Source organism: Heptranchias perlo, unplaced genomic scaffold, assembly GCF_035084215.1.
Source record: "Heptranchias perlo isolate sHepPer1 unplaced genomic scaffold, sHepPer1.hap1 HAP1_SCAFFOLD_56, whole genome shotgun sequence".
NCBI classification, from domain to species: domain Eukaryota; kingdom Metazoa; phylum Chordata; class Chondrichthyes; order Hexanchiformes; family Hexanchidae; genus Heptranchias; species Heptranchias perlo.
Genome location: NW_027139581.1, coordinates 1,583,792 through 1,655,880, shown reverse-complemented (window position 1 = coordinate 1,655,880; position 72,089 = coordinate 1,583,792). Strand labels below are relative to the sequence as shown.

At 48.1% G+C, this 72,089-nt stretch overlaps 1 pseudogene; it reads left to right on the top strand.

The window, feature by feature from the left end:
• Window positions 1-27,552: 27,552 nt before the first annotated feature.
• LOC137315734 (zinc finger protein 850-like) lies at window positions 27,553-56,923 on the top strand (annotated as a pseudogene).
• Window positions 56,924-72,089: the final 15,166 nt, after the last annotated feature.

Below are 72,089 nucleotides of genomic sequence, written 5' to 3'. Positions count from 1 at the left end.
GGGCAGTCGCATGATATAATGATAATGGAGTTGTTGACTAATCATGACAATCAATCTCTATCAATTAATCGACATCAGACCCAGGCATGAGGGGAGGGAAACCCCAGTGCTGGAAAGCTTTAGGAACCAAAGGTCCAAAGTCATCTGTTCCTCCCAACCATGTTACACTTACCACATGTCATGTCCCATATTACTCTTATACTGGATCCTATATTTACTGAAAGAAATCGATCCAACTTACAGTTGAATGAATCGATACCAACTGCTTCCACTGTCTCCCTTAGGGGAATCTGTTCTACACATTGGCCACTCGCTCACTGAAATATTGTTTCCGCAGATTAGTTTTGAATTTATCCCCTTCAAGTGCAGACCGTGTCCTCTGTTCCTACTGTTTTGGACAAGGTGGAATAGCTTGCCATTGGAATTTAAAATTAGGGTTGAACGAGGTTAGGACTCCTTGTGCCATTATCCTCTGACATCTAACCCCTCTTCACCCGACCACCCCTTACGAACAACGCCACGAGAGGTCGACCAGTCTGTAATAAAGATACAGTCGGACTGGTTCACTCGCTGTACATCAGTGGGCCAGTTGACATATTGGAACGTGAGATTAACCAAGGTGTTCTCCAGCTCACTTGTAAGCAGCACCAGTGGAGATCCTTAATCCCAATAATATACCGTTATTTAATGCTGCTGCCACTCTTTAACAGCCGCATATATTCGACATCAACAACAACTTGCATTTATACAGCTCCTTTAATGTAGTAAAACGTCCCAAGGTGCTTCACAGGAGCGATCATCAAACAAACATTGACACCGAGCAACATAAGGAGATATTAGGACACGTGACCAAACGTTTGGTCAAAGAGCGAGTTTGTTCGCATCGTCTTAAAGGAGGCGAGAGAGGTCGAGAGGCGGAAAGATTTAGAGAGGAAATTCCAGAACTTAGAGCCTCGGCAGCTGAAGGCACGGCCGCCAATGGTGATACTGGAAAAGTGAGCAGTTTTAGCAGAGGGGATCAGGACCCGATAGTGCTTTATGTGGTCCAGTCAGATATGGCGATGAATGGCTAAACCAGTTGTCCAGCATCGACTTTCCAGTCTGCGTCCCCTGGACTTAAGGGAGCGGAGAGAGAATAATGGTTTTAATGGGGACAAGGGCATGAAAGGTGGAGGTGAGGTTGTGACTGAGCAGATCAGTCGCCACAGAAATATCGTGGTGAATGGAGGGGCAAAGGCTAGACAGTTGTGAATATGAAATTGCCTTTATAAGTGATTTGGTGGAGAGTTTGTTCCAGGGACGAACACAGAAAGAAGTGCAGTTGGGAGGGGGTGTGGCGATACGGTTGGAGAGGGATACAACTTTGTGGTCAGAGATGGCCTTATCCGTGATTGACACGATAGGAGTAGAGAGGTCACGTGAGATGGCAAGGTCGAGGCGGTGGCTATGAATATGAATGGGGAATTCAAGTGGAGGGAGAGCGACCGGATGGTAAAGGATTGGTTAGCTAACAGGAAACAGAGAGCAGGCATAAATGGGTCATTTTCAGCTGAGCAAGTTGTAGGAAGTCGAGTGCCACAGCGATCAGTGCTTGGGTCTCAAATATTTACAATCTATATCAATGACTTGGATGAAGGGACCGAATGTGTCGTTGCTAAATTTGCTTATGACACAAAGGTAGGTAGGAAAGTAAGTTGTTATGGGGACATAAGGCGTCTACAAAGGGATATAAATCGGTTAAATAGGTTGAGTGGGCAATAATTTGGCAGATGGTGTATAATGTGGGAAAATGTGAACTTGTCCACTTTGGCAAGAGGAATAGAAAAGCAGTACATTATTTAAATGGAGAGAGATTGCAGAACTCTGAGGTACAGAGGGATCTAGGTGTCCTAGTACATGAATCACAAAAACTTCGTATGCAGGTACAGCAAGTGATTTGGAAGGCAAATGGAATGTTGTCATTTATTGCAAGGGGAATGGAATGTAAAAGTGGAGATGTTTTGCGACAGTTGCTCAGGCATTGGTGAGACGACATCTAGAATACTGTGTGCAGTTTTGTTCTCCTTATTTAAGAAAGGACATAATTACTTGGGAGGCGGTTCAGAGGAGGTTCACTCGACTGATTCCTGGATTGAGGGGGTTAACTTATGAGGAAAGGTTGGACACGTTGGGCTGGTATACACTGGAGTTTAGAAGACTGAGAGGTGATCTTATTGAAACATATCAGATCATGAGGGGACGAGAATGGGCAGCTGCAGAGAGGATGTTTCCCCTTGTGGGAGAGACTAGAGAGACAAGGGCCACAGTTTAAAAAACCAGGGGTCTCCCATTTTAGACGGAGATGAGGAGAATATTTTTCTCTCAGAGGGTCGTGAGTCTGTGGAACTCCCTTCCCCAGAGAGCGGTGGAGGCAGGGTCATTGAATATTTTTAAGGCTGAGTTAGATAGAATCCTGATTAACAAGGGAGTCAAATGTAATAGCAGGTAGACGGGCAAATTGGGTTGAGGTCATAATCAGATCAGCCATGATCTTATCAAATGGCAGAGCAGGCTCGAGGGGCCGAATGGCCTCATACGAGTGAGGAATATGCCGCGCCATGAGGTTACAGATTGTGCTGCGATACAATTCTGCTGCTGCTGCTGACGTCCCACAACACCCCCTGGATACCCAGTTCATATGTTCAGATGAGAGATTAAGGGAGGACAGGAGGGCAGTGAACTCAGAGGACAGAAAGAATGATGAGTTGAGATGGAGATTGAAATCACCCAGGATAAGAATTCGCTCGGTGCAGAGGTTGAGGGAAGGAAGCAGTGAAGATATCTCGGTGAGAAACGTGGCGTGGGATTTGGGTGGCTGCAGAGAACGAGGATTTTATCGGAGAGGTGAGAGGAGCGGAACAACGTGAGATGCTCAAAGGAGGAGAAGGTGCCAGAGGAGTACGGGGTCAGACATTGGTGTGATTTGGTGATAAGATGCACACCGCCACCGCGGCGGTCTGGGCGGGTGAAGTGACAGATATAACCAGGCGTCAGGCTCAATTAAGGGGGAAGGTATCATCACCCGTCAGCCAGGTTTCTGTCAAGGCCATGATATCGATGCAATCATCCACAGTAAGATCATGGATCGCAAGGGCTTTGATCACAAGTGAACGGACATTCTGGAGGGAGAAGCGGAGAGGGGCGGTGATAGCTGATCCGCTGGGAGAATCCACAGTGTCAGCGCTGGGAGGGGTGAGTGGGACAGGAAGGTTAGCCCGCAGCGGAGACGTTGGGTTGGAAGGTCGGTGAGAGAGTCGGAAGGGGCAGTTGGGGTTGCTGCTCATAAGGAGGGAGCGACGAGTGTCTCAATGGGCCCTTCAGAGGATGTCAAGAGAGGCACAGAGGGAAGCTGTGGGATTATCTAAGAGGGAGTCAAGCCTGGGATGGCGGTAGGAGAGTAGCAAGGTGGAGGAGTGCTGAAGGGTTGGGATAGGGATTGGGGGGCAGAGTACCCGAGAGGGCAGAAATGAAAGGAGGCATGACGACAGGAGGGAGGGGCCTAGGAGGGGTAAAGAGAAAAGAAGAAAAAAGGGGAAATAGAAGCGATGGGCTCGGGTCTGGAGCGGCAGCAAAAACACACACGTGAGTGGACACAGGGAAACTCAGGTTACATAGGCGCGGTTACAGAGCAAGATTGGGATAGAAATGTCCTGGTGATAAACAGGGAATCGAGAGAAGACAATAGGAGGGAGAACAAAGTTACAGTAAGAAGTCCCGTGGTGGGATAAAGATGACGTAGATAGGGTGGAGTCAGCTTGGAGCATCAACGAACTGATGTCCAGGTTCGGAGACAGGTGTGGAGGGAAAGAGAATCCAGAAGCTATTTGAAGTGTCAGAGAAGGCACTGCTGGAGGCATTTCCGTGAGAATGAAGAGCCCGGATGTGTGCAGAATCGATCGCGGGGCAGAAAAACGGTGGCGAAGTTGGAGGTCATTGTAAGATCCAGAAGCGGTGGAGAGATGGACTACGGCCCAGGAGAGTGAATTTCTGGCCAGGAATTCTCACTTCAGTAAAATAAAACTGAAAAACCCGTGGGACCAATGGGACAGTCATCAGCTCAGCAGGTAACAGCAGTGGTGGGGGTTGGGCTGTGGGCGAGACAAAGTTACCTTAAAACTTAAGCAACTGAACAGCAGATCAGAGTCACAGCAGCTGAGTCTTGCAGTGTAGTCCAGTGGAGCAGCGTCGTCTTGACGGCAGAGAAGGCCAGGAATTTGGAATCCAAATTTGAGCAAAGATCCAGCGCTCACTGATAAAAATAAAGAGCAGGCATGGTCGGGGGATGGGCAGTGGGCCCAGGTAACTTTAAACTTGCAGCTTGAACGTATAGTTCGGGCTAAAATGCACCCACTATTGGAGCCAGGGGAACATAAACAGTGGAAGAGGGGAGATTGAGGAGAAAGTCCAAAGGGTGGCAACGGATGGCCAAGGATAGAGTTACCGATTAAAGGAGCTCCCCAGGGAGCAGCCAAACCTGGGCAGGATCTCAGCATCAAGAATGTCCGGGTAATAGAGGAATAGGTGATCAATGCATCTTTACCCTACCCCCGGTGTTTGGCGAATGGTCCAGAAATGCAGGCACCACAGTCACAAGGATTTATCTGCAGTTTCAGACTTGCATCCCTTTGGTTTAAACATCTCATCGAGGCTGCTGCACGGAGTCACCTGACAATGCATCGCGCCTCTTTGTGGAAGGCGGCAGACACTTGTATTCCTGGTAAATGTGGAGGAAGATCATTTAAAATGGGATTAATCTGTCCGTCAGGCTCATCTTCGTGGACACAGGAGGGCGGCTGGTGGGCGGTGACCAATGATGGGAGAATAATGGGCGGTCAGTGTGTGTCCCATTTCAAAGACAATCGTTCGTTCAAGAGGGAAACCATTCACCAGGGTTAAAATAAGTTTCCATTGTTGGAAAATAACTGTGGTTCTATCTGGGTTTTAGCATTAAACAATGATAATATGGCTATTACAGGCTTCATGGGTAAGTGCAGTTAGCTTCGGAACATAGGAACATGAGGATGCCATTCAGCCCCTCGAGCCTGTCATTTTTTTTCTTTTCCAGTATTTATCCAATTCACTTTTGAGAGTTACTATTCAATCTGCTTTCACCATCCTTTCAGGCCGTGCATTCCACATTATGACAAATATCTGCATTGAAACAATGTTTCTTCATGTCGCCTCTGGCTCTTTTGCCAATCACCTTAAATCTGTGCCCTCTCGTTACCGACTCATCTGCCAATGGAAACAGTTTCTCCTTATTTACTCTATCAAAAGTGTTCATGATTTTGAACACCTCTATCAAATCTCCTCTTAACCTTCAAGGCTCTAAGTAGAATAATCCCGGCTTCTCCAGTCTTTCCACATAACTGAAGTCCCTCATCCCTGGTACCACTTTAGTAAATCTCTTCTGCACCCTCTCTAAGGCCTTCATATCCTTCCTCCTGTGTGGTGCACAGAATTGAACACAATTATCCAGCTGAGGCCAAACCAGTGTTTTATAAATGTTCAGCTTAATTCTTTGCTTTTGCACTCTATGCCTCTGTTAATAAAGCCCAGGATCCGATATGCTTTTTCAACAGCCTTCTCAACTTGTCCTGCCATCGTCAAAGATTTGTGTACATAATCCCCCAGGTCTGTCTGTTTCTGTACCCCCTTTAAAATTGTACCATTTAGATTATATTACCTCTCCTCATTCTTCCTAACAAAATGGATCACTTCAGATTCTCTGCATTAAATTTCATCTGCAATGTGTCTGCCCATTTTACCAGTCTGTCCATGTCCTCCTGAAGTCTGTTACTATCCTCCACATTGCTTATTGCATTCCTGAGTTACGTATCATCTGTAGTATTTGAAATTATACCCTGTGTATCCAAGTCCAGTCCATTTAAAGTAGATCTCATGGAGCAATGGTCCGAACACCAACCCCTGGGGAACACAACTGTATACTTCCTTCCGGTCTGTAAAACAACCGTTCACCACGACTCTCTGCTTTCTGACCCGAAGCCATAGAGTCATAGAGTCATAGAGTCATAGAGTTATACAGCACGGATCGAGGCCCTTCGGCCCATCGTGTCCGCGCCGGCCATCAAGCCCTGTCTACTCTAATCCCATATTCCAGCATTTGGTCCGTAGCCTTGTATGCTATGGCATTTCAAGTGCTCATCCAAATGCTTCTTGAATGTTGTGAGGGTTCCTGCCTCCATAACCCTTTCAGGCAGTGAGTTCCAGACTCCAACCACCCTCTGGGTGAAAAAGTTCTTTCTCAAATCCCCTCTAAACCTCCCGCCTTTTACCTTGAATCTATGTCCCCTTGTTATCGAACCCTCAACGAAGGGAAAAAGCTCCTTAGTATCCATCCTATCTGTGCCCCTCATAATTTTGTACACCTCAATCATGTCCCCCCTCAGCCTCCTCTGCTCCAAGGAAAACAAACCCAAACTTCCCAGTCTCTCTTCATAGCTGAAGCGCTCCAGCCCTGCTAACATCCTGGTGAATCTCCTCTGCACCCTCTCCAAAGCGATCTCATCCTTCCTGTAGTGTGGCGACCAGAACTGCACACAGTACTCCAGCTGTGGCCTAACCAGTGTTTTATACAGCTCCATCATAACCTCCTTGCTCTTATATTCTATGCCTCGGCTAATAAAGGCAAGTATCCCATATACCTTCTTTACCACCTTATGTACCTGTTCCGCCGCCTTCAGGGATCTGTGAACTTGCACACCAAGATCCCTCTGACCCTCTGTCTTGCCTATGGTCCTCCCATTCATTGTGTATTCCCTTCACTTGTTAGTCCCTCCAAAGTGCATCACCTCGCACTTTTCTGGGTTAAATTCCATTTGCCACTGTTCCGTCCATCTGACCAACCCATCTATATCGTCCTGCAGAATGAGGCTATCCTCCTCGCTATTTACCACCCTACCAATTTTTGTATCATCAGCGAACTTACTGATCATACCTTTTACATTCATATCCAAGTCGTTAATGTAGACTACAAACAGCCAATATTGTATCCACATTGCCACTGTCCCTTTAATCCCATATGCTTCAATTTTGTCCATTAAGTGGTACTTCATGAAAAGTCTTTTGAAAGTCCGTATACACAACATCTACCACACTGCCCTTATCAACCCTCTCCATTACTTCATCAAATAACTCAATCAAGTTAGTCAAACGCGATGTTCCGTTGACAAATGCGTGCTGACATTCACTTTTTAGCCTATTCTTTTCCAAGTGCAAATTAATTTTGTCCAGCATTAATGTCTCTAAAAGTTTCCCCACCACTGACATTAGGCTGATTGGCCTGTAATTGCCGGGTTTATCACTCGCCCCTTTATTAACATGGGTATAGCAATTGCGTTCCTCCAATAATCTGGCATTGCCCCGTATCTAAGGAGGATTGGAAGATTGTGGCCAGAGCCTCTGCAATTTCTACCCTTACTTCCCTCAGTCACATCGGATGGATTTGGTTCAGATCGGGTGATATTTCTATTTTGAGAGCTGCCAACCTTTCAAGTACCTCCTCTTTACCTATTTTTGCCCTATCTGATATCGCTACTACCTCCTCCTTTACTGTGACAGTGGCAGCATCCTCTTCTCTCTTGAAGACTGATGCGAAGCATTCATTTAGTACCTCAGCCATGCCCACTGCCTCCACAAGAAGATCTCCTTTTTTGTTCCAAATCATCTCACGCTTCCTTTGACAGCCCTTTTACTCATTGTTTTATCAGCCGCCGTGTGTCCTTACTGACCATTGTTTTATCAGCCCCCATATATCCTTACTGACAAGTGTATTATCAGCACTAATGTATCCATAGTGATCACTGAATTATCAGCCCCCATTTATCCGTACTTACCATTGTATCATCAGCACCATTTGCCCTTATTGACCATTATCTTATCAGGCAAATTTAAATGTGAGATAGATAGCTTTTTGGCAACCAAATGTATTAAGGGATATGGGCCAAAAGCAGATATATGGAGTTAGATCACAGATCAGCCATGATCTTATCAAATGGCGGAGCAGGCACGAGGGGCTGAATGGCCTACTCCTGTTCCTATGTTCCTATGACACCACGTACCCTTATTTTGCATTGTATTATCAGCACCCGTGAGCCCACACAGACCGTTGTATTATCAGTCCCCAGGTATCCTACCGGTCACTGTATTATCAGCCCCATGTCGCATTGCTGATCATTGTATTATCAGCCCCATTTGAACTTAATGACCATTGCATTATCAGCCCCATGTATCAACATTGGCCATTGTATGATTAGCTCCATATATCCTTAATGCAGATTGTTTTATCAGACCCCATGTATCCTTACTGACCATTATATTTTCAGCCCCACCTATCCTTACTGACCATTGCATTATCACCCCCATGTATCCTTACTGACCGTTGTATTATCAACCCCAGATATCCTTCCTGATCATTGTATTATCAGCCCCATCTATCCTTAATGACCATTGAATTACCTGCCCCATGTATCCTTATTGACCGTTGCATTATCAACCACAGATATCCTTCCTGATCATTGTATTATCAGCCCCATCTATCCTTAATGGCCATTGAATTACCTGCCCCATGTATCCTTACTGACCGTTGTATTATCAACCCCAGATATCCTTCCTGCCCATTGTATTATCAGCCCCCATGCATCCTTACTGGCCATTGCATTATCAGCCCCCATGTATCCTTACTGACCATTGTATTATCATCCTTCAGTATCCTTAGTTACCATTGTATTGTCATCCTCTTGTATCCTTACTCACCATTATATTATCAGAGCCAAGTATCCTTGAAGACAATTGCATAATCATCCACCTGCGTCCTTTCTGACCATTGGAAAATCAGACCCATTTATACAAACTGACCATTGTATTATCATCCACCTGTATCCATACTCACAATTGTATTATTAGACCCCGTGTATCCTTAATGACCATTGTATTGTCATCGCTCATTTATCGGTACCGTCCATTGTATTTATGAGCCCCATTTATCCTGACTGACCATTGCATTATCAGCCCCCGTATGTCTTTACTGGCCATTGTATTATCAGCCCCCATGTATCCTTACTGACCATTGTATTATCAGCCCTAATGTATTCATAACAACCGTTGTATTATCAGTCCCCTATATTCTTTCTGACCATTGTAATATCATCCCCTATGTATCCTTACTGACCATTTTATTATCAGCCCCAAAATATCCTCACTGACCATTACTTGATCTGCTTCTATCCATCCTTTTTGACTTTCGCACTTTTGTTAAGTCCAACCCAGAAACTGATTTGAAAAATTTTGAAATTGCAGGTCGAATTCTTATCACAGAAATAATCTGAACCTTGTCAGTGAAGCTGCTATCTCTTCACATCAGTACCGTAAGACTGCGGGATTCATATTTTCTTCCTTCACGATTTATTTTTGAAGTAATATTTCGATTTATCGGTACCATCACTTCATGTCAGTAAAATACTTGTTTACAATATAGAGTGATGGTGTTAAGGGATTAATCTAACCTGTTTGTTCAGTGACTGTAATTAATGCCAGTCAGTGTGTCGTTTAATTGTCTCACTGGAGAGTTCCCCCAAGATATAAATAGGGACTGTTTTCAAGGCGTCACATCAGAGTGTTTGATGCAGCTTTGCCTCCAGGTCAAACAGTGATCATTGGATTTCACAGATAATGAAAGAATGTTCTGGTATGTTCCAACTGAGCTTCGGATTCTGTGGGCACTCTATGATGCACAAAGAATTTACTATCCGCTCCTCGCTGCTGTTGGTGTTCCTGGTAAGTCATTATTTCAGCAATTAATTCTGTAAACCACGATGAGCTATATTTACTGTCCTTATTCTTTAGACCCCGTGATCAATTGTATTCAGTGTAATCCTCTTGTTCAATGTCTGGTAATGCGCCTTGTTTCCTTCATGTAACATGTGAACAGTTGCCGATTCCTTGCTCCCAGTCCAATGAACAGTCTGTCCTTTTCATTACTTTTCATTACTTTCTTCAACTGATAGTCACTTTTATAGGATTCAACTACTAATGTGAATGTTGGCTGTGAACAAGGAAGATTGGTGGAGGATTCTCTTTATTGAACAGTTTGCCCTCTGCTCTCTGCACTGAACCCTAGTGTCGGATCAGAAATATGTGTTCATAGGTAACAGGAGTTTTAAGGTCTGCTGGTTATAGTTAATGACACTGATCTGTGGAAACCAGCGCTGACAGTCAGATCACCAATACACTCTGAAATATTGGACAATATCCAATAATGATTCAGCTCCAGGCAGCTGTCTTACTTTCAACCGTCTCTCGCTCTGCCTTATGGTCATTGGTGGTGGATGGTCAGGACAGGCTTTAAACTATAATACATTTTCCTGTAAATTGTTTATTCAGTTATGTTTGAGTTGATTTATTTCCACTGTTTTCATTTAGTCCAGTTCCCGTGGGCCACGTGACAGGAGATCTCAGTGAGGTCCACATGGACTATCTAACATCTGCTGGTGAAGCGCATTGGGATGTTTCACTATGTTAAAGGCGCTATATAAATGCAAATTGTTGTTGTTATTTATTCAGTTATGTTTGAATTGATTTATTTCCTTTGGTTTTGATTTGATCCCATTCCTTCAAATCACTTTGAAATTCCCAACTGTTTCACCTTTGACCCTCCATTGGTCACGATACTTCTGCAGCTACTGATCTGCTCAATCTCACCCTCACCTCCACCTTTGATACCCTTGACCCCAGTAAACCCTTTACTCTCTCTCACCCTGTTCGTTTTTTTGGCACGACTTCCATCGTTGCTCCTTAAAGTCCAAGGGACGCAGATTTGAACAGTTATGGCGCACATCTGGATAAGCCATTAATCGCCAGATCTCGCTGGACCTCATCAAGCACTATCAGAACCTGCTCTCCTCTGTGAAAACTCCTCACTATTCAAGGATTACCCTGGAATGCGAACATGACCCCCGGCTTCTCTTCATTACAAACCGTCTTCTTAAACCCCTCTCCTCTGCCCCCTCCACCCTCACTTCCTTCAAGTGCGAGGAGCTCATGGATTTCTTTGTCACTAAGATTGAGACCATTCATTCAACTGCCTTTGCCGCTTCTCTCCCTTCCCCTCGTCCACAGAGCCAAACTTCCCGAAGGTCCCCGCCGCCCAGCCCTAGCCCTGAATCCACATATTTCTCTAGTTTCTCTTCTATCTCCCCTCATGCCCTCTCCGAGCTCATCTTGACCATGAAACCAATCTGCTGCTCCCTCGGCCCTTTTCCCACTGAACTGCTGACCACCCAACTGCCCTTCCTGATCCCCATGCTGGCTGATATTGTAAACGATTTTCGGGCCTGGACGATAGTCAGTCAAAGATGTATGTTGTAGCTTCTTTAATCAAAGTCATTATTTAATGATGTACATAATTCTCACAAGCATCAAACAAATCAAACAATACATACAACCTTAAAACCAAGGATTTCAGCATCAAGGCAGAAGAGCGATCAGCTCTCTCTCTCTTGAAGTTTTCTTCTTTTGTTGTTGGACGTCTTTCCTCCAGGCGAAGCTTCTTAAGGTTCCTCCAACTGCATTAAAGAATCTGCCACGATGTCCCATCTTTATATAATTTTGCCATTTGGGGTGTGAGTAAAAGATAAGAGAAGTCCCATTTTAGCCACTCACACACTGTTGCATTAATGATGAACGATTGACTGGGCCAATCAAAACCAGGTGACCCAAGGTGCAGCCTTTCCACCGTGTGAAACCACCGTGTGAAACCACCGAGTGAAACCACCGAGTGAAACCACCGTGTGAAAGCTCCAACAGTCTCTTCCCAGTGTGAAACCAGGTGTAAGTAACTTGAATTGTCTTTCCCAAGGAAAGTTTCTGCACATTGCTGCCTTTGCAGTTTAAACTTACAATGTCCAAATGTAATATCTAAAGGGTCAAAGTTAACCCTTTCCTTCCCGGTTCTCTCTTGGCTGATTCTGTCACCTTCCTTTTCAAATCTGCCGTCATCACCCCATCCTCAAAAAAACCATCCATGACCCCTCTGTCCTTGCAAATTACCGCCCCCATCTCCAACCTCCCTTTCCTCTCCTGAAACTTGTTGTCACCTCCCAAATATATGCCTTCCTTGCCTGAAACTGCACCAGTAACCTCTCCAATCATATTCCCGCCCCTGCAACAGCGCGGAATCGGGCCGAATCAAAGTCACAGATCACATCCTATGTGACTGACCGTGGTAAACTATCCCTCTTCATCCTTTGACACGGGAGACCACACCATCCACCTCAAACGCCTCTCGTCCGTTGTCCAACAGGGTGGGACTGCCCTCGCCTGGTTCCATTCCTATCCATCCAGGCTTCTTCAGAGAATCTCCTCGATCGGCATATCTTCCCGCTCCCGCACCGTTATCTCTGGTGTCCCCCAACGAACAATCCTCCTATTTCACATCTGCAAGCTTCCCCTCGGCGACATCCTCCGATAGCACACTGTCAGATTCCAGGTGTACACTCACACCCAGCAGCACCTCAGCACCGCCTCTCCCGGCCCCTTCACTGCCTCTGATTTGTCAGACTGCTTGTCCGACGTCCAGTCCTGGATCAGCAGAAATTTCGTCCATTTAAACATTGCGAAGACTGAAGCCAATGTCTTCGGCCCCTATCACATATTCCATTCCCTCGCTATTGATTCCATCTCCCTCCCTGGTCACAGTCTGAGGCTGAACCGGACCAGTAGGCGTTCTATTTGACCCTGAGCTGAGCTTCTGACCCCATATTCTCTCCATCACCAAGATCACGGACTTCCACCTCCCGAACATCGCCTGTCTCTGCCGCAGCCTCAGCCCATCTTCCGCTGAAATCCTGATCCATGGTTTTGTTACCTCCAGACTCGACTATTCCAAAGCTCTTCTGACTGGCCTTCCACCCACCACCCTCCATAAACTTGAGCACATCCAAAACTCTTCTGCCTGTATCCGAACTCGCAACAAGTCCCGTTCACCCATCACCCCTGTGCTTGCTGACCAACATTGGCTCCCGGTCTAGTAGGCGTTCTACTTCATCTCCGAACACAAGGTCACTGAGGCCATTGTAATTTCCAACTGCAGACCAACGACAGGCCCTGGATTGGAGCTGGGGCCTGCTGGTGGTTTTGATTTCCTTCTACACCGGGGCGGACCTTAACAACAAACCCTCTCCACAGCAGAAAGTTATTTTACAACGAAAGTACATAAGAACATAAGAAATAGGGGCAGGAGTTGACCATCCAGCCCCTCGAGCCTGCTCCGCCATTCAAAAAGATCATGGCTGATCTTCGACCTCAAATCCACTCGTAATTAGATTCTGTCCCTGGGTTCAATAATAACGCTCAACATTTCACCGTGAATTCGACCAGGCTGCAGCTTTTGCTCTCAGTCTGAAGCAGAATTCCCTGTTTTTCTCTTCCTTGCAGTGAACTTAGTGACGATTGTGATTCTCTCTCGAGGAAGGTGCGGTCTCTCCAAATGTGTCACCCGTTACCTGGTGTCCATGGCAGCGGCGGATCTACTGGTCGTTATCATTGATCTGATATTCAGACAGATTCCCATTCTTTATTCGGCTCAGTTTCAGTTCATGTGGGCCTTTAAAGTGTGTAATATTCACGCCGTTCTGCTTTACGCAGCCACAGACTGTTCTGTCTGGTTCACTGTCACTTTCACCTTTGATCGATTTGTGGCCATTTGTTGCCAGAAGCTGAAAACAAAATATTGCACCGAGAAAACGGCGGCTGTGATTCTGGGAACAGTGAGTGTGCTGTTCTGTGTGAAGAACACTTTCTGGTACTTCATGTGTGGAGGTGAATATTGGATTAGTAATTCTCCCTGGTTTTGTTTTGTATCAGATTAAGTTATTCACTCTCAGGTGTGGACAATAATTGAATTCCTTCATTTTATTGTAACCCCATTTGTTCCATTTGTTCTGATTCTGCTGCTCAATGCTTTAACCGTCAGACACATTTTAGTGTCGAGCAGAGTCCGCAGGAGACTCCGGGCCCACAGCAGTGGGGAGAGTCCCAGTGACCCAGAGATGGAGAAGAGAAGGAAATCCATCATTTTACTGTTTGTTACATCGGGGAATTTTATCCTGTTATGGGCGGTGTTTCTGTTGTATTTTGTATGCAACCGATTGTATCTGTTACGCTTTATTCCTGTGTATCTACCTGAATTTTTACAAGAACTGGGATTTATGCTCCAGCTCCTGAGTTGCTGCACCAACACGTGTATTTATGCCGTGACCCAGACTAAATTCAGAGAGGAGTTGAAGAATGTGGTGAAATATCCCTTGACTGGAATTGTTAAATTCATTAAATAATGAGAAGACTTTGCATCATCACAAGGTGTGTTGGTCTGGTTTTCTGCCCAATCCTCTTATCTCTGTGATACAAAGACAGTGAGGCCGGTTTTCATCTTTCACCGCCCTGATTCAGTGACTAACAGGAACGGTAGATGTGGGGAAGTCCGCGGAGTTCAGTCCCGCTTGATTCCTGCTGGTTTTTAGCCCCGCTCAGTCCTCTGGTGCGGCCTGGGGTGGGTGTATGAAGCTCCCGTCCGCCAGGCTCTTGTTTCATGTGTTTAACCAAAGCGGGCGGGGCGAGGCACACATGCAGCCCATGGAGTGAGGACCAGAGAATCATCTTTTAAGAACCATTTCACTTCTCTTTAGGAACAGAGGAACAGGAGGAGGCCATTCAGCCCCTCGAGCCTATTCCTCCATTCAATTAGATCATGGCTGATCTGTACCTTAACTCAATTTACCCCCTTGGTTTTGTAACCATGAATACCCTCGCCCAACAAAAATCTATCAATCTCAGTTTTGTAATTTTCCATTGAACCCCGGCATCAACAGCTTTTGGGGGAGAGTGTTCCAGATTTCCACTCCCTTTGTGTGAAGAAATGCTTCCTGACATCACCCCTGAACCTCTCATTTTAAGATTATGCTCCCTTGTCATGGACTAGTCCACCAGAAGAAATAGTTCCTCTCTATCTACCCTATCAAATCCTTTAATCATCTGAAACATCAATTAGATCACCCCTTATTCTTCTATATTCAGGGGAATACAAGCCTAGTCTGTGCAACCTGTCCTCATCATTTAACCGTTTTAGCCCCGATAACAATCTGGTGAATCTGCGCTGCACCCCCTCCGAGGCCAAATATCCTTCCTGAGATGTGGTGCCCGGAACTGAACGCAGTCTCCAGCTGGGGTCTGACAAGAGCTCTGTACAACTGGAACATAACTTCCACCCTTTTGTATTCCAGCCTTTTGTGATCAGGCCCAACGTTCCATTAGTCTTTTCAATTAGTTTTTGTACCTGTCCATCAGCTTTTAATGATTTCTGTACTTGGACCCCTAAATCTCGCGGCACTTCCACAGTTCCCAGATTTTCGCCATTTAGAAAATACCCTGATCTATCTGTCTTAGGACCAAAGCGGATGACCTCACACTTTCCCCCTTTGAAGTCCATCTGTCACAGTTTTGCCCATTCACTTAATCCATCAATGTCCCTTCGCAACTATCTGCTCCCATCGACAATATTTATTGTGCGACCGAACTTGATGTCGTCAGTAAACTAAGATATACGGCTCTGTATTCCTTCATCCAAGTCATTTATAAATACAGTGAAAAGCTGCGGTCCCAGTACAGTTCACTGGGGACACCACTCGTCACATCCTGCTGATTGGAGTACAGACTCATTAAACCTACTCCCTGTCTCCTAACTCCGAACCAATTCCCTGTCCAAGCCAATAGATTGCCTCCAATCCCATGCACTCTCGATTTTATTGACAGACTCTTATGTGGAACCTTATCGAACGTCTTCTGAAAGTCCATATAAATAACATCCATAGACACGCCATTGCCGACCACATTAATGACCTCCTCAAAAAATTTAACGACGGGTTCATTCGACATGACTTAACCTTTACAAATCCATGCTGCTCTCTCTGATCAGCTCCAATTTTTCCAGAAGCTCAGTCACTCTGTCCCGATAACAGATTCCACCAACTCCCCCACAATTGATGACAGACGAAAGATTTTATGATTTCCTGCTTTATCTCTACTGAATTGAAAACTATTTGAACAATGCGTTGATATACAGGGAATAAAGTGGTGATGTACCGGGTATAAAATGTTGATGTACCGGGTATAAAGTGGTGATGTACAGGGTATAAAGTGGTGATGTACAGAGTATAATGTCGTGATGTACAGGGTATAAAGTGGTGATGCACAGGGCATAGAGTGGTGATGTACAGGGTATAAAGTAGTGATGTACAGGGTATAAAGTGGTGATGTACAGGGTATTAAGTGGTGATGGACAGGGTATCAAGTGGAGATGTACAGGGTATGAAGTGGTGATGTACAGGGGAGAAAGTGGTGATGGACACGGTATAAAGTGGTGATGTACAGGGTATAAAGTGGTGATGTACAGGGTATAAAGTGGTGATGTACAGGGTGAAACTGGTGATATACAGAGTATAAAGTGCTGATGTACACGGTATAAAGTGGTGATGTACAGGGTATAATGTCGTGATGTACAGGGTATAAAGTGGTGATGTACAGGGCATAGAGTGGTGATGTACAGGGTATAAAGTAGTGATGTACAGGGTATAAAGTGGTGATGTACAGGGTATTAAGTGGTGATGGACAGGGTATCAAGTGGAGATGTACAGGGTATAAAGTGGTGATGTGCAGGGGAGAAAGTGGTGATGGACACGGTATAAAGTGGTGATGTACAGGGTATAAAGTGGTGATGTACAGGGTATAAAGTGGTGATGTACAGGGTGTAAACTGGTGATATACAGGGTATAAAATGGTGATGTACAGGGTATAAAGTGATGATGTACAGGGTATAAAGTGGTGATATACAGGGTATAAATTCGTGATGTACAGGCTATAAAGTGGTGATGTACAGGGTATAAAGTGGTGATGGACAGGGTATAAAGTGGTGATGTACAGGGGAGAAAGTCATGATGTACAGGGTATGAAGTGGTGATGTACCGGGTATAAAGTGGTGATGTACAGGGGAGAAATTGGTGATGGACAGGGTATAAAGTGGTTATGTACAGGGTATAAAGTGGTGATGTAGAGGGTATAAAATGGTGATGTTCCCGGTATAAAGTGGTGATGTACAGGGTATAAAGCGGTTATGTACAGGGTATAAAGTGGTGATGTACAGGGTATAAAGTGGTGATGTGGAGGGTATAAAGTGGTGATGTTCACGGTATAAAGTGGTGATGTACCGGGTATAAAGTGGTGATGTTCACGGTATAAAGTGGTGATGTACAGGGTATAAAGTGGTGATGTACAGGATATAAAGTGGTGATGTACAGGGTATAAAGTGGTGATGTACAGGGTATAAAGTGGTGATGTACAGAGTATAAAGTGGTGCTTTACAGGGGAGAAAGTGGTGATGTACAGGGTATAAAGTGGTGATGGACACGGTATAAAATGGTGATGTACAGGGTATAAAGTGGTGATGTGCAGGGGAGAAACTGGTGATGGACACGGTATAAAGTGATGATGCACAGGGTATAAATGGTGATGAACAGGGTATAAAGTGATGATGTACAGGGTATAAAGTGATGATGCACAGGGTATAAAATGGTGATGTCCAGGGTATAAAGTGGTGATGCACAGGGGATAAAGTGGTGATGTACAGGGGATAAATTGATGATGGACAGGGTATAAATTGGTCATGTAGAGGGGAGAAATTGGTGATGTACCGGGTATAAAGTGGTAATGTACAGGGGAGAAAGTGGTGATGTACAGGGTATAAAGTGGTGATGGACACGGTATAAAATGGTGATGTACAGGGTATAAAGTGGTGATGTGCAGGGGAGAAACTGGTGATGGACACGGTGTAAAGTGATGATGCACAGGGTATAAATGGTGATGAACAGGGTATAAAGTGGTGATGTACAGGGTATAAAGTGATGATGCACAGGGTATAAAATGGTGATGTCCAGGGTATAAAGTGGTGATGTACAGGGTATAAAGTGGTGATGTACAGTGGAGAAATTGATGATGGACAGGGTATAAATTGGTCATGTAGAGGGGAGAAATTGGTGATGTACCGGGTATAAAGTGGTGATGTACAGGGGAGAAAGTGGTGATGTACAGGGTATAAAGGCCAATCATCTCAGCCCCAGGGCATTGCTGCAGGAGTTCCTCAGGGCAGTGTCCTAGGCCCAACCATCTTCAGCTGCTTCATCAATGACCTTCCCTCCATCATAAGGTCAGAAATGGGGATGTTCGCTGATGACTGCACAGTGTTCAATTCCATTCGCAACCCCTCAGATAATGAAGCAGTCCGAGCCCGCATGCAGCAAGACCTGGACAACATCCAGGCTTGGGCTGATAAGTGGCAAGTAACATTCGGGCCAGATCAGTGCCAGGCAATGACCATCTCCAACAAGAGACAGCCTAACCATCTCCTCTTGACATTCAAAGGCATTACCATCGCCGTATCCCCCACTATCAACATCCTGGGTGTCACCATTGACCAGAAACTTAACTGGACCAGCCATATAAATACTGTGGCTACGAGAGCAGGTCAGAGGCTGGGTATTCTGCGGCGAGTGACTCACCTCCTGACTCCCCAAAGCCTTTCCACCATCTACAAGGCACAAGTCAGGAGTGTGATGGAATACTCTCCACTTGCCTGGATGAGTGCAGCTCCAACAACACTCAAGAAGCTCGACACCATCCAAGATAAAGCAGCCCGCTTGATTGGCACCCCATCCACCACCCTAAACATTCACTTCCTTCACCACCGGCGCACTGTGGCTGCAGTGTGTACCATCCCCAGGATGCACTGCAGCAACTCGCCAAGGTTTCTTCGACAGCACCTCCCAAACCCGCGACCTCTACCACCTAGAAGGACAAGGGCAGCAGGCGCATGGGAACAACACCACCTGCACGTTCTCCTCCAAGTCACACACCATCCCGACTTGGAAATATATCGCCATTCCTTCATTGTCGCTGGGTCAAAATCCTGGAACTCCCTTCCTAACAGCACTGTGGGAGATCCGTCACCACACGGACTGCAGCGGTTCAAGAAGGCGGCTCACCACCACCTTCTCGAGGGCAATTAGGGATGGGCAATAAATGCCGGCCTTGCCAGCGACGCCCACATCCCGTGAACGAATAAAAAAAAAAATAAAATAAAGTGGTGATGTACAGGGTATAAAGTGGTGATGTACAGGGTATAAATTGGTGATGTACAGGATATAAAGTGGTGATGTACAGGGTATAAAGTGATGATGTACAGGGTATAAAGTGGTGATGTACAGGGTATAAAGTGGTGATATACAGGGTATAAAGTGATGATGTACAGGGTATAATGTGGTGATGTACAGGGTACAAAGTGGTGATGTACCGGGTATAAAGTGGTGGTGTACCGGGTATAAAGTGGTGATGTACAGGGGAGAAATTGTTGATGGACAGGGTATTAAGTGGTGATGTGTCGGACATAAAGTGGTCATAAAATCATATGAGACAGGAGCAGGATGAGGCCATTCCGCCCCTCGAGCCTGCTCCGCCATTCAATGAGATCATGGTGATCGGATTTTTCCCTTAACTCCACTTTCCCGCCCTTTCCCCATATCCTTTGACTCCCTTGCTGATCAAAAAATTGTCTAACTCAGCCTTGAATGTATTCAATGACTCAGCCTCCACAGCTTTTTGGGGTAAAGAATTCCAAAGATTCAAGACCCTCTGGGAGAAGAAATTCCTCCTCATTTCCATCTTAAACGGGCGAACCCTTATTCTGGGACGATGCCCCCTAGTTTTAGATTCCCCCATGAGGGGTAACATCCTCTCAGCATCTACCCTATCGAGTCCCTCAGAATCTTGTCTGTTCCAATAAGATCTCCTCTCATTCTTCCAATCTTGAATGAGTGTGGACCCAACCTGTTCAATCTTTCCTCAAAAGGCAACCCTTACATGCCCGGAATCAACCTAGTGAACCTTCTCTGAACTGCCTCAAATGCAGGTATGTCCTTCCTTAAATAAGGGCAACAGAACTGTACGCTGTGCTCCAGGTCTGGTCTCTCCAGCACCCTGTGAGGTTGTCGAATGACTTCCCTGCTTTTATACTCCATCCCCCTAGAAATAAAGGCCAATATTCCATTTGCCTTCCGGATTACCTGCTGCACCTGCATGTTGACTTATTGTGTTTAATGTACGAGGACACCCAGATCCCTCTGTATGCAGCAATTTGTAGTATTTCTCCATTCAAATAATATTTGCTTTTTTTATTTTTCCTCCCAAAGTGGATGAATTCACATTTTCCCACCTTATATTCCATCTGCCTAATTTTTGGCCATTCACTTAAACCGTCAATATCCCTTGGCTGACACGTTGTGTCCTCATCCCAACTTGCTTTTCCACCTATCTTTTTTATCATCAGCAAATTTGGACACAAGACACTCTGTTCCTGCATCCAAGTCATTGATAGATATTGTAAATAGTTGAGGCCCCAGCACTGATCCCTGCGGCACCCCACAAGTTACAGATTGCCATTTTGAAAATGACCCTTTTATCCCGACTCTTTGTTTTCTGTTAATTAGCCAATCTTCTATCCATGCCAGTATATTACCACCAACACCATGAGCTCTTATCTTGTGCAGTAAACTTTTTTGTGGCACCTTATCTAATGCTTTTTGGAAATCCAAATATACTGCATCCATTGGTTCCCCTTTATCTACTCTGCCCGTTACTTCCTCAAAGAACTCCAATAAATTTGTCACACATGACTTCCCCTTCATAAGACCGTGTTGACTCTCCTTGACTGTGTTATGATTCTCCAAATGTCCTGCTACGACTTCCTTAATAATGGATTCTAGCATTTTCCCAAAAACAGATGTTAGGCTAACTGGTCTGCAGTTACCTGCTTTCTGTCTCACTCCCTTCTTGAATAGGGGTGTTACGTTTGCGGTTTTCCAATCCGCTGGGACCTTTCCAGAATCTAGTGAATTCTGGAAGATTGCAAACAATTGATCCAGTATCTCTGTATCCACTTTCTTTCAGACACTCGGATGAAAGCCGTCAGGTCCAGGGGACTTATCAGCATTTCGACCCATTAGTTAACTCGCACTTTTTCTCCAGTGATAGTGATTGTTTGAGGTTCCTCCCTCCCCTTTGCCCCTTGATTTTCTATTATTATTGGTCGGTTATTAGTGTCTTCTATTGTGAAGACTGATACAAAATAAATGTTCAATTTCTGTGCCATCTCCTTGTTTTCCATTATTATTCTCCCAGTCTCATCCTCCAAGGTACCAATGTTTACTTTCGCTACCCTCTTCCTTTTTTTTTACTTGCAGAAGCTTTTACTGTCAGTTTTTATATTTCTTGCTAGTTTATTCTCATCATTTATTTTCTCCCTCTGTATTATTATTTTCGTCATCCTTTGCTGGTTTTTAAATCTTTCCCAGTCTTTATGCTTACCAGTAATCTTTGCCATGTTGTATGCTTTTTCTTTTAACCTGATACCAACCTTTACTTCCTTAGTTAGCCATGGTTGGTTCATCCTTTTTGTGGAGTCTTTCCTCGCACAGGGACATATGTTGTTGCGAGTTGTAAAATACTTCTTTCAATGTTTGCCACTGCTTATGCACCATCATACCATCTAATCTGTTCACCCAGTCGACTTCAGTCAGTTCCGCCCTCATTCCTTTGTAATTGCCCTTATTTAAGTTTAATACAGTAGTTTCAGACCCAAGATCCTCGCTCTCAAACTTGATGTGAAATTCTGTCATGTTATGATCGCTGCTTCCGAAGGGTTCCTTTACTTTCAGATCATTAATTAATCCTGTTTCGTTACCCATTAGCAGATCCAAAATGGCCTGTTCCCTGGTTGGTTCCTCGACGTATTGGTCTAAGAAACAGTCCATAATACACTCTACGAGCTCCTCCTCAGGGCTATTTTTTTTCCAATATGTTTTGTCCAATCTAAGTGAATGTTAAAATCGCTCATGATTATTGCATTACCTTTTTTTACAAGCCCCCCTTCTTTTCTGATTTATATTTTGCCCTACAGTGTAGCTACTGTTAGGGGCCTATATATTACTCCCACCAGTGATTTATTTCCCTTGCTATTTCTTACCTCCACCCAAATTGATTCGACATCTTGATCTTCTGAGCCAAGATCATTTCTCACTATTATACCAATTTCATCCTTTATTAACAGAGCTACCCCACCACCTTTATCTTTTTTCCGATCCTTCCGAAATGTTAAATAACCCTGAATATTGAGCTCCCAAACTTGGTCACCTTGCAACCACGTCACTGTAACGGCCACGAGATCATACCCATTTGTTTCTATTTGTGCCGTCAATTCATCGATCTGATTACGAATGCTGCTCGAATTCAGAGAAAGAACATTTAATTTTGTCTTTTTACCATTCTTTCCTACACCGGCCCCATTTGCTGCTGCACTCTTATGTTTGTACGCTCTGTCCCTTCCTGACACACTCTGTTTATCATTACCCCCATCACTTTCCTGTAATAATTCCTTGTCTTTTCTCTTTATCATTCTAAACTTCGCCCCACCTGCGTTCTCCGCCCATCTATTTAGCTTAAAGCCTTCTCTACCGTGTAAGGGGTTTCTTTTTTACTGTTTCTCGGGCTTATAATAGGTCAGCCAGTTATGTTTCCCTGAGCTGCCCTGCCCGCAGTGCGGTTGCGAATCGCTTACACTTCCTGATTCTGAGCTGAGGACTTATCGAGTGGTAACAAAGACAGACAAACAGACCAGTGGATTGGTACAAGGAAAACCAATGTTTATTAATAAGAAAACTAAAACTACAAAGCAAATAGTATAATACAGAAGATAAAAAGAAATCGCAATGGATGTAATACAGTTTTACGCTTAACGGGTTGGAAGAAACGGACACATCGAGGGAAAATTCTAAAATCACAAGTTTAGCAATATCCCCTTTAACCCCCACCCTTACACTTATGCTAGGTTGTCTTGTGGCGGCCAGAAAATTAATGCTCACCGGTGAAAACAGATGAAAAGGCCTGGCCCCTGTGCCTGCTGTTGCCGTCGACATGTAATTGCGAGGTTTACTGAATGGCCTTCCTTCTTAGTTGCTAGCAGACAGCAGGACCCCGAGCCTGGAGACAAAGAGAAAGAGAGAGATACTGGGCAGCCCCAGTTATACCCTCTTGGTAACAGGTTTTTTTTTCATACCTCATCAGCTTCCTTCATTGTTTGATTGAAGCACGAAACGTAAGACAAAGGATCCCATCTCTGGCCCATTTACATTAATGGCCAATTCCTGTATTTCTGAGTTCCATAACTGCTTTACCATTGTTCCGAATGTACCTTGATGGTTCACCTTTTGTCCTGCAATCACTTCCTGCTCGAATTTTGATGTGTTGGCCGGCCATGTTGATAGCTTGCCTCAGGGCTAGAATGCAGCTGCATTGTTTAAAGAAACCTGTCTGAAACACGAAGCCTGCCGAGTTGTTGAGAATGCAATTTCAAATCTGCCGGTTCTCGGCCATGTGTCTGACTGCAGCCATTTTGAGAGACCTTGGATTTTTTAAAACAGTCACACCAGGGTTTCTTTAATAACTTCAATAAATCTTCGGGGTGGGGGGAACATGTAAAATTTTGCGAATCCCTTCAACCGCCCTAATTATTCGGTTTGCCAGAACACTGGTCCCAGCATGGTTCAGTTGAAGACCATCCCAACGGAACAGCTCCCTCTTTCCCCAGTACTGGTGACAGTGCCCCATGAATCGAAACCCACTTAGAGTCATAGAGTCATAGAGTTATACAGCACGGATAGAGGCCCTTCCGCCCATCGTGTCCGCGCCGGCCATCAGCCCTGTCTACTCTAATCCCATATTCCAGCATTTGGTCCGTAGCCTTGTATGCTATGGCATTTCCAGTGCTCATCCAAATGCTTCTTGAATGTTGTGAGGGTTCCTGCCTCCACAACCCTTTCAGACAGTGAGTTCCAGTGAGTTCTCCCACATCAATCATTGAGCCACGCATTCATCTCTCTGATCTGATTTACCCTGTGCCAATTTGCTCGTGGCTCAGGTCATAAACCGGAGATTATCACCTCTATGGTTCTGCTTTTTAATTTGGTCCCTCGCTGCTCAAATTCCCTCAGCAGAACCTCTTTCTTAGTCCTACCTATGTCGTTGGTACCGACGTGGACCACGACAACTTGATCCGCCCCCTCCCACTCCAAGTTTCTCTCCAGCCCTGAGGAGATGTCCTTAACCCTGGCACCGGGTAGGCAACACAGCCTTCGGGACTCTCGCTCTTGGCTGCAGAGAACAGTGTCTATCCCTCTAACTATACTGTCGCCTACTACAACCACATTCCATTTTACTCCTTCACTTGAATTGTCCCCTGAACCACGGTGCCGTGGCCAGTTTGCTCATCCTCCCTCCAGTCCCTGCACTCGTCCTGCAAGAACCTCGTATCTACTGGACAAGCAGAGGCTGAGGCTCCTGCAATGCTACCTCCTGGATCCCTGTACCCGCCTCACTCGCAGTCACACCCTCCTGTCCCTGACCACGTGCCAATTCTACAGTATTAAGACTAAGGGGCGTGACTGCCTCCTGGATCAAAGTGTCCAGGTAACGTTCTCCATCCCTGATGCATCGCAATGTCTGCATCACAGACTCCAGCTCCACAACTCGGAGCCGAAGATCCTCGAGCTGCAGAGACTTACCGCAGATGTAGTCGCCCTGGACAAAACTGTCCAGTAGCTCCAACATATTGCAGCTGCAACACATCTCCTGCCCTGTCATAACTATTTTATTTATTTAATTGATTACTACACTGCCTATCAAATTATTTTTAGGTTGAACCAAGTACTGGCCTTGTTTAATTTATTAAATTAAGTTTATTTTTTTTAAATGCAGTTTTATGCTGTAAGTTCCTGAGCCCACAGTCCTACGAAGGAAGAAAACAGAAGAGATAGTCACCACCAACCACCGACCTGTCTTACCTGGGACATCACACTGCAGTTTGGTTTTGTTGTTGCTGTGACTCGCTCTTGGTCCGCTCCGCTCCGCTATCATCTCCGCTCTCGGTCCGCCCCTCTCCGCTTTTGGTCCGCTCCTCTCCGCTCTCGGTCCGCTCCTCTCCGCTCTCGGTCCGCTCCTCTCGGCTCTCGATCCGCTCCTCCCAGCTCTCGGTCCGCTCCTCCCCGCTATCGGTCCGCTCCTCTCCGCTCTCGGTCCGCTCCTCTCCGCTCTGGGTCCGCTCCTCTCCGCTCTCGGTCCGCTCCTCTCCCCTCTCGGTCCGCTTCTCTCCGTTCTCGGTCCGCTCCACTCCGCTCTCGGTCCGCTCCTCTCCCCTCTAGGTCCGCTCTCGGTCCGCTCCTCTCCCCTCTCGGCACGCTCCTCTCTGCGCTCGGCACGCTCCTCTCTGCTCTCGGTCCGCCCCTCTCTGCTCTCGGTCTGCTCCCTTCGCTCTCTGTCCGCTCCTCTCCACCCTCGGTCCGCTCCTCTCCGCTGTCGGTACGCTCCTCTCCGCTCTCGGCACGCCCCTCTCCGCTGACTAATCAAATGCACCTCACCCCTTACTGCACTGAATCCCCTCACTCACCAAATTCCCAATTATAGACTCTGTCGAAACCAGACTCCGTCGATAGCTGCTACTCCGTGCTCCATCACTCTAACTTGTGGTCAGGATTGAGGATTGGGGTTAGTGATTCTGGCTGATGGTCAGGATTGAGGATTGGGGTTAGTGGTTCGGGCTGGTTGTTAGTATTTATGTGGCTGGTCCAGTTAAGTTTCTGGTCAATGGTTTCCCCCAGGATGTTGATGGTGGGGGATTCGGCGATGGTAATGCCGTTGAATGTGAAGGGGAGGTGGTTAGACTCTCTCTTGTTCGAGATTGTCATTGTCTGGCACATGTCTGGCGCGAATATGACTTGCCCCTTATCAACCCAAACCTGGATATTGCCCAGGTCTTGCTGCATGCGGGCTCGGATTGCTTCATTTATCTGAGGGGTTGCGAATGGAACTGAACACTGTGCAATCATCAGCGAACATCTCCACTTCTGACCTTATGATGGAGGGAAGATCATTGGAATAAAGAAGGATAAGGGGGATGATCCTGTCTCTTTCATTCTGGTTTACAGATGTGTTTTGTATGCAGCGTACTGTCTCTTTAAAAAGCCGGATGAACGTTACTGCCCCTTTTAAAAAGCCGGAGAAACGTTACCGTCCGTTTAAAAAGCCGGTTGACTGTCACTGTCCCTTGAAAAAGCCTGATGAATGTTACCGTCTTTTTAAAGAGCCTGATGCATGTTTCTGTCCCTTTAAAAAGCCTGATGAATGTTTTCCCACCTGTTAGCACTAACCACATTGTGTTCTTTTTATTTTTATTTATTAATAACACTGTGTTATTCCCCCATTACTCCCTGCTCTCTGTCCTGAATTGATCCATTTTACTAACTAATGTTGAAATCTTTGCTCCGCCCCAGAGGGTTCCATCTGTTTGAAGCCACAACAGAAAGGTCCAGTTTTCTCCCGGAGTTTGAGAAAAATCAGGTTTCATTATGGTGCAGAGTTTCAGCCAATGAGGGAGATCCGGGCTCAGCCCCGCCCACTCGGTGACGCAAGTCCCGCCCCCTCACTCAATCCCATTGGTTGGAGGACCCGACGCCCGCTCGGTCCTCCAGCCCCGCCCCCGCTCTTCCTATTGGCCCGGAGCTCCCGTCGATCACCCGGGCAGTGTGAGCTCAGCTTGCGCGGCGGGCGGGCGGTGACTGAGAGAGTGGCGGAGGGTGAAGAGCTGGAGAGAGCGGGTTAATAAAGGGCGGGGTTGGCAGGGCCGAGAAACACCGAGTGTGGAGCCCAGGACCCGAGAGAAAACAGGCGGCATTATCCCCCCTCCATTTCCCCCCTTCCATTATCCCCCCTTCCCCCCCGTTCGTGACACGTCGGTTCAAGCGGAAACGCAGCAAGCGGCCCGTGGGCCCCGCGCATTCGCCAAACTGCAGGACTGTCAGGGAGCGTCTGTAAACGATGAGAAACGTTGACGGTAAAGGAGCGTCTGCAAATGAAGGAGAAAAAGTGATTGGGTCAGGGAGTGTCTGTAAATAAAGGAGAAATGGTGATGATCTGGGAGTGTCTGCAATTGAAGGTGAAATCATGATGCATCAGGCAGCGTCTGTAAATGAAAGAAAAATAACAATGTGTCAAGGAGCATTTGTATCGAAGGAGAAATCATGATGGGTCAGGGAGCGTCTTTAAATGATGGAGAAATCATGTTGGAGCAGGCAGCTTCCGGAAATGAAGGAGAAATCATGCGTCAGGGATCGTCTATAAACGAAGAGAAATGGAGACGAGTCAGGGGGTGTTAGAGAATCATACTTACCTATTTAACACGCAGGCTAAAAATCAACATAACAAAAATATAAAGACAAATCATCAGCAATATTATATCAGCGCTTTTCATCAGTTCACTTCAAGGCAGTTTGCAAAGCTCTGTTGCCAGTCTGATTAACCCTTTCCTTAAAGAGAGACAACTCCTGCCACTTCCCCCTCGACCATGTCCCCACCACTGAAGATCATCAATTCTCAGACCGTTACTGACCTCATCTCTTCAGGAGGAGAAACCAGTCATTACAGAACTTAACCCAGTTAGAGTCAGCACCTTCAGGGGAGGAGAGAGAGAGGAACCAGTGAGTGTAGAACTGAACCCAGTCAGAGTCAGCACCTTCAGGGCAGGAGAGAGAGGGGAACCTGTGAGTGTAGAACTGAACCTAGTGAGAGTTAGCACCTTCAGGGGAGGAGAGAGAGGGGAACCAGTGAGTGCAGAACTGAACCCAGTCAGAGTCAGCACCTTCAGGGGCGTAGAGAGAGGGGAACCTGTGAGTGTCGAACTGAACTCAGCCGGAGTAGTGGGAGTGAGAAAACTGGATATGGAGTATGGAATTTAGAAATGGTGCGATGGGTTTGGATTTCAGCAGAGGGAGGAGGGAGAGTGTGTGGGACGGGGATTTACAGCTTTGGGGGAACAAGAGATGAAAGAATGTTTCATTGAAACTGGAATTGTCTGTTCTGAATTTCTATCCTGTATTTACAGTGATGACTTTTGTAAACTCCTTTTACAGGGCACTAGAATGGGAGGATTAACAGACCAGAAACTCAAATCAAACATCACGTCAAGATCTGATAGAGACACTCGATTCATCAGGACCTGCATATCATCGGCCTTTGAATATGGAAGGAAAAAGCACCATTCACAGAGGGGAGAGGCCGTGGAAATGTGGGGACTGTGGGAAGGGATTCGATTGCCCGTCCCAGCTCGAAACTCATCGACGCAGTCACACTGGGGAGAGGCCGTTCATCTGCTCCGTGTGTGGGAAGGGATTCACCAAATCATCCCACCTCATTGAACACAAATTTGTTCACATTGATAAGAGACCGATTAAATGTTCTGAGTGTGAGAAGAGCTTTAAAAACACAAAGGATCTGTTGACACACCAGCGAGTTCACACTGGGGAGAGGCCGTTCACCTGCTCCGTGTGTGAGAAGCGATTCACTCAGTCTTGCCACCTACTGACACACCAGCGAGTTCACACTGCAGAGAGGCCGTACCTCTGCTCTGTGTGTGGGAAGGGATTCACTCAGGCTTCCAACCTGTTGAGACACCAGCGAGTTCATACTGGGGAGAGGCCGTTCACCTGCTCCGTGTGTGGAAGCAAATTCAATTTTTCAGCCAGCCTCAGCAAACACCAACTTGTTCACACCAATAAGAGACCCTTTAAATGTTCTGACTGTGAGAAGAGCTTTAAAAGCACTAAGCATCTGCTGAAACACCAACGTACTCACACTGGGGAGAGGCCGTTCACCTGCTCCGCATGTGGGAAGGGATTCACTCAGTCATCCCACCTGCTGAGACACCAGCGACTTCACACTGGGGAGAGGCCGTTCACCTGCTCCGTGTGTGGGAAGGGATTCACTCATTCATCCCACCTCCTGTCACACCAGCGAGTCCACAAGTGACTGCAGTGGTTGGATTCTGCTGCTATTGCCGCTGTTAATCACATCCAGGACTGAACCATGTTCATTTTCGCAGTTGGGGATTGTTTCTGCTGATGTTAATTACATGTAGCCGTGGTATCCAGGGAAGGGATCGGTAACACGCTGCAATTTAATATTTTGATACATGTGAAATAAATCAGCTTTGCTTCAAACATACAGTTTGTCAAGTCCTTGAGTTCTCCAAGGTAAGAGGAGACTATTTGACGTCCTGTTACCCACTGTTCCATTTTTGGGTCGTTTCTCCTTTCTAACTCTGGATTATTTCAGTTCTCATACCTTCAGTTACTCTCATGGACAAGTCCCAGCTCCCAATACCTCCCAGAATCCTTCTCCTAACCTCAGTATCCAGGGAAGGTATCGGTAACAGGCCCGGGATCAATAAACACTGAACCCAGTCTGTTAATTACTCCACTGTAGGGGTGAGGGCTGTAACAGGTGAGTGTGATCCCCTCCCCAACCAATGTGTGACGCTTCTGCAGTCAAATATCCTGCTGCCACTCACTGTCCCGACTCAAGGGTGAAGAGTTGCCACTTAACTGGTCTTGGAGCTTGACCACAGCCTGTGGATCTGTGACCCAAGTGGAAGTCGGCACCTTCAGTCGTGGTGAGAAACCCCCTGTGAGCAGAGTGAGAATAAAATAAATGAGGCACTGGGACCCTGAAGCCCCGCCCACTCTTTGTTCCTGGTCACTGGGACCCTGAAGCCCCGCCCACTCTTTGTTCCCGGTCGCTGGGACCCTGAAGCCCCGCCCACTCTTTGTTCACAGTCACTGGGACCCTGAAGCCCCGCCCACTCTTTGTTCCCGGTCACTGGGACTCTGAAGCCCCGCCCACTCTTTGTTCCCGGTCGCTGGGACCCTGAAGCCCCGCCCACTCTTTGTTCCTGATCGCTGGGACCCTGAAGCCCCGCCCACTCTTTGTTCCCAGTCACTGGGACCCTGAAGCCCCGCCCACTCTTTGTTCCTGGTCACTGGGACCCTGAAGCCCCGCCCACTCTTTGTTCACCGTCACTGGGACCCTGAAGCCCCGCCCACTCTTTGTTCCTGGTCACTGGGACCCTGAAGCCCCGCCCACTCTTTGTTCCCGGTCGCTGGGATCCTAAAGCCCCGCCCACTCTTTGTCCCCACTCACTGGGACCCTGAAGCCACGCCCACTCTTTGTTCCTGGTCACTGGGACCCTGAAGCCCCGCCCACACTTTGTTCACGGTCACTGGGACCCTGAAGCCCCGCCCACTCTTTGTTCACGGTCACTGGGACCCTGAAGCCCCGCCCACTCTTTGTCCCCACTCACGGGGAGCCTGGAGCCCCGCCCACTGTTTGTACCTGTACCAGGAAGGCTTCGCGTGCGCAGTTCTGCTGACAAACGTCCTGACCTTCCTATGCAAAAATGGCGGTGGGAGACCCGCGCCTGTTATCGGGGAATAAGGCTCACGGCTTCAATCCTGGTGAACACGCCCGCTCCGATGGCATCTGAGGCCGCGCTCTATCTTTATAAACCCTGCGGCGTGGGCTTGCCCGGTTTATTAATCTCCTGCCCCCGGGCTCTTTTCCCTCCACCAGACCCGCGGCTCAGGACAGAAGTCACTCTCGCGCCTGCGCGTTGGACTCCTTTAATAGGGAATAGGGCGTATTCGCATTCGCGCTGCACTCTGGGTAACTCGGACCGCCATTGAAACCATTTTATTGGCGATTGCATTGATTGGCGGGGTCCGGGGGGACGGTGGGGGAAACGGGGGGATCAGCGAAAATAAATGGAACTTGATCGGAACATTGGAGCCCGGGGCTCGGCCGCCACATGGAGCGGTCTCCGCCCCGCGCCAGGCTCGCTGGGCCGCCATGAACCGGCAGCAACAGGAGACTGTCGCCATTCTTAAAGGGACAGTGAGCGCACTGTCTCTGCCGTTGGCAGTTAAAGTGCTCCCTTCGACTCCAGGTTGTGTTTTAGTGGTAGTGAAACGCACAGTGCTTCTCCTCAACCGTGGGGCTGAGGCGGATCATTAAAGGGACAGTGGTTCCCTTCTTTTACATAGAATTACTTCGAGATGACAGCAGAGAAACAGGCCATTCGACCCAACTGGTCGAAGCCGGTGATAATGCTCCACACGACCCTCCTCCCTGCATCATTTAACTCCTTTCTGTGCATGTTTATTGTTAAAGGTACAGTGCCACTTCTTACCTGTTGGAGTGGTGCAAATATTTAAAGGGACAGTGACTCCACTTTCTGTATATATTTATAGTTAAAGTTACAGTGCACCTCCTTACCTGTGGCAGTTGGCGGGGTTTCAGGGTCTCTGTTCCCAACCTGGTTCAAGTCACCAGGAGACAAAATCATTGACTCATTTAATGTGTTCTCACGCTGCACACAGGGGTTTCTCACCGTTCTCTCAGCTCCTTCCCTCAAGCTGCTGACACGCGCTGGGGTGACAGTCTGATTCCCAGAGATTTCTGAAGTAACAACCCGAGGGTCGACTTCCATTTTAAAGTCCCAGGGTTAGAATCCCCATCGACACTCCCAGGGTTAGAATCCCCATCTCCACTCCCAGGGTTAGAATCCCCATCTACACTCGCGGGGTTAGAATCCCCATCGACACTCCCAGGGTTAGAATCCCCATCGACACTCCCAGGGTTAGAATCCCCATCTACACTCCCAGGGTTAGAATCCCCATCTACACTCCCAGGGTTAGAATCCCCATCGACACTCCCAGGGTTAGAATCCCCATCGACACTCCCAGGGTTAGAATCCCCATCTACACTCCCAGGGTTAGAATCCCCATCGACACTCCCAGGGTTAGAATCCCCATCTACACTCCCAGGGTTAGAATCCCCATCTACACTCCCAGGGTTAGAATCCCCATCGACACTCCCAGGGTTGGAATCCCCATCTACACTCCCAGGGTTAGAATCCCCATCGACACTCCCAGTGTTAGAATCTCCTTCTGCACTCCCAGGGTTAGAATCCCCATCTCCACTCCCAGGGTTCGAATCCCCATCTCCACTCCCAGGGTTAGAATCCCCATCTACACTCCCAGGGTTGGAATCCCCATCTCCACTCCCAGGGTTAGAATCCCAGTGTACACTCCCAGGGTTAGAATACCCGTGTACAATCCCAGTGTTAGAATCCCAATGTACAGTCCCAGGGTTAGAATCCCACAGGAACGTAGGAACAGGAGTAGGCCATTCAGCCCCTTGTGCCTGCTCCGCCATTTGATAAGATCATGGCTGATCTGTGATCTAACTCCATATACCTGCCTTTGGCCCATATCCCTTAATACCTTTGGTTGCCAAAAAGCTATCTATCTCAGATTTGAATTTAGAAATTGAGCTAGTATCAATTGCCGTTTGCGGAAGAGAGTTCCAAACTTCTACAACCCTTTGTGTGTAGAAATGTTTTCTAATCTCACTCCTGAAAGGTCTGGCTCTAATTTTTAGACTGTGCCCCCGACTCCCAGAATCCCCAACCAGCGGAAATAGTTTCTCTCTATCCACCCTATCTGTTCCCCTTAATATCTTATAAACTTCGATCAGATCACCCCTTAACCTTCGAAACTCTAGAGAATACAACCCCAATTTATGTAATCTCTCCTCGTAACTTAACCCTTGCATTCCAGGTATCATTCCAGTAAACCTACGCTGCACTCCCTCCAAGGCCAATATGTCCTTCCGAAGGTGCGGTGCCCAGAAGTGCTCACAGTGTTCCAGGTGTGGTCTAACCAGGGTGTTGTACAGCTGCAGCATAATTTCTGCCCCCTTGTACTCTCGTCCTTTAGATATAAAGGCCAGCATTCCATTAGCCTTCTTGATTATTTTCTGCACCTGTTCATGACACTTCAATGATCTATGTACCTGAACCCCTAAGTCCCTTTGGAGATCCACTGTTTTTAACTTTTTACCATTTAGAAAGTACCCTGTTCTATCCTTTCTTGATCCAAAGTGGATGACCTCACATTTGTCTACATTGAATTCCATTTGCCACGATCCCCATGTACAGTCCCAGTGTTAGAATCCCCGTGTACAGTCCCAGGGTTAGAATCCCCGTGTACAGTCCCAGGGTTGGAATCACCATGTACAGTCCAAGGGTTAGAATCCCCGTGTACAGTCCCAAGGTTAGAATCTCTTTATACAGTGCAGAGGGTGCAGTCGGAAAATGTCTGCCTGCGTGTGTAAATTGTCTTCAGTCGGTTGTATCTGTGTGGAGCATGCTTGTAATTTCCTTCTGTGTGTCGAATGTGTGTTGTTTGTGTGTAGTTTGAGTGTGTAATTTGTGTCTGTGTGTCGTGTGTGTGTACTATGTGTAGTTTGTGTGTCTAATATGTCTGTGTGTCGTGTGTCGTATTTGTGTGTGTAGTTTGTGTCTGTGTTTGTTTGTTTACAGTTTGTGTCTGTGTGAGTCTGCCTGTGTTGTTTGTATGTGTGTAATTTCTGACCGTTTGTAGCATGTGTGTTGTTTGTATGTGTGAGTTAGGTATTTTTCATTCGTTCATGGGATGTGGGTGTCGCTGGAGGGCCAGCATTTATTGCCCATCCCTAACTGCCCTTGAGAAGGTGGTGGTGAGCCGCCTTCTTGAACCATGCAGTCCATGTGGTGAAGGTTCTCCTACAGTGCAGCTAGGAAGGGAGTTCTAGGATTTTGACGCAGCGACGATGAAGGAACAGCGATATATTTCCAAGTCGGAATGGTGTGTGACTTGGAGGGGAACGTGCAGGTGGTGTTGTTCCCATGTGCCTGCTGCTCTTGTCCTTCCAGGTGGTAGAGGTCATGGGTTTGGGAGGTGCTGTCGAAGAAGCCTTGGCGAGTAGCTGCAGTGCATTCTGTGGATGGTACACACTGAAGCCACAATGCGCCGGTGGTGAAGGGAGTGAATGTTTAGGGTGGTGGATGGGGTGCCAATCAAGCGGGCTGCTTTGTCCTGGATGGTGTCGAGCTTCTTGAGTGTTGTTGGAGCTGCACTCGTCCAGGCAAGTGGAGAGTATTCCATCACACTCCTGACTTGTGAACTGGGAACTGAGGTTAAGGGATATGTCAGTTGAGATGCAGTGGCAGACATTTAATGGGATATTTCATAACACTCAGCAAAGATACATTCCAGTGAGAAAGAAAGACTCCAGGGGAAGGACGTACCATCCTTTGCCAACTAAGGAAGTTAAAGATAGTATCAAATTGAAAGAAAAAGCATACAATTCGGCAAAGATTAGTGACAGGTCAGAAGATTGGTCAAAATATAAAAAACAGCAAAGAATGACTAAAAGAATAATGAGGGAGAGATTTGAGTACGAGAGAAAGCGAGCTAGAAATATAATAACAGATAGTAAGATTTTCTACAGGTATTTAAAAAGAGTAAGTAAAGTGAGTGTTGGTCCTGGAGAGAGTGTCTGGGGAATTAATAATGGAGAATAAGGAAATGGTGGATGAATTGAACAGATATTTTGCATCCGTCTTCACTGTCGACTATACAAATAACATGCCAGAAATAATTGTGGATCAAGAGGTTAAAGGGAGGGAGGAACTTAAAACATTTACAATCACCAGGGAAAGGGTTTTTAAAAAAATATCAGATCTAAAAGCTGACAAGTTCCCAGGTCCTGACGGACTTCATCAGAGGGTATTAAAAGAAGTGGCTGCAGAGATAGTCGATGCATTGGTATTAATTTTCCAAAATTCCCTAGGTTCTGGAAGGGTCCCATCAGATTGGAAAATAGCAAATATAACTCCTCTCTATTCAAGAAAGGAAGGACACAGAAAGCCAGAAACTACAGGCCAGTTAGCTTAACATCTGTCATGGGGAAAATGCGAGAATCTATTATTAAGGAGGTTCTAGCAGGGCACTTAGAAAATCTCAATGCAATCAGGCAGAGTCAACACGGCTTTATGAAAGGGAAATTGTGTTTGACTAATTTATTAGAGTTCTTTGAGGAAGTAAAAAGCAACGTGGATAAAGGGGACCCTGTGGATGTGGTGTACTTCGATATCTAGAAGGCTTTTGACAAGGTGCCACATCAAAGGTGACCACACAAAATAAGAACTCATGGTGTAGGGGGTAACATATTAGCATGGATAAAGGATTGGTTCGCTAACAGGAAACAGAGAGTAGGCATAAATGGGTCATTTTCAGGTTGGCAAGATGTAACAAGTGGAGTGCCACAGGGATCAGTGCTTGGGCCTCAACTATTTACAATCTATATCAATGACTTGGATGAAGGGACCAAATGTATTGTTGCTAAATTTGCTAATGAGACAAAGGTAGGTAGGAGAGTAAGTTGTGAAGAGGACATAAGGAGTTTATAAAGGGATATCGATAGGTTAAGTGAGTGAGCAAAAATTTGGCAGATCGAGTACAATGTGGGAAAATGTGAACTTGTCCACTTTGGCAAGAGGAATAGAAAAGCAGTATATTATTTAAATGGAGAGAGATTGCAGAACTCTGAAGTACAGAGGGATCTGGGTATCGTAGTACATAAATCACAGAAAGTTAGTATGCAGGTACAAGAAGTGATTTGGAAGGCAAATGGAATGTTCTCATTTACTACAAGGGGATTGGAATATAAAAGTGGAAATGTTTTACTTCAGTTGTTCAGGGCATTGGTGAGACCACATCTAGAATAGTGTGTGCAGTTTTGGTCTCCTTATTTAAGAAAGGACATAATTGCTTTGGAGGCGGTTCAGAGAAGGTTCACTCGACTGCTTCCTGGGATGAGGGGGTTATCCTATGAGGAAAGGTTGGCCAAGTTGGGCCTGTATAAATTGGAGTTTAGAAGGATGAGAGGTGATCTTATTGAAACACATAAGATCCTGAGGGGAATAGAAGGGATAGATGCTGAGAGGATGTTTCCCCTTGTTGGAGTGACTAGAACTAGGGGCCACAGTTTTAAAATAAGGGGTCTCCCATTTAAGACGGAGATGAGGAGAAATTTTTTTCCCTGAAGGTCGTGAGTCTGTGGAACTCCCTTCCCCAGAGAGCTGGGGAGGCAGGGTCATTGAATATTTTAAAGGCCGAGTTAGATAGATTCCTGATTATCAAGGGAGTCAAATGTTATAGTAGGTAGGTGGGAAAGTAGGGTTGATGTCACAATCAGATCAGCCATGATCTTATCAAATGACAGATCAGGCTCCAGGGGCCGAATGGCCTCCTCCTGCTCTTAATTCGTATGTTTATACGAGTGAGGAATATGAACACCATGAGGTTACAGATTGTGTTGGATTCCAATTCTGCTGCTGCTGATGGCCCACAGCGCCTCACGGATGCCCAGTTTTGAGCAGCGAGATCTGTTCTGAATCTATCCCATTTCGCACGATGGCAGTGCCACACAACACGTTGGATGGTGTCCTCAGTGTGAAGAGGGGACTTGGCTCCACAAGGACTGTGCGGTGGTCACTCCTACCAATACCGTCATGGACAGATACTCGCCTTGTTTGCCCTCCCCAATTGCATTACCTCACACTTCTCTGGATTGAATTCCATTTGCCACCTTTCTGCCCACCTGACCAGTCCATTGATATCTTCCTGCAGTCAACAGCTTTCCTCCTCACTCCCAACCACACGGCCAATTTATGTATCATCTGCAAACTTCTTGATCAAGTCCTCCACATTCAAGTGCAAATCATTAATATATACCACAAAAAGCAAGGGACCAATAGTGAGCCTTGACGAACCCCACTGGAAACAGCCTTCCAGTTGCAAAAACATCTGTCAACCATCACCCTTTGCTTCCTGCCACTGAGCCAATTTTGGATCCGACTCGCCACTTTCCCTTTGATCCCAAGGGATTTTACTTTTTTGACCAGTCTGCCATGTGGGACCTTGTCAAAAGACTTGCTAAAATCCATGGATACGACATCAAATGCGTTGCCCTCATCGACCCTCCTCGTTACCTCCTCATAAGAGTCAATCAACTTCGTCAGACACGACATTCCCTGAACAAATCCATGCTGACTGTCCTTGATTAATCCGTGCCTTTCTAAATGACAATTAATATTGTCCCTCAGAATTGTTTCCAATCATTTGGCCACCACCGAGGTTCGGCTGACTGGCCTGTAATTACTCAGTCTATCCCTTTCTCCCTTTTTAAACAATGGTACACTGTATTTAAAAGAAAGCTGATTTATTTGAGACTGATACAGAATATTAAACTCCAGCCCAGTTATATTGGTTATTATCAGAAACAAACCCCAACTGTCAGAATGAACATGGTTCAGTCCTGGATGTGATTAACAGCAGCAGAATCCAACCCCTGTGGTAACATGTGAACTCGCTGGTGTGACTGCAGGTTGGATGACTGAGTGAATCCCTTCCCACAAACAGAGCAGGTGAACGGTCTCTCCCCAGTTTGAACTCGCTGGTGAATCAGCAGGTTGTATGACTTAATGAATCCCTTCCCACACTCTGAGCAGGTGAACGGTCTCTCCCCATTGTGAGTGCGTTGGTGTGTCAGCAGTCCGTTTGTGCTTTTAAAGCTCTTCCCACAGTCAGAACATTTAAAAGGTCTCTTATCAGTGTGAACAGGTTGGTGTTCAATGAGACTGGATGAACAAGTGAATCCCTTCCCACACACAGAGCAGGTGAACGGTCTCTCCCCCGTGTGAACTCGCTGGTGAATCAGCAGGGCGGATGACTGAGTGAATCCCTTCCCACACTCTGCGCAGGTGAACGGCCTCTCCCCAGTGTGAACTCGCTGGTGAATCAGCAGGGCGGATGACTGAGTGAATCCCTTCCCACACTCTGCGCAGGTGAACGGCCTCTCCCCAGTGTGAACTCGCTGGTGAATCAGCAGGGCGGATGACCGAGTGAATCCTTTCCCACATGCGGAGCAGGTAAACGGCCTCTCCCCAGTGTGAGTACGTTGGTGTCTCAGCAGAGCATTCCTGCTTTTAAACCTCTTCCCACAGTCAGAACATTTTAAAGGTCTCTTATCACTGTGAACAAGTTGGTGTTCAATGAGACTGGATGAACAAGTGAATCCTTTCCCACACACGGAGCAGGTGAACGGTCTCTCCCCAGTGTGAACTCGCTGGTGCCTCAGTCGGTCGGCTGAATGAGCGAATCCCTTCCCACACTCTGCGCAGGTGAACGGCCTCTCCCCGGTGTGAATTCGCTGGTGTCTCAGCAGGGTGGATGACTGAGCGAATCCCATCCCACACACGGAGCAGATAATCGGTCTCTCCCCAGTGTGAGTACGTTGGTGTCTCAGGAGAGCATTCCTGCTTTTAAACCTCTTCTCACAGTCAGAACATTTAAAATTTCTCTTATCACTGTGAACAAGTTGGTGTGAAATGAGGCTGGATGAACAAGTGAATCCTTTCCCACACACGGAGCAGGTGAACGGCCTCTCCCCAGTTTGAAATCGCTGGTGTCTCAGCAGAGTGGATGACTGAGTGAATCCCTTCCCATATGAGGAGCAGATAAACGGCCTCTCCCCAGTGTGACTGCGTCGATGAGTTTCCAGCTGGGATGGGTAATTGAATCCCTTCCCACAGTCCCCACATTTCCACGGTTTCTCCGTGGTCCGGGTGTCCTTGTGTCTCTCCAGGTGGGACGATCAGTTGAAGCCTCGTCCACACACAGAACACGTGGACGGTTTCTCCCCGCTGTAAATGGTGCGATGTTTTTTCAGGCTGTGCAACTGGTGAAAGCTCTTTCCACACTCAGTGCATTGGAACACTCTCACTCGGGTGTGTGTGACTCAGTGATTTTCCAGTCACAATGAAGTTTGATCTTTTCCCACAGACAGAACAGACAAACATTTCTCCTTCAACATTCAAAGGTCGATGATATTCTGGTCCTGATGAATCGAGTGACTCGGTCAGATTGACTTGAGGTTTGGTTTGATTTTCCCGTCTGTGGATCCTCACCTTCCAATCCCCTGTAAAAGGAGTTTACAAAAGTCCTCACTGTAAATACAGGATAGAAATTCAGAACAGACAATTCTAGTTTCGACAGAATATTCTTCCCGCTCATTCCCCCAGACTGTAAATCCCCGTCCCACACACTCTCCCTCCTCCCTGTGCTGAAATCCAAACCCATCGCACCATCCCCAACATATTTCATTCCATCTGAGTTTTCTCTCCCTCCCTCTGAAGGTGTTGACTCTGACTGGGTTCAGTTCTGCACTCACTGGTTCCCCTCTCTCCCTCCCCGTGAAGTTCTCTCCCCCTCTTCCACAACATCTCCCAATTTTGGTGATGGGCTCTCCTTGACCCATCTCCATTTTTCCTTCTTATATTCACTGACACATCCCGATTTCTCTATCAAAGAGACGCTCTCTGACCAGTTACCATTCCAACTTCCTTTACAGACGTTCCCTGATCCGTCGTCATTTGGGTCTGGGGGGAGGGGTTTGGGGGGATAATGTTCACTGTTTTATATTGGGGTCTGGGGGGGATAATGTTCTCTGTTTTATATTGGGGTCTGGGGGGGATAATGTTCACTGTTTTATATTGGGGTCTGGGGGAATAATGTTCACTGTTTTATATTGGGGTCTGGGGGGGATAATGTTCACTGTTTTATATTGGGGTCTGGGGGGGATAATGTTCACTGTTTAATATTGGGGTCTGGGGGGGATAATGTTCACTGTTTTATATTGGGGTCTGGGGGTGATAATGTTCATTGTTTTATATTGGGGTCTGGGGGGATAATGTTCATTGTTTTATATTGGGGTCTGGGGGGGATAATGTTCACTGTTTTATATTGGGGTCTGGGGGGGATAATGTTCACTGTTTTATATTGGGGTCTGGGGGGGATAATGTTCACTGTTTTATATTGGGGTCTGGTGGGGATAATGTTCACTGTTTTATATTGGGGTCTGGGGGGGATAATGTTCACTGTTTTATATTGGGCTCTGGGGGGGATAATGTTCACTGTTTTATATTGGGGTCTGGGGGATAATGTTCACTGTTTTGTATTGGGGTCTGTGGGGCACTCGGTGTTCACTGAAGTCTGCGTCTCCTGCGCCTGCTCAGCTCACACTGTCCAACAATGGGCCTCTCCCACCCCTCAGCTCACACTGTCCAACAATGGGCCTCTCCCACCCCTCAGCTCACACTGTCCAACAATGGGCCTCTCCCACCCCTCAGCTCACCCTGTCCATCAATGGGCCTCTCCCAACCCTCAGCTCACACTGTCCTACAATGTGCCTCTCCCACCCCTCAGTTCACACTGTCCAACAATGGGCCTCTCCCACCTCTCTCTGTGTGGCTTTAAACAGATGGAACCCTGTGGGGTGGAGCAAACATTTCAACATTTGTTAGTAAAATGGCTGAATTCAGGACAGACAGCAGGGATTATTTGAGGAATAACACAGTGTGGTGATAAAGGGAATGCAGTGGGTGTTGTGTGGATGGATTGTCTAAAGGTGTTTGAGAAGGTGCCGCACAGGAGGCTTGTTGATAAAATTAAGGTTCACGGAATTGAAGGGAGTGGGGCAGCGTGGACAGGAAGTTGGGGAAAGGGCAGAAAACAGAGAGTCGTGGATAATGGATATTGTTCAGACTGGAGGGATGTAAACAGTGGTGTCCCCCAGGGTCAGTGTTGGGTCCATTGCTCTTCTCAATACAGGGAAATGATCTGGGCTCGGGTATATAGGGCACAAGATGAAAATCTCCAGATAAATCAAATGCCACCAAGATAGGGAGTGTGGGGAACTGTGAAGAGGACTGGAAGTGACTTCAGTGTCATGGACACTGGATAATAAATTGGACAGATAGATGGCAGATGAAATTTAATGCAGAGAAATGTGAAGTGATACATTTTGGGAAGAAGAATAGGGAGAGGAAAAGTGAGAGGCTCCGTTGATGAAGCTGTTCAGAAACTATATCCCAGATTTTAATAAATAGGGGTGAATAGTGTTCATCATTGGTTATTGATTGCTGCACACTGTCCCAAACACTCCCAGGGCAGGTACAGCAAGGATTATATACAGAGTAAAACTCCCTCTGCACTGTCCCAAACACTCCCAGGGCAGGGACAGCACAGGTTCGATCCAGAGTAAAGCTCCCTTGACACTGTCCCATCAAACACTCCCAGGGCAGACACAGCACAGGTTAGATAGAGGGTAAAGCTCCCTCTGCAATGTCCCATCAAACACTCCCGCGGCAGTTAAAGCATTGGTCAGATACCGAGTAAAGCTCCCTCCACACTGTCCCATCAAACACTCCCAGGGCAGGTACAGCACGGGTTAGATCGAGAGTAAAGCTCCCTCCACACTGTCCCATCAAACACTCCCAGGGCAGGGACTGCACGGGTTATGTGCAGAGAAAAGCTCCATCTGCACTGTCCCATCAAACACTCCCGGGGCAGTTACAGCACGGGTGAGATACAGAGCAAAGCTCACTCCACACTGTCCCATCAAACAGTCCCGGGAATGTACAGCACGGGTGAGGTGCAGAGTCAAGGTTCCTCTCCAGTGTCCTAAACACTCCCGGGGCAGGAACAGCACAGTTTAGATACAGGGTAAAGCTCCCTCGACACTGTCCCATCAAACACTCCCGGGGCAGGGACAGCACGGGTGAGATGGAGTGTAAAGTTCCCTCTGCACTGTCCCATCAAACACTCCCAGGGCAGGTACAATAAGGAGAGATAGAGTGTAAAGTTCCCTCTGCAATGTTCCATCAAACACTCCCAGGGCTGCGACAGCACGGAATAGATACCGAGTAAAGCTCCCTCTGCACTGTCCCATCAAACACTCCAGGGGAAGCGACAGCACGGAATAGATACCGAGTAAAGCTCCCTCTACATTGTCCCACCAAACACTCCCAGGGCAGAGACAGCACGGGTTAGATACCGAATAAAGCTCCCTCGACACTGTCCCATCAAACACTCCCAGGGCAGACACAGCACAGGTTAGATAGAGGGTAAAGCTCCCTCTGCAATGTCCCATCAAACACTCCCGCGGCAGTTAAAGCATTGGTCAGATACCGAGTAAAGCTCCCTCCACACTGTCCCATCAAACACTCCCAGGGCAGGTACAGCACGGGTTAGATCGAGAGTAAAGCTCCCTCCACACTGTCCCATCAAACACTCCCAGGGCAGGGACTGCACGGGTGAGATACAGAGTAAAGCTCCCTCCACACTGTCCCATCAAACACTCCCAGGGCAGGGACTGCACGGGTGAGAGACAGAGTAAAGCTCACTCCACACTGTCCCATCAAACACTCCCGGGGCATGCACAGCACGGGTTCGATACAGAGGAAAGCTCCCTCGACAATGTGCCGTCTCACACTGCCAGGACAGGTGCAGCACGGGGTAGATGCAGAGCAAAGCACCCTCCACGTTGTCCAAAACACTCCCAACGCAGGTACAGCACGGGTTAGATGCAGAATAAAGTTCCCTCTGCACTGTCCCATCAAACACTCCCGGGGAAGCGACAGCACGGAATCGATACCGAGTAAAGCTCCCTCTACATTGTCCCACCAAACACTCCCAGGGCAGAGGCAGCACGGAATAGATACCGAGTAAATCTCCCTCCACACTGTCCCGTCTCACAATCCCAGAACAGGTGCAGCACGGGTTAGATACAGGGTAAAGCTCACTCCACACTGTCCCATCAAACACTCCCGGGGCAGGTACAGCATGGGTTAGATACAGGGGAAAGCTCCCTCTACACTGTCCCATCAAACATTCCCGGGGCAGGTACAGCATGGGTTAGATACCGAGTAAAGCTCCCTCCACACTGTCCCATCAAACACTCCCGGGGCAGGTACAGCATGGGTTAGATACAGGGTAAAGCTCCCTCTGCACTGTCCCATCAAACACTCCCAGCGCAGGGACAGCATGGGTTGAGATTCTCGGTAAAACTCCCTCCACACTGTCCCATCAAACACTCCCGGGGCAGGGACAGCACGGGTTAGATACAGAGTAAAGCTCCCTCCACACTGTCCCATCAAACACTCCCAGGGCAGTGACAGCACGGGTGACGTACAGAGTAAAGCTCCCTCTACACTGTCCCATCAAACACTCCCGGGGCAGGTACAGCACGGGTAAGATACAGAGTAAAGCTCACTCCACACTGTCCCATCAAACAGTCCCGGGGCATGTACAGCACGGGTTAGATACAGAGTAAAGCTCCCTCTGCACTGTCCCATCAAACAGTCCCAGGGCAGGTACAGCACGGGTTCGATACAGAGTAAAGCTCCCTCTACACTGTCCCATCAAACACTCCCGGGGCAGGTACAGCACGGGTTGGATACAGAGTAAAGCTCCCTCTGCACTGTCCCATCAAACACTCCCAGGGCAGGTACAGCACGGGTTAGATACAGAGTAAAGCTCCCTCTGCACTGTCCCATCAAACACTCCCAGGGCAGGTACAGCACGGGTTAGATACAGAGTAAAGCTCCCTCTACACTGTCCCATCAAACACTTCCAGGGCAGGTACAGCACGGGTGAGATACAGAGTAAAGCTCCCTCTACACTGTCCCATCAAACACTCCCAGGGCAGGTACAGCATGGGTTAGATACAGAGTAAAGCTCCCTCTACACTGTCCCATCAAACACTCCCAGGGCAGGTACAGCACGGGTTAGATACAGAGTAAAGCTCCCTCTACACTGTCCCATCAAACACTCCCAGGGCAGGTACAGCACGGGTTCGATACAGAGTAAAGCTCCCTCTACACTGTCCCATCAAACACTCCCAGGGCAGGTACAGCACGGGTTAGATACAGAGTAAAGCTCCCTCTACACTGTCCCATCAAACACTCCCAGGGCAGGTACAGCACGGGTTCGATACAGAGTAAAGCTCCCTCTACACTGTCCCATCAAACACTCCCAGGGCAGGTACAGCACGGGTTAGATACAGAGTAAAGCTCCCTCTGCACTGTCCCATCAAACACTCCCAGGGCAGGTACAGCACGGGTTCGATACAGAGTAAAGCTCCCTCTACACTGTCCCATCAAACACTCCCAGGGCAGGTACAGCACGGGTTAGATACAGAGTAAAGCTCCCTCTACACTGTCCCATCAAACACTCCCGGGGCAGGTACAGCACGGGTTAGATACAGAGTAAAGCTCCCTCTGCACTGTCCCATCAAACACTCCCAGGGCAGGTACAGCACGGGTTAGATACAGAGTAAAGCTCCCTCTGCACTGTCCCATCAAACACTCCCGGGGCAGGTACAGCACGGGTTAGATACAGAGTAAAGCTCCCTCTGCACTGTCCCATCAAACACTCCCAGGGCAGGTACAGCACGGGTTAGATACAGAGTAAAGCTCCCTCTGCACTGTCCCATCAAACACTCCCAGGGCAGGTACAGCACGCGTTAGATACAGAGTAAAGCTCCCTCTACACTGTCCCATCAAACACTCCCGGGGCAGGTACAGCACGGGTTAGATACAGAGTAAAGCTCCCTCTACACTGTCCCATCAAACACTCCCGGGGCAGGTACAGCACGGGTTAGATACAGAGTAAAGCTCCCTCTGCACTGTCCCATCAAACACTCCCGGGGCAGGTGCAGCACGGGTTAGATACAGAGTAAAGCTCCCTCTACACTGTCCCATCAAACACTCCCGGGACAGGGACAGCACGGGTTAGATACAGAGTAAAGCTCCCTCTACACTGTCCCATCAAACACTCCCGGGGCAGGTACAGCACGGGTTAGATACAGAGTAAAGCTCCCTCTGCACTGTCCCATCAAACACTCCCGGGGCAGGTGCAGCACGGGTTAGATACAGAGTAAAGCTCCCTCTGCACTGTCCCATCAAACACTCCCGGGGCAGGGACAGCACGGGTTAGATACAGAGTAAAGCTCCCTCCACACTGTCCCATCAAACACTCCCAGGGCAGGTACAGCACGGGTTAGATACAGAGTAAAGCTCCCTCTACACTGTCCCATCAAACACTCCCGGGGCAGGTACAGCACGGGTTCGATACAGAGTAAAGCTCCCTCTACACTGTCCCATCAAACACTCCCAGGGCAGGTACAGCACGGGTTAGATACAGAGTAAAGCTCCCTCTGCACTGTCCCATCAAACACTCCCGGGGCAGGTGCAGCACGGGTTGAGATTCTGAGTGAAATAACCTGAAGCCCCGCCCATTCTGTACCTATACCAAGGTGGCCGCGCATGCGCAGTGACGCTCCCACATCCTGTACTAAGATGGCGGCCGGTTCCCCCGGTCACCCGGGCCTGTCCCCGGGGAGAAGTCCCGTAGTTGCCGTCCGGCTGCTCACACTCGGGATCAGAGGATCCGATTCGGGTCCTGCGGCCCCGCTCCATGTTTATAAGCCGTGGGGCGCGGCCTCCGCCCGGTTTCTCAGTGTCCTGTCCCCGGCCCCCCGCCTACCTGCTCCCGACCCTCCGACTCCGTCTGGCGACCGCGCGGACCCTTTCCCGCGCCTGCGCGCTGGGCTCCTGGAGACGTCAGAGCCGAGGCCCCGCCCTCACACACTGGCCCCGCCCCCTCATGGAGCTGCTCCCTCGCGCGAGGCCCCGCTGGTTTTGGGCGGAATGAGACCGCGCGCTGTTCCTCCTCCCACTGCCTGTGGGAATGGGGCAGATATTTAAAGGGACAGGCACTCCCCTTTGTTTATAGTTAAAGGGACAGTCCCGTTTCTCTTTGAATGTCACGGGATTTCATGAACGGAGCTCCTATTAACAATCGGTCCGTTCTGTAATTAGTGCAGAGATTAGGAACATTTAATCATTATGAACAGGAGGAGGCCATTAAGCCCCTCCAACCTGTTCCGCCAATTAATTGTATCATATCTGATCTGTATCTTAAATCCATCTACCCGCCTTGGTACCATAAACTTTAATACCCTCGCCTATCAAAAATCTATCAATCTCAGATCTGAAATTTTCACTTGACCCCCAGCCTCGACTGCTCTCAGGGAGAGAGTTCCAGATTTCCACTGCCCTTTGTGCGAAGAAGTGATTCCTGACATCGCCCCTGAATGGCCTCGCTCTAATTTTAAGGTTATGCCCCCTTGTTCTGGACTCCCCCACCAGAGGAAGTAGTTTCTCTCTATCTGCCCTATCAAATCCTTCAATCACCTCGATTAGATCACCCCTTAATCTTCCAAGCTCCACTCAAAACAAGCCCAGTCTATGCAATCTGTCAGTATCACTCTGGTGAATCTGTGCTGCACCCCTTCCAAGGCCAGTATATCCTCCCTGAGGTGCAGTGCCCAGAACTGAAGGCAGTCTCCAGATGGGGTTTAACCAGAGCTCTGTACAACTGTAACATCACTTCCACCCCTTTATATTCCAGCCCCCTTGAGATGAAGGCCATCATTCCTTTAGCCTTTAAAATTATTTTTTGTAACTGTCCACTAGCTTTTAGTGATTTCGGTACTTGGACCCCGAAATCTCTCTGCTCCTCCACAGTTTCTCGCTGCTTGCCGTTTGGTAAATACTCTGATCTCTGTCTTAGGTTCAAAGTGGGTGAATTCACATTTCCCCACATTCAACTCCACCTGCCACCGTTTTGCCCACTCACTGAATCTATTATTGCCCCCTTGCAACTTTCTGCTCCCATCTACACTATTTACTGTGCCTCTGCACTCAGTGTCATCAGCAAACTTGGATACATGGCTCTCCATTACTTCATCAGAGTCATTTTACTAACAAATGTTGAACTGTTTGCTCGACACCACAGGGTTTCATCTGTTTAAAGCCACAACTGAAAGGTCCAGTTTTCTTCTGGAGTTTTATCTTGAGATGAATCAAGTTTCAAAAATTCGGCAGAGATCCAGACACGGAGCGAGATCCGGGCTCAGACCCTCCGCCGCAAGTCCCACCCCTCACACACTCCGATTGGTTGGAGGACCAACCGCCCGCTCGGTCCTCCAGTCCCTCTCCGCTCTTCCTATTGGTCGGGAGCGCATTTGCTCCGGGTTGACGCTGGGATTGAAGGTCCTGAGCTGCAATTGGAAAATAAACATCAATCCAGCCCGTCAGTTCCAATGTGTAATGAGACTAAATTATTAACAGATTTGGGGAAAAATACATTTCCCAAAGTTTTTTCGAGGCGAGGCGGTGCGCGCCTGCGCTGTGAGTGTTTCTGACGGTTTAATGGCGGTCTCCATTACCCAGCGTGCCCCGGGCTCTCGGGTTTATTTTTATTTTATTTTATTTCCGCTCCGCCCTCCGCTGCTCCAAAAGCGCTTTTCCCCCGCCCCCAATCTCAGTCCCATCAGAGAAACTGAGGGTCGGGGCGGAGCTCCAATGGCGGCGGTCCGTCCCCAGACTGCACCGCGCGCCGGAATGTCCCCTATCGATCTGAGAGGAGCCCAGTGCGCCGGCGCAGGAGAGGCTGATTGTTGGTCAGTGTGAGCTGAGCATGCGCGGCCCGAAGGGTCTGAGGCAGAGAGCGCGGTTCGAGCAGGTCAGAGGAGGTGTGGAGAGAGCGGGTTAATAAAGGGCGGGGATCACAGGGCCCAGAAGCACCGAGTGTAGGGCCCAGGACCCGAGAGAAAACAGGCGGCATCATCCCCCCTCCACTACCCGCCGCTTCCCGGGATCGGGCCCGACCCAATCTCCGCTCGAACTGAACCCGCAGAGTCAACAACAACTTGCATTTCTATCGCGCCTTTAACGGAGCAAAATGGGTCAAGAGGGTTCACAGGAGCGGGAAGAGAAGAATGAGGAGAGATTAGGACAGGGCACCGAAAGCTGGGTCAAAGAGGGAGGTTTGAAGGAGGAGAGAGAGGGGGAGAGGTTCAGGGAGGGAATTCCAGAGTTTGGGGCTCAGACAGCTGAAGGCACGGCCCCCAATGGTGGGCCGAAGGGAATGGGGGAGGAGCAAGAGGCCGGAATTGGAGGAGAGCAGAGATCTGGGAGGGTCGGAGGGCTGGAGGAGGTTACAGAGATCGGGGAGGGGCGGAGGAACATGGAGGAGGTTACAAAGATAGGGGAGGGTCGGAGGGCGGGAGGAGGTTACAGAGACAGGGGAGGGTCGGAGGAGGTTACAGAGATAGGGGAGGGTCGGAGGGACATGGAGGAGGTTACAGAGATAGGGGAGGGTCGGAGGAGGTTACAGAGATAGGGGAGGGTCGGAGGGACATGGAGGAGGTTACAGAGATCGGGGAGGGGCGAGGGCCATGGAGGTGGTGACAGAGATAGGGGAGGGTCGGAGGGCTGGAGAAGGTTACAGAGATAGGGGAGGGGCGAGGGCCATGGAGGAGGTTACAGAGATTGGGAGGGGCGAGGGCCATGGATGGATTTGGACACAAGGATGAGGAATTTAAATATGAGGCGTTGCTGGACCTGGAGTCACTGTAGGTCAGTGAGAACAAGGGTGATGGGTGAATGGGACTTGGTGCGAGTTAGGATATGGGAAGGACAGTCAGCATCTTCAGGGGAGGAGAGAGAGGGGGACCAGTGAGTGTTGAACTGAACCCAGCAGAGCAGAGGAAAAAATGTAGGAGATGGTGCAATGGGTTCAGATTTCAGCACAGGGAGGAGGGAGAGTGTGTGGGACGGGGATTTACAGCTTTTGAGGCTCAAAAGATGAAAAAATGATCCAGAAAAACTAGAATTGTCTGTTCTGAATTTCTATCCTGTGTTTACATTGATGACTTTTGTAAACTCCTTTTACAGGGGATTAGAAGGGGAGGATTCACAGACGGGAAACTCAAACCAAACATCACGTCAAGATCTGACAGAGTCACTCGATTCATCAGGACCTGAATATCATCGGCCTTTGAATGTGGAAGGAGAAATGTTTGTCTGTTCTGTCTGTCGGAAAAAATTTCAAACATCAGTGTGAGTGGAAAATCACCGAGGCACACACACCCGAGTGAGAGTGTTCCAGTGCACTGAGTGTGGAAAGAGCTTTTACCAGTTACACAGCCTGAAAAAACATCACACCATTCACAGCGGGGAGAAACCGTCCACGTGTTCTGTGTGGACGAGGCTTCAACTGATCGTCCAACCTGGAGAGACACAAGGACACCCGGACCATGGAGAAACCGTGGAAATGTGGGGACTGTGGGAAGGGGTTCAATTACCCATCCCAGCTGGAAACTCATCGACGCAGTCACACCGGGGAGAGGCCGTTCACCTGCTCCGTGTGTGGGAAAGGATTCAATTACCCGTCCCAGCTGGAAACTCATCACCACAGTCACACTGGGGAGAGGCCGTTCACTTGCTCTCTGTGTGGGAAGGGATTCACTCAGTCATCCGCCCTCCGAACACACCAGCTTATTCACACTGCGGAGAGACCTTTTAAATGCTCTGACTGTGGGAACAGGTTTAAAAGCTCGGAGGGACTGATTAGACACCAGCGAATTCACACTGACGAGAGACCGTTCAGTTGCTCTCACTGCGGGAAGAGGTTCAGGCAGTCATCCACTCTCATTGCCCACCAGCGTGCTCACACTGGGGAGAGACCGTTCACCTGCTCCATGTGTGGAAAGGGATTCATTCAGTCACAGCACCTACTGACACACCAACTTGTTCACACTGATAAGAGACCGTTTAAATGTTCTGACTGTGGGAAGAGCTTTAAGAGCAAATGGGAACTGCTGACACATCATCGACGCACTCACACTGGGGAGAGGCCGTTCACCTGCTCCGTGTGTGGGAAGGGATTCACTCATTCATCCAACCTGCGGAGACACCAGCGAGTTCACCTGTGACTTCCGGGGTTGGATTCTGCTGTTATTGCTGCTGTTAATCACATCCAGGACTGAACCATGTTCATTCTGACAGTTGGGGTTTGTTTCTGATGTTAATAACCCCGATAACTGGGCTGGAGTTTAATATCCTGGATACATGTTAAATGAGGCAGAAGATCAGCCATGATCTTATTGAATGGTGGAGCAGGCTCGAGGGGCCGTATGGCCTACTCCTGCTCCTATTTCTTATGTTCTTATGTTAACTGCTGGTTCAACACTATAGCAGTGATTTGCTGTCCAGATAAAGAAGGACCTGCAGTGTGTTTCCAAGAGTTCCCTGTTTTATTGATACATTTATCCAGTGCCGTTAACGTAGTAAAACGTCCCAAGGCCCTTCACAGGAGCGATTAACAAACAAAATTTGACACTGAACCACATAAGGAGATATTAGGACAGGTGAGCAAAAGCTTGGTCAAAGAGGTAGGTTTTAAGGAGGGTGGACTCGATTCAGTAATGAGTAATGAGCCCAGACTTAGTTAATAATCTAACAGTAAGGGAACATTTATACATGAGCCCACACAGTGAGTGACAGCAGGATTATCCACTGTGGTGGGCATCACGGTCGAGTCCAGTCCTGCCCTCAAGTGACATCCATAAATTTCCCAGTTGAGGTCACTGGATCTCCATCGAGAGCAGGGTTACTCTTATTTAGCCCAGTGGTACTGAGGCCAATTCCAGCCCCTGAACTGCTGCCTTGGCTGAGATCAAGGATTGGACTTGTGATCTTCCTGGTCAGTGGTGCAGAGGGTTTTAAACTGGGCCGGGGGTTAGAACAGAATATTTTGAAACAAATGTCATTCCACCTTTGAACAAAAACATCGACACACAGTAGAAAAATCTGAAGTCTTTCAAAATGAAACAAGTGAGTCAAATGGATCTTCAAAAATTGTGAGAGATTTTAGAAAGGCTGAACTCACTAAAATAGACAGGTTTCCATTCACTGCACTGAATACAGAAGGGAGCGACTGTTAATAGGGACCCTGTTAGTGAAGGATGAAGCAGTGTCTGTCCCTTTATCATAGAATCATTGAATGATAAAGCACAGAAGGAGGCCATAAGGCCCATCATGCCTGTGACAGCTTTAAGAAAGAGCTATCCAATTGGTCCCATGCTCATGCCCTTTATCCTGCAAATTTATCCTATTCAAGTATTTATCCAATTCCCTTTTGAAAATTAGAATTGACTCTGATTCCCCCATGCTTTCATGCAGTGTCTATCTCGGGTGTTTTTTGAAGAAGTTGCTGGGTCAGTGGATGAGGATAATCCGGTTCACATTGTCTATCTCAGGGGTGTTTCTTGAAGAAGTTGCTGGGTCAGTGGATGAGGATAATCCGGTTCACATTGTCTATCTCAGGGGTGTTTTTTGAAGAAGTTGCTGGGTCAGTGGATGAGGATTATCCGGTTCACATTGTCTGTCTCAGGGGTGTTTTTTGAAGAAGTTGCTGGGTCAGTGGATGAGGATTATCCGGTTCACATTGTCTGTCTCAGGGGTGTTTTTTGAAGAAGTTGCTGGGTCAGTGGATGAGGATTATCCGGTTCACATTGTCTATCTCAGGTGGGTTCAAACTCATTTTCTATGGTGGGCCTGATCCGATATCCTGACACTTGGCCTGGGCCACATTCAGCAAAACTTATTGCACTAGAAATAGATCAAGATGAACGATATCGGTCCTCACAGCACACAGAAAAAATGAGGCCTCGAAGTTTCTCTCAGAATGACAGGCCTGAACTCGAGGTGGAAAACACAGTTGGAAAACATTGATCAATTGAACCAGACTGGGCGGGGCCTGAGGTGCGAGTTGGTGAAGGAAAAGTGGCGACCGGTGAACTTCGCTCCCTGTCTGAGGGCCCGGGCACTCGGGATTCTGTATAATTTATTGATTGATTTTGTTTAATGTTTATTGTCCCTCCGGCCCCAATCTCGATGCGATGACGAAATTTCTGTTCACCGATTCGGACCTTCAATGGCGGAGAGTTTACCCAGAATCCGCGGCGGCCCAGAAAGTGCCCTATCAGTGACTATAGGAGCCCAGTGCGCAGGCGCGGGACTGGTCTGTGCTCTGAGCATGCGCGGTGCGAGTGGTGGAGACGGACTGAGGCGGAACAGGCGGGTCGGGATCCGGTAGGAGACGGTGGGCGCGGGGGAGGAATTGGACCCATGGGTGGGCAGGGAAGCTTCATAAACACCCGGTGCAGGCCTCAGGCCCCGAATAAGAGCCCACAGGCCCCGTGTTCACACCGCGGTGACAGGCCCGACCGGCGGCCGCCCGGGTGAGCGGGGAACTGGCCGCCATCTTGGTCAGAGAAGTAAGGGATCACGGCGCGTGCGCGGCCATCTTTGTTCACGAGCGGGCGGGGCTTCAGGGTCCCAGTGACCGGTGACAAATTGGGCGGGGCTTCAGGGTCCCAGTGACGAGCACAAAGAGTGGGCGGGGTTTCAGGGTCCCAGTGAGCAGCAACAAAGGGTGGGCGGGGCTTCAGGGTCCCTGTGACGGTGAACAAAGAGTGGGCGGGGCTTCAGGGTCCCTGTGATGGTGAACAAAGAGTGGGCGGGGCTTCAGGGTCCCAGTGACCAGGAACAAAGAGTGGGCGGGGCTTCAGGGTCCCAGTGACTGGGAACAAAGAGTGGGCGGGGCTTCAGGGTCCCAGTGACTGGGAACAAGGAGTGGGCGGGGCTTCAGGGTCCCTGTGACCGGGAACAAAGAGTGGGCGGGGCTTCAGGGTCCCTGTGACCGGGAACAAAGAGTGGGCGGGGCTTCAGGGTCCCAGTGACTGTGAACAATGAGTGGGCGGGGCTTCAGGGTCCCTGTGACGGTGAACAAAGAGTGGGCGGGGCTTCAGGGTCCCAGTGACTGTGAACAAAGAGTGGGCGGGGCTTCAGGGTCCCAGTGACTGGGAACAAGGAGTGGGCGGGGCTTCAGGGTCCCAGTGACTGGGAACAAGGAGTGGGCGGGGCTTCAGGGTCCCAGTGACTGTGAACAAAGAGTGGGCGGGGCTTCAGCGTCCCAGTGACTGGGAACAAGGAGTGGGCGGGGCTTCAGGGTCCCAGTGACTGTGAACAAAGAGTGGGCGGGGCTTCAGGGTCCCAGTGACTGGGAACAAGGAGTGGGCGGGGCTTCAGGGTCCCAGTGACTGGGAACAAGGAGTGGGCGGGGCTTCAGGGTCCCAGTGACTGGGAACAAAGAGTGGGCGGGGCTTCAGGGTCCCAGTGACTGGGAACAAAGAGTGGGCGGGGCTTCAGGGTCGCAGTGACTGGGAACAAGGAGTGGGCGGGGCTTCAGGGTCCCAGTGACTGGGAACAAAGAGTGGGCGGGGCTTCAGGTTCCCTGTGATGGTGAACAAAGAGTGGGCGGGGCTTCAGGGTCCCTGTGACGGTGAACAAAGAGTGGGCGGGGCTTCAGGGTCCCTGTGACCGTGAACAAAGAGTGGGCGGGTCTTCAGGGTCCCTGTGACGGTGAACAAAGAGTGGGCGGGGCTTCAGGGTCCCTGTGACTGGGAACAAAGAGTGGGCGGGGCTTCAGGGTCCCAGTGACCGGGAACAAAGAGTGGGCGGGGCTTCAGGGTCCCTGTGACTGGGAACAAAGAGTGGGCGGGGCTTCAGGGTCCCAGTGACTGTGAACAAAGAGTGGGCGGGGCTTCAGGGTCCCAGTGACTGTGAACAAAGAGTGGGCGGGGCTTCAGGGTCCCAGTGACGGGGAACAAAGAGTGGGCGGGGCTTCAGGGTCCCAGTGACTGGGAACAAAGAGTGGGCGGGGCTTCAGGGTCCCAGTGACCGGGAACAAAGAGTGGGCGGGGCTTCAGGGTCCCAGTGACTGTGAACAAAGAGTGGGCGGGGCTTCAGGGTCCCAGTGACTGTGAACAAAGAGTGGGCGGGGCTTCAGGGTCCCAGTGACTGTGAACAAAGAGTGGGCGGGGCTTCAGGGTCCCTGTGACTGTGAACAAAGAGTGGGCGGGGCTTCAGGGTCCCAGTGACTGTGAACAAAGAGTGGGCGGGGCTTCAGGGTCCCTGTGACTGTGAACAAAGAGTGGGCGGGGCTTCAGGGTCCCAGTGACAGTGAACAAAGAGTGGGCGGGGCTTCAGGGTCCCTGTGACTGTGAACAAAGAGTGGGCGGGGCTTCAGGGTCCCAGTGACTGTGAACAAAGAGTGGGCGGGGCTTCAGGGTCCCAGTGACTGTGAACAAAGAGTGGGCGGGGCTTCAGGGTCCCTGTGACTGGGAACAAAGAGTGGGCGGGGCTTCAGGGTCCCTGTGACTGGGAACAAAGAGTGGGCGGGGCTTCAGGGTCCCTGTGACTGTGAACAAAGAGTGGGCGGGGCTTCAGGGTCCCAGTGACTGTGAACAAAGAGTGGGCGGGGCTTCAGCGTCCCTGTGACTGTGAACAAAGAGTGGGCGGGGCTTCAGGGTCCCAGTGACTGTGAACAAAGAGTGGGCGGGGCTTCAGGGTCCCTGTGACGGTGAACAAAGAGTGGGCGGGGCTTCAGGGTCCCCGTGACCAGGAACAAAGAGTGGGCGGGGCTTCAGGGTCCCTGTGCCTGTGAACAAAGAGTGGGCGGGGCTTCAGGGTCCCTGTGCCTCATTTATTTTCCTCTCACTCTGCTCCCAGGGGGTGGAGAACTGAACCCGACCAGAGTAGAGGGAGGGAGGAAACTGGGAGTGGAGGGAAGAAATGATGGAGATGGTGCGATGGGTTTGGATTTCAGCACAGGGAGGAGGGAGAGTGTGTGGGACGGGGATTTACAGTCTGGGGGAATGAGCGGGAAGAATGTTCCATAGAAACTAGAATTTTCTGTACTGAATTTCTGTCCTGTATTTACAGTGAGGACTTTTGTAAACTCCTTTTACAGCGGATTAGAAGGGGTGGATTTGCAGACGGAAACTCAAACCAAACATCACATCAAGATCTGACAGTCCCTCGATTCATCAGGTCCTGAATATCATCGGCCTTTGAATGTGGAAGGAGAAATGTTTGTCTGTTCTCTCTGTGGGAAAAGATTTCAAACATCAGTGTGAGTGGAAAATCACCGAGACACACACACCCGAGTGAGAGTGTTCCAGTGCACTGAGTGTGGAAAGAGCTTCAACCAGTTTCACAGCCTGAAAAAACATCGCACCATTTACAGCGGGGAGAAACCGTCCACGTGTTCTGTGTGTGGACGAGGATTCAACTGATCGTCCAACCTGGAGAGACACAAGGACACCCGGACCATGGAGAAACCGTGGAAATGTGGGGACTGTGGGAAGGGATTCAAATACCCGTCTGGGCTGGAAACTCATCGACACAGTCACACTGGGGAGAGGCCGTTCACCTGCTCTGTGTGTGGGAAGGGATTCGCTCGTTCATCCCATCTGCTGAGACACCAGCAAATTCACACCGGGGAGAGGCCGTTCACCTGCTCCGTGTGTGGGAAGGGATTCACTCGGTCATCCAACCTGCTGATTCACCAGCGAGTTCATACTGGGGAGAGGCCGTTCACCTGCTCCGTGTGTGGGAAGGGATTCGCTCATTCATCCCACCTGCTGACACACCAGCGAGTTCACACTGGGGAGAGGCCGTTCACCTGCTCCGTGTGTGGGAAAGGATTCACTCAGTCATCCAGCCTCATTTCACACCAACTTGTTCACACTGATAAGAGACCGTTTAAATGTTCTGACTGTGAGAAGAGCTTCAAGGGAACAAGGGATCTGCTGAAACATGAACGAGTTCACACTGTGGAGAGGCCGTTCACCTGCTCCGTGTGTGGGAAGGGATTCACTCAGTCATCCACTTTGCTGACACACCAGCGAGTTCACACTGACGAGAGGCCGTTCACCTGCTCCGTATGTGAGAAGGGATTCACTTGTTCATCCCACCTGCTGACACACCAGCGAGTTCACACTGGGGAGAGGCCGTTTACCTGCTCCGTATGTGAGAAGGGATTCACTTGTTCATCCCACCTGCTGACACACCAGCGAGTTCACACTGGGGAGAGGCCGTTCACCTGCTCCGTGTGTGGGAAGGGATTCACTCAGTCATCCCACTGGCTGAGACACCAGCGAGTTCACCTGTGATGCAGGGGTTGGATTCTGCTGTTAATCACATCCAGGACTGAATCACGTTCTTTCTGACAGTTGGGGTTTGTTTCTGATGTTAATAACCCCGAGAACTGGGCTGGAGTTTAATATTCTGGATATATGCACTCCAGAGGGGCTCTGACCGAGGCTCTGTGGAACTGAAGCATAACTTCCTCCCCTTTGTATTCCAGCCCTCGAGATAAAGGCCAACATTCCATTAGTCTTTGTGATTACTTTTTGTATCTGGGCACTAGCTTTTAGTGATTTGTGTACATGGACACCCAAATCCCTTTGCTCCTCCACAGTTCCCAGTCTCTCACTTTAAGAAAATACTCCAATGTTTCCTTCTTGTATCCAAAGTGGATGATCTCACACTTCCCCACACTGAACTCCATCTGCCACAGTTTTGTCCACTCACTTAATCTGTCCCTTTGTAACTTCCTGCTCCCATCCACACAACTTACTGTGTCTCCTAACTTAGTGTCATCTGCAAACTTGGATATAAAACTCTCTATTCCTTCATCCAAGTTATTGATAAATATGGTGAAAAGCTGAGACCCCAGTCCAGATCCCTGGGGAACACCACTTGTCACATCCCACCAATCAAAGAACGTTCCCTTTATCCCCACTCTCGATCTCCCACCTCCCAACACAAGTCACAAGGTCACTTTCAATTTCGTGCACTTTTATTTTTGCGAATAATCTCTTGTGCTGAACCCTATCAAATGCCTTCTGGAAGTCCACACAGACAATGTCCATCGACACTCCCTGTACAGCCTGTTAGTGACCTTAAAAAATTCATCTAGATTAGTCAGACATGACCCACCCTTCACAAATCCACACTGACTCTCTTTGATCAGCTCAGACTTGTTCAAGTCCTCAATCATTTTGTCTCTGGTGATAGATTCCTGGAACTTCCCCACTCCTGACGTTAAACTGACAGATCTGTCGTTTCCTTTTCTCTCTCTTCCTCCTTTCTTAAATATTGGAGTGATATTTTCACATCCAAAGGCACAATTCCCGAGTCCAGAGAGCTTTGTGAAACTATGACTAATGTTTCTGTAATTTCCCCACCTGTTTCCTTTAATACCCTGAGGGGAAAACCATCAGGTCCTGGAGATTTCATTCTTTCTTTGCAGTTATTTATTTATCTATTTCCAGAGATAATTGATTCATATTTTAATATTAAACATTGATTATCAGATGGATTTAATTTGTATTCTTTTGGTTACTTTTTATTGCTTACTTTCGTATAATTCACCTGTTTCTTTCTTTTATTGAATCAGTTTTTATTAATTTCCTTTTTATTACTCACTCCTTTCATACAAACCTCAGATTCCCCAGTCTCAGTTCCCTCGGTTAACTCGAGGTTTTCACCATCACCACTGTAACTGGAAGATCAACTTCAGGTAACTACTGGGGAGATCACACGACGGGGCACCGGTGAGATCATAAGAGATAGGAGCAGGAGGAGGCCATTCGGCCCCTCGAGCCTGCTCCACCATTTCATGAGATCATGGCTGATCTGATTTTTACCTCAACTCCACTTTCCCGCTCTTTCCCCGTATCCTTTGACTCCCTTGCTGATCAACAATTTGTCTCACTCAGCCTTGAATGTCTTCAATGACTCAGCCTCCACAGCTTTTTGGGGTAAAGAATTCCAAAGAATCACGACCCTCTGGGAGAAGAAATTCCTCCTCATTTCTGTCTTAAACGGGCGAACCCTTCTTCTGAGACGATGCCCCCTCGTTTAAGATTCCCCCTGAGGGGTAACATCCTCTCAGCATCTACCCTATCGAGTCCCCTCAGAATTGTGTATGTTTCAATCAGATCTCCTCTTATTTTTCTAAACTCCAATGAGGAGAGACCTAACCTGTTCAGTCTTTCCTCATAAGACAACCCTTCCATACCCAGGATCAACCCAGTGAACCTTCTCTGAACTGCCTCCAATGCAAGTATGTCCTTCCTTAAATAAGGGCACCAGAACTGGATGCAGTACTCCAGGTATGGTCTCACCAGCACCCTGTACAGTTGTAGCATGACTTCCCTGCTTTTATACTCCAACCCCCTCGAAATAAAGGCCAATATTCTGTTTGCATGCTGCACCTGTATGTTGACTTTTTGTGTTTCATATACGAGGACACCCAGATCCCTCTGCACCGTAGCATTTTGTAGTATTTCTCCATTGAAATAATATTTTGCTTTTTTATTTTTCCTCCCAAAGTGGACGACTTCACATTTTCCCATATTATATTCCATCTGCCAAATTTTTCCCATTCACTTCACCCGTCAATATCCCTTTGCAGACACTTTGTGTCCTCATCTCAACTTGCTTTTCCACCTATCTTTGTATCATCAGCAAATTTGGCCACAAGACACTCTGTTCCTTCATCCAAGTCATTGATATATATTGTAATCGTTGAGGCCTCAGCAGTGATCCCTGTGGCACTCCACTAGTAACAGATTGCCATTTGAAAATGACCCATTTATCCCGACTCTTTGTTTTCTGTTAATTAGCCAATCCTCTATCCATGCCAGTATATTACCCCCAACACCATGAGCTCTTATCTTGTGCAGTAACCTTTCATGTGGCACTCATGAATGCCTTTTGGAAATCCAAATATACTGCATCCATTGTTTCCCCTTTATCCACCCTGCTCGTTACATTCTCAAAGAACTCTGATAAATTGTCAGACATGTTTTCCCCTTCATAAAACCAATTTGACTCTCCTTGATTGTATTATGAGTCTCCAAATGTCCTCCTACTACTTCCTTATTAATGGATTCTAGCATTTTCCCAATGACAGATGTTAGGCTAACTGATCTATAGTTACCTGCTTTCTGTCTCACTCCCTTCTTGAATAGGGCTGTTACGTTTGCGGTTTTCCAATCCACTATCTTTGGAGCCACTTCCTTTAAGACCCTTGGATGCAAGCCATCAGTTCCAGGGGATGAGTCAGCCTTAAGACCCATTAGTTTACCGAGTACTTTTTCTCTAACCGGTCTCTCTCCGGTGTGACTGTGCCGGTGTGTCAGTAAATGGGATGATCGAGTGAATCCCTTTCCACACACACAGCTGGTGAACGGATTCTCCCCATTACGAAGATTCTGGTGTGGCAGTCGGTGAGATGAGCGAGTGAATCCATTCCCACACTCAGCTGGCGAACGGCCTCTCCCCGTGTGACTGGGTCGATGAGTTTCCAGCAACTGAACCCGTTCCCACAGTCCCCACATTTACACTGTTGATTCCTGGCACGTCTGTGTTTGTGTCTCACGGGCCAGACGATTTCCTGAAAGGATGTTCACACACAGAACACGTGACCAGTTTCTCACCGCTGTGATTGGTGATTTTTCCTTCTATATCCAAAGGCCGATGATATTCAGGTCCTGATGAATCGAGTGACTGTCAGACCTTGACGTGATGTTTGGTTTGAGTTTCCCATCTGTAAATCCTCCCCTTCTAACATCCTGTAAAAGGAGTTTACCAACGTTCCTACTTTAATTACAGGATAGAATTTCAGAACAGACAATTCTAGTTTCTTGTCTCTCGTTTCAAATTGTACCATCAAATTTTATTTGATTTCACTCCTGTGAGGCACCTTGGGATGTTTTACTTCGTTAAATGCTCTGTATAAATACAAGTTGTTGGTGTTTCTGACGAATATTCGGTCGTCTCCTGTCCCTTCTGAGCTGTAAATTCCCCATTCAACACTTTCTCCCTCCTCCCTCCGTCCTTACTGTCTGAAATCAACATTCATTACGCCATCTGTGATTTTGTATAAGAAGATAAGAACATAAGAAATAGCAGCAGGAGTAGGCCATTCGGCCCCTCGTGCTTGCTCCGCCATTCAATATGATCATGGCTGATCTTCGACCTCAACTCCACATTCCCGCCCGATCCCCATATCCCTTGATTCCCCTACAGTCCATCATGAGGTCAGAATTGGGGATGTTCGCTGATGATTGCACAGTGTTCAGTTTCATTTGCAAATTCTCAGATAATGAAGCAGTCCGAGCCCGCATGCAGCAAGACCTGGACAACATCCAGGCTTGGGCTCATAAGTGGCAAGTAACATTCGCGCCAGACAAGTGCCAGGCAATGACCATCTTCAACAAGAGAGAGTCTAACCACCTCCCCTGAACATTCAACGGCATTACCATCGCCGAATCCCCCACCATCAACATCCTGGGGGTCACCATTGACCAGAAACTAACTGGACCAGCCATATAAATACTGTGGCTACAAGAGCAGGTCAGAGGCTGGGTATTCTGCGGCGAGTGTCTCACCTCCTGACTCCCCAAAGCCTTTCCACCATCAACAAAGCACAATTCAGGAGTTTGATGGAATACTCTCCACTTGCCTGGGTGAGTGCATCTCCAACAACACTCAAGAAGCTCGACACCTTCCAGGACAAAGCAGCCCGCTTGATTGGCACCCCATCCACCACCCTAAACATTCACTTCCTTCACCACCGGCGCACAGTGGCTGCAGTGTGTACCATCCCCAGGATGCACTGCAGCAACTCGCCAAGGCTTCTTCGACAGCACCTCCCAAACCCGCGACCTCTACCACCTAGAAGGACAAGAGCAGCAGGCACATGGGAACAACACCACCTGCATGTTCCCCTCTAAGTCACACACCATCCCAACTTGGAAATATATCGCTGTTCCTTCATCGTCGCTGGGTCAAAATCCTGGAACTCACAACCAAATAGCACCGTGGGAGAACCTTCACCAGACGGACTGCAGCTGTTCAAGGAGGCGGCTCACCACCACCTTCTCAAGGGCAATTAGGGATGGGCAATAAACGCTGGCCTTGCCCGCCGCGCCCACATCCCATGAACGAAAAAAAAATGTAAACCGTGCTGTCGTTGCCCTGGGAATGTTTCATTGGACAGTGTAGAAGGAGCTTTATTCTGTATCTAACCCGTGCTGTACCTGCCCTGGGAGTGTTTGACGGGACAGTGTAGCGAGAGATTTGCTCACATATCCTCTCCATCACCAAGACCACCTACTTCCACCTCTGTAACATTGCGCATCTCCAGCCGACTTGACTTCTCCAATGCTCTCCTGGCCGGCCTCTCATCTTCCACCCTCCATAAACTTGAGCTCATACAAAACTCTGCTCCCCGTATTCCAACTCGCACCAAGTCCTGTACATCCGTCACCCCTGTGCTTGCTTTGGTCGGTCTGGGAACACCTCGATTTTAAAATTCTCATCCTTGTATCCAAATTCTTGCATGGTCTCGCCCCTCCCTATCTCTGTATCCTCCTCCAGCCCCACAACCCTCCGAAATTTCTGCCTTTCTCCTAAATCACTCCACCATTGGCGGCCGTGCCTTCAGCTGCCTCGGCCCTCAGCTCTGGAATTCCCTCCCTAAACCTCTCCGCCTCTCCGCCTCTCTCTCCTCCTTTAAGACGCTCATGAAATCTTACCTCTTTGACAAAGCTTTTGGTCACCTGTCCTAATATCTCCTTATGTGGCTCGGAGTCAAATTTTGTTTGATAATCGCTCCTGTGAAACGCGTTGGGACCTTTTATTATGTTAAAGGCGCTACATGAATGCAAGTTTTTGTTGTTGTATGTTAATTGCTCTGTGCCTGACCTGGGAGTCCCGGATACTGACAAGAGGTGCTCTGACTGATTAAATGTCCCATTTCCAGACTCTGACATCCATCACCTCGATGAGCACAAAGATTCACCTGAAGAAGGTCACACAAATCCATCAGCTTCTCCCCGGACACAGATACCGAGGGACAGGGGGTTTCCGGGACAGTGACAAGTCTGACTCAATAAGCTATAAATTGATCCTGGACCTCTTAGAATCATAGAATTATAGAAAATTTACGGCACAGAAGGAGGCCATTCGGCCCATCGTGTCCGCGCCGGCTGAGAAACGATCCACCCAGCCCAATCCCGCTTTCCTGCATTTGGTCCGTAGCCCTGCAGGTCACAGCTTTTCAGGTGCACATCCAGTTATTTTTTTACATGAGTGAAGGGTTTCTACCTCTACCACCCTCTCAGGCAGTGAGTTCCAGGCCCCCACCGCCCTCTGGGTGAAAATATTTTCCTCATTTTCGCTCTAATCCTTCTACCAATCACTTTAAATCTATGCCCCCTGGTTATTGATCCCTCTGCTCAGGGAAATAGGTCCTTCTGATCCACTCTACCTAGGCCCTGCATAATTTTGTACACCTCAATCAAATCATCCCTCAGCCTCCTCTGTTCCAAGGAAAGCAACCACAGACTATCCAATCTGTCATCACAGCTAAAATTCTCCAGTCCTGGCAACATCCTCGTGAATCTCCTCTGCACCCTCTCTCGTGCAATGACATCCTTCCTGTAATGTGGTGACCAGAACTGTGCGCAGCACTCAAACTGTGGCCGAACTAGTGTTTTATACAGTTCCAGCATAACATCCCTGCTTTTATGTTCCATGCCTCAGCTAATAAAGGAAAGCATTCCATCTGCCTTCTTAACCACCTTATCTACCTGTCCAGCTACCATGTCTAACGAAGCTAGTTGATTTTTTTGAGGAGCTAATTAATGTGGTAGATTAGGAGTGTCTATGGATGTTATTTATATGAACTTCGAGATGACATTCGACAAGGTTCCACATAAGACTCTGTTCACAAAATCGAGAGTGCATGGAATTGGAGGCAATCTATTGACTTGGACAGGGAATTGTTTATGAGGTAGGAGACAGAGAGTGGGGATAATGGGTATGGACTCAAATCAGCAGGATGTGACTAGTGGTGTCCCCAGGGATCTGTACTGGGGCCTCAGCTTTTCACTATGTTCATAAATGACTTGGATGAAGGATTAGAGAGCCGTGTATCCAAGCTCGCTGACGACAGTAAGTTAGGAAGCACAATAAATATTGTAGATGGGAGCAGATAGTTGCAAAGGGACGTTGAAAGATTAAATGAATGGGCAAAACTGTGGCAGATGGAGTTCAATGTGGGAAAGTGTGAGGTCATCCGCTTTCGACCGAAGAAAGATAGATCAGGGTATCTAAATGGTGAGATGTTCGCAACTGTGGAAGAGCAGAGAGTTTGTGGGGTCCAAGTCCAGAAATCACTAAAAGCTAATGGACAGGTACAACAAAATAATCGAAAAGCTAATGGAACGTTGGCCTTTATTTCAGTGGGTGGAAAAAAAAACGGTGGAAGTTATGTTAAAGCTGTGCTGAGCTCTGGTTAGACCCCATCTCGAGACTCCGTTCAGTTCTGGGCAGCGCACCTCAGGAAGGATATATGGGCCTTGGAGGGGGTACAGCACAGATTCACCAGAATGATACCGGGGCTAAAAAGGTTAAATTACGAGGACAGACTGCACAGACTAGGCTTGCATTCCCTGAAGTATGGAAGATTAAAGGCTGATCTCATTAAGGTGTTTAAGATGATGAAAGGATTTGATGGGGTCGATGGGGAGAAACTATTTCCTCTGGTGGGGGAGTCCAGAAGAAATGGGCATAACCTTTAAATTTGTGGTAGTCCGTTCAAGGGTGATGTCAGAATGCATTTCTTCACACAAAGGGCAGTGGAAATCTGGAATCCTCTCCTCCAAAAAGCTGTTGACGCTGGGGGTGAGTGGAAAATTTCAAAACTCCGATTGATAGATCTTTGCTCGGTAAAGGTATTAATGGTTACAAATCCAAGGGGGGAAATGGAGGTAAGATACAGGTCAGCCCTGATCTAATTGAATAGAGGAAAAGGTTTAAGGGGCTGAATGGCCTATGTCTGTTCCAAAGGAAACGTAAAATTATAATTAAAAGATGATTCGCTGGTCCTCACTCCATGGGCTGCATGTGTGCCCAGCTCGCCCGCTTTGTGCAAACACATGAAACAAGAGCCTGGCGGACGGGAGCTTCATACACCCGCCTCAGGCCGCTCCAGAGGACTGAGCGGGGCTAAAAACCAGCAGGAATCAAGCGGGACTGATCTCCGCGGACTTCCCCACCTCCACCGTCCCTGTTAGTCACTAAATCAGGGCGGGAAAAGATGTCAACCGGCCTCACTGTGTTTGTATCACAGAGATGAGGGGATTGGGCAGAAAACCAGACGAACACCTTGTGATGATGGAAAGTCTTCTCATTATTTAATGAATTTAACAATTCCAGTAAAGGGATATTTCACCACATTCTTCAACTCCTCTCTGAATTTAGTCTGGGTCACGGCATAAATACACGTGTTGGTGCAGCAACTCAGGAGCTGGAGCATAAATCCCAGTTCTTGTACAAATTCAGGTAGATACACAGGAATAAAGTCTAACACATACAATCGGTTCCATACAAAATACAACAGAAACACCGCCCATAACAGGATAAAATTCCCCGATATAACAAACAGTAAAATGATGGATTTCCTTCTCTTCTCCATCTCTGGGTCACTGGGACTCTCCCCACTGCTGTGGGCCCGGAGTCTCCTGCGGACTCTGCTCGACACTAAAATGTATCTGACTGTTAAAACATTGAGCAGCAGAATCAGAAGAAATGGAACAAATGGGGTTACAATATAATGAAGGAATTCAATTACTGCCCACACCTGTGAATAACGAACATCCCATGATATATAACAAAACCAGGGATTATTGCTAATCCAATATTCACCTCCATACATAAAGTACCAGAAAGTGTTCTTCACACAGAACAGCACACTCACTGTTCCCAGAACCACAGCCGCCGTTTTCTCGGTGCAATATTTTGTTTTCAGCTTCTGGCAACAAATGACCACAAATCGATCAAAGGTGAAAGTGACTGTGAACCAGACAGAACAGTCTGTGGCTGCGTAAAGCAGGACGGCGTGGATATTACACACTTTAAAGGCCCAAATGAACTGAAACTGAGTCCAATAAAGAATAAGAATTTGCCTGAATATCAGATCAGTGATAACGACCAGTAGGTCCGCCGCTGCCATGGACACCAGGTAACGGGTGACACATTTGGAGAGACCGCACCTTCCTCGAGACAGGATCAGAATCGTCACTAAGTTCACTGTAAGGAGGAGAAAAACAGGGAATTGTACTTCAGACTGGGAGTAAAAGCAGCAGCCTGGTCGCTCATCCCTGGGAACATTCTACTAAATCTACTCTTCACCCTCTCCAAGGCCTTGAAATCCTTCCTAAAGTGTGATACCCAGAATTAGAGACAATTGGACAGCTGAGGCCTGACCAGTGATTTATAACCAGTGGTTCGTCCACTCGGAGCGGAGCTACAGGCGGGAGCAGACCGAGGAGAGACCTACGTGAGTCTTTTTCCCCAGCGGGGAAGGAGCTTCGCGGCTTTTTCAAAGGCAGGGGGCGGGGCCAATTCATTGGTACCCGGAAATGGGTGGAGCGGTTGCTGAACCCGAGACACGACACTCGTAGTGACTCCCAACCTCCCACCTCCTCTAACCTTTTGGGGGGGTAGAGGGAATTTAAAGGGTAGGTTCGTTTTTATATTTTGTTTTCAGGGACTTAACTCCTGGACCTAAGATAAATAAGAAGCAAAAAGTAATCCAAAGTGGGACGTCACCAAGGAAGACGTAAGTGATTGGTTGGTGAGTATTTTCCTGCTGAATTTGTCTCAGGTTAGAGTTTGTGGATTCTCGGGTCTCTGTTGTGCAGTGGGGGACTGCTGTTCAGCAAGGGCCCTCGAGTATACCTTTTAATTGAAGTGAAATTGGTGGGATTCATTTAATTTGAATTAATTAGTTAAAGGGTAAGTCATGTCAGGACAGCCCAGCCTCGTGTTATGCTCTTCCTGCTCTATGTGGGAAATCAGGGACCCTTCCGGTGTCCCTGACGACCATGTGTGCGGGAAATGTATCCAGCTGCAGCTACTGACAAACCGCATTGCGGCACTGGAGCTGCGGATGGATTCATTATGGAGCATTCGCGATGCTGAAAACGTCGTGGATAGCACGTTTAGTGAGATGGTCACACCGCAGGTAAAGGTTGTACAGGCAGGAAGTAAGTGGGTGACCTCCAGGCAGAGTAAGAGGAGCAGGCAGGAAGTGCAGGGGTCCTCTGTGGCCGTCCCCCTCTCAAACAAATATACCGCTTTGGATATTGTTGAGGGGGATGACTTATCAGGGGAAGGCAGCAGCAGCCAACTTCCTGGCACCAGGGGTAGCTCTGCTGCACAGGCTGGGAGGAAAAAGAGTGGAAGAGCTTTTGTGGTAGGGGATTCTATCGTAAGGGGAACAGACAGGCGTTTCTGTGGCCGTAAACGTGACTCCAGGATGGTTTGTTGCCTCCCTGGTGCCAGGGTCATGGATGTCACTGAGCGGCTTCAGGGCATTCTCAAGGGGGAGGGGGAGCAGGCAGAGGTCGTGGTCCACATTGGGACCAACGACATAGGTCGGAAGGGAGATGAGGTCCTGCATCAAGAATTTCGGGAGCTAGGTAGCAGATTAAAGAGCAGGACCTCAAAGGTTGTAATCTCTGGATTACTCCCAGTGCCACGGGCTAGTGAGTATAGAAATAGGAGGACAGAACAGATGAATGCGTGGCTAAAGAGTTGGTGCAGGAGGGAGGGTTTCAGTTTCCTGGATCACTGGGCCTGCTTCTGGGGAAGGTGGGACTTGTACAAGTCGGACGGGTTGCATCTGAACCAGAGCGGGACAAATATCCTTGCGGGGAGGTTTGCTCGCACTGTTGGGGGGGGGGGGGGGGGGCGGGGTTTAAACTAACTTGGCAGGGGGATGGGATGCAGAGTGGAGCAACAATCGGGGGTGATGTCCAGCCAAATATTGAGAAAAAAACAAGTCAGCTTGGAAGACAGGGCAAATATGTAAGAGCAAGGCTGGATGGCATCTATTTTAATGCAAGGAGTCTTGAAAATAAGGTGGATGAACTGACGGTGTTGATAAACACATGGGAGTATGACATTGTTGCTGTCACAGAGACATCGTTGAGGGAGGGGCAAGACTGGCAGCTCAATATTCCAGGGTACAGAATCTTCAGGCGAGACAGAGGGGGAGGTATAAGAGGAGGGGGGTCGCAATATTAATTAAAGAATCAATTACTGCCATAAGGAGGGATGATATATTAGCAGGTTCCTCAAATGAGGCCATATGGGTGGAGCTTAAAAACAAATAGGGGGCAAGCACTTTGATGGGAGTGTACTATAGACCCCCAAACAGTCAGGGGGAGATAGAGGAACAGATATGTAGGCAAATCTCAGAAAATTGTGCAAATAATAGGGTAATAATAGTGGGGGATTTCAACTTCCCCAATATTAACTGGGATACTCAGAGTGTAAAAGGCTTAGAGGGTACAAAATTCTTAACGTGCATCCAGGAGAGCTTTTTGAGCCAGCATGTAGAAAGTCCTACAAGAGAGGTGGCGGTACTGGACCTAATTCTCGGGAATGTGGCCGGCCAAGTGGAAGAAGTGCTCGTAGGTGAGCACTTTGGTGACAGTGACCATAATTCAGTGAGATTTAAGGTGGTCATGGAAAAGGACAGGGAGGGGCCGGAAATAAAGGTTCTAAATTGGGGGAAGGCCGATTTTAATAGGATAAGGCAGGATCTGGCCAAAATGGACTGGGATCAGCTGCTTGTAGGAAAATCCGCATCGGAGCAATGGGAGTCTTTCAGAAGGGAGATTGAGACCATACAGTGGCAACATGTTCCCGTAAAGGTCAAGGGTGCTTCCAAGAACTCCAGGGAACCTTGGATATCAGGGGATATACGAGAATGGATTAGGAAAAAAAGGAGGGCTTTTGGCAGATACAAAAGGCTAAGGACGGAGGAAGCCCTAGAGGAGTACAAAAAGTGCAGTGGGATACTTAAAAAGGAAATTAGGAGATCAAGGAGGGGCCATGAAAAAACACTGGCGAGCAAAATAAAGGAAAATCCTAAGATGTTTTATAAGTATATTAAGGGTAAGAGGATAACTCGGGAAAAAATAGGGCCCATTAGGGACAAAAATGGCAATCTGTGTGTGGAGCCGGAAGATGTAGGAGGGGTTCTAAATGAATTTTTTGCATCTGTTTTCACTATGGAGAAGGAAGACGTAGACTGAGAAATACGACAGGGGGACTGTGATCTTCTCGAACATATTAACATCGAGCGGGAGGAGGTATTGGCGGTTTTAGCAGGCCTAAAAATGGATAAATCCCCAGGCCCGGACGAAATGTATCCCAGGCTACTGTGTGAGGCAAAGGAGGAGATTGCGGGGGCTCTAACACATATATTCAGAACCTCTCTGGCCACAGGGGATGTGCCAGAGGACTGGAGAACCGCTAATGTAGTACCATTATTCAAGAAGGGGAGTAGGGAAAAACCGGGGAACTACAGGCCAGTGAGCCTAACATCAGTGGTAGGAAAATTATTGGAAAAAATTCTGAAGGACAAAATTAGTCTCCACTTGGAGAAGCAAGGATTAATCAGGGATAGTCAACATGGCTTTGTCAAGGGAAGATCATGTCTGACTAATTTGATTGAATTTTTTGAGGGGGTGACTTGGCGTGTGGATGAGGGTAACGCAGTGGATGTGGTATACATGGATTTCAGTAAGGCCTTCGATAAAGTCCCCCACAGGAGACTGGTCAAGAAGGTACGAGCCCATGGAATCCAGCGTGCCTTGGCACTTTGGATACAAAACTGGCTTAGTGGCAGAAGGCAGAGGGTGATGGTCGAAGGTTGTTTTTGTGACTGGAAGCCTGTGGCCAGTGGGGTACCACAGGAATCTGTGCTGGGGCCCTTGCTGTTTGTGGTCTACATTAACGACTTGGATATGAATGTAAAAGGTATGATCAGTAAGTTCGCTGATGATACAAAAATTGGTAGGGTGGTAAATAGCGAGGAGGATAGCCTCAGTCTGCAGGACGATATAGATGGATTGGTCAGATGGGCGGAACAGTGGCAAATGGAATTTAACCCGGAAAAGTGCGAGGTGATGCACTTTGGAGGGACTAACAAGGCAAGGGAATACACAATGAATGGGAGGACCCTAGGCAAGACGGAGGGTCAGAGGGATCTTGGTGTGCAAGTTCACAGATCCCTGAAGGCGGCGGAACAGGTAGATAAGGTGGTAAAGAAGGCATATGGGATACTTGCCTTTATTAGTGGAGGCATAGAATATAAGAGCAAGGAGGTTATGATGGAGCTGTATAAAACACTGGTTAGGCCACAGCTGGAGTACTGTGTGCAGTTCTGGTCGCCGCACTACAGGAAGGATGTGATCGCTTTGGAGAGGGTGCAGAGGAGATTCACCAGGATGTTACCAGGGCTGGAGCGCTTCAGCTATGAAGAGAGACTGGGAAGATTGGGTTTGTTTTCCTTGGAGCAGAGGAGGCTGAGGGGGGACATGATTGAGGTGTACAAAATTATGAGGGGCATAGATAGGATGGATACTCAGGAGCTTTTTCCCTTCGTTGAGGGTTCTATAACAAGGGGGCATAGATTCAAGGTAAAAGGCGGGAGGTTTCGAGGGGATTTGAGAAAGAACTTTTTCACCCAGAGGGTGGTTGGAGTCTGGAACTCACTGCCTGAGAGGGTTGTGGAGGCAGGAACCCTCACAACATTCAAGAAGCATTTGGATGAGCACTTGAAATGCCATAGCATACAAGGCTACGGACCAAATGCTGGAATATGGGATTAGATTAGACTGGGCTTGATGGCCGGCGCGGACACGATGGGCCGAAGGGCCTCTATCCGTGCTGTATAACTCTATGACTCTACTCTCTATGACTCTTGGAGTATTGTGCACAGTTGTGATCTCCATTAATAACAAGGGTTTAAAGGCACTGGAGTGAGTGCAAAAGAGATTTACAATGATGATACCAGAACTGAGAGGATATACTTATCAGGAGGGGCTGAACAGGCTGGGACTCTTTTCTCTCCTTTTTTTCACTTGTGGTTCAGTGGGGGTACAAAACTAGTGGTCATAAATATAAGATAATGACAAACAAATCCAATAAGCAGTTCAGGAGAAACGGAGTTACCCAGGGACTGGTTACAATGTAGAGCTCGCTACCACAAGGAATAGTTGAGGCGAATAGAATAGATGCATTTAAGCGGAAGTTAATTAAGTACAAGAGGGGGAAAGGAATGGAAGAATATGCTGATCGGGTGAGATGAAGTCGAATGGGAGGAGTCTCGTGTGGAGCATAAACACCGGCATAGACCAGTTGGGCCGAATGGCCTATTTGTGAGCTGTAAATTCTATGTATTTCTATGTAACCCGAGTTTAGGAATTTTTAAATTGAGGCTTCGCTCGACCGGGGGCCAATGTCAGTCAGCAAGCAGAGGGGTGATGGGTGAACGGGACTTGCTGCGAGTTTGGATGCGGGCAGCTGAGTTTTGGATGAGCTCAAGTTTACGGAGGGTGGTGGGTGGGAGACCAGCCAGAAGAGCATTGGAATAGTCGAGACTGGAGGTAACAAAACCATGAGTCAGGATTTCAGCAGAAGATGGGCTGAGGCTGGGGCAGAGACGGGCAATGTTCGGGAGGTGGAAGTCGGCGATCTTGGTGATGGAGAGGATATGGGGTCAGAAGCTCAGCTCAGGGTCAAATAGAACGCCTACTGGTCCGGTTCAGCCTCAGACTGTGACCAGGGAGGGGGATGGAATCAGTAGCGAATGAACGGAATTTGTGATAGGGGCTGAAAACAATGGCTTCAGTTTTTCTAATGTTTAAACGGACGAAATTTCTGCTCATCCAGGACTGGACGTTGGATTCGCAGTGAAGGGGTCGAGAGAGGCGGTGGTGAGAAACAGCTGGGTGTCAGTTCCATGTGGAATCTGACTTTGTGTTTTCGAATGATGTCACCGAGGGGAAGCTTGAATATGTGAAATAGGAGGAGGTCAAGGATTGTTCCTTGTGGGACACCAGAGATAACGGTGTGTGGGCGGGAAGATGAATCATTGCAGGAGATTCCCTAGCTAATCCTGAATTGATAGGAATGGAAGCAGGCGAGGGCAGTCCCACCCAGTTGGACAACGGACGAGAGGCGTTGGAGGTGGCTGGTGCGGACACCCGTGTCAAAGGCTGCAGACAGGCCAAGAAGGAAGAGGAGGGATAGTTTTCCACGGTCAGTCACATGGGATTTCATTCGTGACTTTGATTCGGGCCGTCTCAGTTCTGTTGCAGCGGTGGAAACCTGATTGGAGAGGTTTCTAATGCATTTGCAGGAAAGATGGGCACAGATTTTGGAAACGACAACACGTTCAAGGAGAGGAAAGGGAGGTTGGAGATGGGGACCGTAATTTCCAAGGACCGAGGGATCATGGATTTCTTTTTGAGGATGGCGTGATGACGGCAGATTTGAAGAGGAGACGAGAGAGAACCGTGAATAAAAGGGTTAACTTTCCCCCTTTGGACATTACATTTGGACATTGTAAGTTTAAACTGCAAAGGCAGCAATGTGCAGAAACTTTAAGAAGCTTCGGTTTTCAACAACAACTGATCTGAATGAAAGCAACGATGAGTAGAAGCTTCGAAAAGCTTCGAACTGGCTTTTGGTTCTCAAAACAACTAAGAACCTTAACAGATAACAACTTGGAAAAAACAATGCTGAAACAGTTCGAAACCCTTGGGAAAGACAATTCAAGTTACTTGTTCACAGGTAACAGGAGTTTTAAGATCTGCTGGTTATAGTTAATGACACTGATCTGTGGAAACCAGCGCTTACAGATAGGTCACCAATACACTCTGAAATATTGGACAATATCCAACAATGATTCAGCTCCAGGCAGCTGTCTTACTCAATGAACACATATTTCTGATCCGATACTAGGTTTCAGTGCAGAGAGCAGAGGGCAAACTGTTCAATAAAGAGAATCGTCCACCAACATTCCTTGTGTACGAGACTCAAATAACAGTCAAATCCTAAAAAATGACCATCAGTTGAAGAAAGTCATAAAAAGAACAGACTGTTCATTGGACTGGGACCAATGAATCGGCAACTGTTCACAAGTTAAATGAAGGAAACAAGGTGCATTTCCAGACACTGAACAAGAGGATTACACTGAATATAATTAATAACCGGGTCTAAAGGACAAGGACAGTAAATACAGTTAAATATGGTTTACAGAATTAATTGCTGAAATAATGACTTACCAGGAACACCAACAGCAGCGAGGAGCGGATAGTAAATCTTTTGTACATCAATAATTGCCCACAGAATCCGAAGCTCAGTTGGAATATACCAGAACATGACTTCATTATCTCTGAGATCCAATGATCACTGTTTGTACTGGAGGCAAAGCTGCATCAAACACTCTGCTGTGACGCCTTGAAAACAGTCACTATTTATGGCCCAGAGGGAACTCTCCAGTGAGACAATTAAACGACACATTGGCATTAATTAAGGTCAGTGAACAAACAGGTTCGGTTAATCC